The 57,370-nt window shown below is 42.7% G+C and overlaps 3 protein-coding genes across 7 annotated transcripts; 1 reads left to right on the top strand and 2 right to left on the bottom strand.

The window, feature by feature from the left end:
* Window positions 1-1,098: 1,098 nt before the first annotated feature.
* NAA50 (N-alpha-acetyltransferase 50, NatE catalytic subunit) lies at window positions 1,099-21,833 on the bottom strand. Of its 4 annotated transcripts, none has more exons than XM_086884018.1 (5): window positions 21,586-21,833; window positions 9,181-9,314; window positions 8,588-8,707; window positions 7,571-7,637; window positions 1,099-5,086 (listed from the first exon to the last, which is right to left on the bottom strand). In XM_086884018.1, exons 1-5 carry the CDS (start codon window positions 21,591-21,593, stop codon window positions 4,906-4,908), a joined length of 510 nt encoding a protein of 169 aa, XP_086740144.1. In that variant the 5' UTR covers window positions 21,594-21,833; the 3' UTR covers window positions 1,099-4,905. The 4 variants fall into 4 exon arrangements, with proteins under 4 accessions (XP_086740144.1, XP_086740143.1, XP_023796361.2 ...); XM_086884017.1 differs by having other exon boundaries at window positions 9,181-9,317; window positions 21,586-21,828; XM_023940593.2 differs by lacking the exon at window positions 21,586-21,833 and adding an exon at window positions 16,431-16,648 and having other exon boundaries at window positions 9,181-9,317.
* Window positions 21,834-22,128: 295 nt separating this feature from the next.
* On the top strand, window positions 22,129-52,655 carry ATP6V1A (ATPase H+ transporting V1 subunit A). 2 transcript variants are annotated; one of them, XM_086884013.1, is made up of 15 exons: window positions 22,129-22,175; window positions 34,609-34,703; window positions 36,363-36,491; window positions 37,977-38,191; window positions 38,903-39,040; window positions 39,547-39,698; window positions 40,515-40,677; window positions 41,835-41,943; window positions 42,755-42,877; window positions 42,971-43,085; window positions 44,196-44,259; window positions 45,016-45,219; window positions 47,137-47,231; window positions 48,366-48,537; window positions 50,405-52,655. In XM_086884013.1, exons 2-15 carry the CDS (start codon window positions 34,622-34,624, stop codon window positions 50,495-50,497), a joined length of 1,854 nt encoding a protein of 617 aa, XP_086740139.1. In that variant the 5' UTR covers window positions 22,129-22,175; window positions 34,609-34,621; the 3' UTR covers window positions 50,498-52,655. The 2 variants fall into 2 exon arrangements, with proteins under 2 accessions (XP_086740139.1, XP_086740140.1); XM_086884014.1 differs by lacking the exon at window positions 22,129-22,175 and adding an exon at window positions 31,015-31,201.
* On the bottom strand, window positions 52,643-56,613 carry DUSP12 (dual specificity phosphatase 12). The gene is made up of 6 exons (XM_086884015.1): window positions 56,180-56,613; window positions 55,992-56,105; window positions 55,548-55,666; window positions 54,513-54,609; window positions 53,965-54,151; window positions 52,643-53,459 (listed from the first exon to the last, which is right to left on the bottom strand). The coding sequence occupies exons 1-6, from the start codon at window positions 56,611-56,613 to the stop codon at window positions 53,298-53,300; spliced, it is 1,113 nt and encodes a 370-aa protein (XP_086740141.1). The 3' UTR covers window positions 52,643-53,297.
* Window positions 56,614-57,370: the final 757 nt, after the last annotated feature.

The following is a 57,370-nucleotide window of genomic DNA, read 5'->3' as shown; positions in this document are numbered from 1 at the left end:
GTTCCTGTAGAACCAGCATCGCTTTGGGAAAGGACAAAATAAATGATCAGGAGCACCTGGTAGTTTCCCTGTAAAGGATAACTCAGTTGTCCACTATTCTAAAGGTTGTTCTAAGAGGCAACTGGAATGAGGAAGGAGAAGAAAAAAATAAAAGCCAAGTGGTTTGGAGAACAGCTGCAGCAGTTTAAGTACAGCAAAGGTTTTCCAGCCTCTGCAGCTGCTGGTGAGGTTGAAGTGATGAACGCTGCACTTCTGGTAGCAGTTCACTTCCAGCTGTGCCTTCCAGGCCCTCCAGCAGAGGTCAGGGAAGACAGCTGGAAGCAGCCACTCAAGACTACAGACAAGTTTCACAGCCTCAGCTTTGCTTTTGCACGTTATTCTAATGAATGCAGCAACTCCATCTGTTAATAAAGCAGTTTCCAGAGGAACTTTATAGAATACACTTCAGAATATCTAGGGAAACACCTCTTTTCCTTCAGAACCTGGGACGCAGTGCAACTTCATCACTTCACAAATGGCACTTCAAAGAAGAGGAGCACAGTGAAATTACAGACAAACAATGGCTTTAAGAGAAGAGACTGGGATTGTTAAGAGAGATCAGTTTTACTTAAATACCTTTCTGAGAAAAGTCAGTATGGAAGGGTATGCGCTTCATGTTAAGACCAGTCACATTTACAAGGGTGGACCATAGTTTTTCAAAGACTGTGGCCAATATTTACAATAAGTAGCAGCTAATTTTAATACTTTAAACTTTTTAACCTATAGAGCCCAAACCTGAGTTCTTGACACCTGGTCTGTTTCCTTCCAGACTGCTCACCAATCAATGCAAAACTATTCCAGAACAGTTCCTCTTCCTCTCCTCCCTCTTACCCCCCAAGACAGAGGACTTCTGGGAAGGGCTCATAACTTCAAAGAAAACAGACAAACAGACCTTGCTCTACTCAGTTGTCAGATTTTGGCATTCATCACAGCAGCCCAACACACAGTTCAAGTCAGAAATCTTCTGAGTTACACAGTTTATGACACATCTGAGGAACAGTTTATATCTGATTTCAGAAGGAAACAGCTGGACAGCAAAAAAATGCACATGACAAGTTGTAAATGACATAACTCAAATAGTGCACGTTTATTCTGAACGGTATTTCTAAAGAGTTTGAGAAAAACAAAAACATGCTCCTGATGTACAACAAGGGCAATGATATAGATTAAAAATGGACCATCTTATTGTAAAGAATTTGCTCCCCCTGCAACTTAACTTGTAACATTGAGAATGCATCTGTAAACTGCATACAGCATACCTTTCACTAAATCTTAACTCAAGAGACCAGGGGTGGTCTTAGCCAATTAATCAGGAAGCAGTTGCAGATTCAAAAGAAACATCCAAGTCAGCAAACACTTTACAAAACACAGACATTGTGCATAGCAGCTGACCCTGGATTATGACATGGGGGAGAATAAAACAATTTGGAGGATCAAATTTTTACTAGACACAGGGCACCATCAAGATTTAGCAAAATATCACGTAAGTTTGTTTCAATTGTCATATTTCAGTATGTCATATTTAGTTGGCAGGTTTAACCATTAGCTGCATCATGTAAACTCAGCCAGTTTCTGTATACACTAAATACATTCTCTCCCTTCCCCCTCCCAAAAATGAGGGATCTCTCTTCTGGATGATTCTTTTTCTCCTGTACCATGGTTTCCTCAAGTAGGAGTCTTTCTGTAGGTAATATCTTCATACTTAAACCGATGTATGACAAAGCCAGTTGCAGAGATTCAGGGATAACTTGTATATACACAATTTACACTCTAAAGCGGTTAGTCTCATACATTTTTCTTGCTAGATCTTCATCCAGAACAGGAGGTGCTGGTGGTTTTTTTTCCCCACTGAAACTCCCAACTTTGAAAAAATTTAGTTGTTCACAAGCTGTTATTTTCAAGCTAGAAGGATGTCCTCCTGCAGCAACAATCAAAGTAACTGAAGTTCTCTGCAGTAAGCCCACACTTCACACAATTTCAGTGTCTCTGGGTTAACAGCACTAAGATACAGCACTCTCCTCCCTCGCTAAACACAACTGATAGATTAATAAAATACAACTGTTTGTCATCCAGAACTACTGACCTTCACTTGCCCTTATCCATGTACAGGGAACACCGTTTTCTTAAGAGTCAGATTAAACCTTGTATTCAAGATTCAACAACTGTTTTCCAGGATTAATAGCCTGGGAAAAGGAGTCTTAGATTTATTCTCTCTTCCACCTCCTACAAAATATTTTATCAGAAGTTACAATGAGGCAGGTCTGCTGTGGAATAGGAGCTTTAAGAATTGTTCTCATGGATACATTCATAGAATGATGGCAGCCCAAAGCAAAAAGAGACAGAAACAAAGGTTAATCCAAGTAAGTTCAGACATCAGACTTGTACTTTTAAACCTGAAGAAAAACTGTCTGTGAAACACACTGATTTGTGGAAGCCTACAACAACAGCAAATCCTAAGAGCTCATATCCCCACACCCATCTACCCAACCCAAACACTTACCACTTAGTTCTAGAAGAATGAAGAGCACTTTGCTTGGCACCAGAGGCAGCTATGGTCTGAGTTACAGCTGTGCTGCACGAACATCTTCAAATACAATACTATCTCTCTCTCCCTCCACATACTTTTCTTGGTTTGGTCTACAGATGGCCAGGGAAACTATGTTGGCATATGACAAGCTAATTGTGCTTCGATACATCCCCTTCTAGAAAGATGCTGGACTGCCAACATAACCGCCATGAGCAGGTCATAGCTGTACTGAAAATAAGCTTTTGTCAAAACTAGGCTGCCTCTGGCCAAGGGAACCGTTTGCATCTTTCTAGCCAGAGTCTGCCACTGAGTGTTGCAAACTCAGGTGCTCGGACCATGCAGATGAGCTGGTGTTGGCCATCTGCCCATCTCCAAGACTCCATTAGTGCAAACTCAGCAAATTAAGTAGCTGTTTTCCAGCGCAGGACTGTCAAGATGCACTCCAACAAACACTACACATCTCTGTCAAAGAAGGAATAATTGTGTAGCAGCTCATATAGTCACCCCTGGGGTATCAAAGACCACCTAACGTGCAGCAAGGGGTGCCATCCCTTGCCTCACCACGATTCCCATTTTGGAATCCTTGGTTCCCAAGTCACCCTCTAATGACTGGACAGCACCTACTAACCAGATGTATGCTGCAATGCACACTACAGGTTGGAGGCATTCAGAGCGGAAGAATTCAAGATGCAGATCTAAACTTTAAAAAACAAACAGGAAAAGAATACAGTTCAGCATCTACATGGGGGATGGGGCAGGTTGGTGTTGTCTCAGCTCAGTGCACTTTCCCAGATGCTTGGAGAAGAGTCCAAGCTCAAGTTGGTATTTATATTGGCATACATAAAATTGCTGGCAACAGTGCCTAGAAAGGAGCACTGGTATTCACGCAAACAAAGCATGAAAGGATGCAAAGCAGAGCTTAGTACAGTTTACTGTAGCCTCAAAGTTACAGTACTAGGAAGAAGCCAGCCAGCTTATTTTCCAAACCCATAAAATGCTCTAATATACGCTGCTTTCTCCGGTGCTCCACGAACACCCTCTCACAGAGGAGAACTGCATTATTACTACTGAACAGGGGAAGGGGAAAATAATCTTCAAAGGAGCAAAACCGCGCAGTTCTTCACCACCTCCTCCCAAAGGAGCTCATAAACACAGCAAGCCAAGCCAATCCCAAGCAAATCCAGGAGACCCTGCAAAGCTATGTGATTAGGGTCAGATTCATGTCTGCCTTCTTAGCCTTGCTGTCTGGTTTCCTCAACCCTTACATCTGTCACCACAGATTCAGTAGCTGTAACAAAGTTATCTGGAGACAGGTGCTTGCCTTATGCCATCAAAGCTGGTAAGGTGGTCACAGTCACTTTTTCCATCCCAACAACACAGATAAAACTAACTGTCAATGAGCCCTGCAGAATTTCACCCATTTTTAAAGCAAGGGTGCTTCCTCAGGATTCATACTTTTACAAGGTTATTCTTGCCAACACCAGATCTAGCTCTTACTCTGGCAAAAGTCTGCTGGGAGTTGGGTAAATGAAAATAAGAAAAAACAAAGACCACTCTAAATCCTCCTCTCAGTCAGTTAAGAAGTGTAGCACCAGCTTGGGTGAGGAGTATTTTAAAAAAGCATTCAAAAAGATCAGCCCAGGCAGAGTGAAAAGGTATGGTAAAGTAGCCCACCCTTCTCAGCAAAAGATGGAGGAAAAAGCCATACTCAAAAATATTAGGAAGAACTAAATATACTTTTTTGAGGTGGGGGGATTAAGAGGAAGCGTGGGAAGTACTGAAGTAACATTCAAAGTAACATTGGGGGAGAGTAAAGTACCCTGTAGGTTATAAAAAACACAATGATGTAGGAGTCAAAGGACAAGATATTGCTTTGCCTTTTCCCCCCCATTGGGTTTACATTCTGCTTACCGAAAGAGTAATTCTGAAGGAAACTTGTCATCAGGATAGCCTGCTCAAGCCCTCCACACCTCAAACTTAAAAGAGATCTGCACACCTTTTCCCACCCTAACAGAAAACTAAAACAAAAAACCAGCCCCCCCGCCCTCAAAATAAAAACAAAAAAAAAAACCTACCAGAAAAGAGAGCTCAAAAAATAATCAAAACCAACCAAAACCCAACCCCAAACGTGATTGGACAATCCTTGGAAGAAGCATTACATTTTGTTGGAGAGAGGTCAAGAAAAAAAAATTAAGATGAAGGGATGAAGTAAAAAAAAAAAAAAAACCAAAAAAAACCCCCAAAACAACCAAACAATAAAAATAAAAAAAAAAAAAAAGAGGCCTCTCTTTCCTTATTTGGCGACAAGCAAGTGCAAGAAAGTGTCCGCTGGGTTTTGTTCAGTTGTCGGTCTTTTGCACATCTGCGTTCTGGCCAAGACAAGGAGCTTTGAGGTTTTTCTGCAGCACGTGAGCATCTGCGGGCTCTATCCTCTTGTAGTAGTTCTTCTTCGTCTCAATGATCTCAAAGCCAAACTTTCTGTAGAAGTCAATTGCAGATTCATTGCTGATCTGGACATGCCTGGGACAGAAAAGAGCACAGAGAGACAGGGTCAGTATTCTGCCTCCATACTCAGAATGGTCAGAGAGAAGAAAAACAACTATCTAGATAGAGACAGGAACAGTGGTATAAATCCAAGACTGGAAATGTTGGTCTTCCCAATTCAGTTCTGGGCTAGCAGCTCCTGGATGGCCCATGGCTGTCAATAGTAGTAAATGTTTCCCCTCGGTAATACACTTTCAAGGAACACAAAATAGCAGAGACTGAAGCATTACTACCTCAGCAATTTCAATTTTTCTTAATAAAGCAACATGGCAGATATTTAGTGGAAATATATAATAGAATTTCAGTGTAAAGCAAACTTTAACCTCCTGTAGTAACACTTTGCAGATGACCAGAGGAGTTGTCTCAGCAATGATCCCAATACACAGTAACATACAACTGGCAATGGTGTTTGATATGATTTTAACACCTTGCTTTACTCTAACTACTCCTCTCTCCTCACAAAACGCTGTAATACAAAAGTCCTATGGATTTACGAAGTCCTTTTCCCTCGTATTTACTTCCCCTGGAGTTTTACAGATTTTGCTAGTGTGTTTCAAGGTCTCCAAAACAAACAGCCATCAGCTCTTTATCCTAAGTGACTAGGACATTCATTTGCACAAGTTTCGTTTAAAAAAAAAAATAAAAAAATAAAAAAATAAGAAAGAAAAAATAAGAGAGAAAAGAAAGCAAAATCTTTGGCTCAAGAAGGGCATTGATTAAACACTCCCAAAACTTAGTGGACACTGCACAAGTTCATGAATCACTTTGTCATGACAACACACTGTGTAATCATAGAACCAAAGTAACCGTGGAAGCAGCAGCAGAACAAAACAAAAGATCTTAGTGTTAAGCCAAATAAGCACTGAAAAGCTAAAAGGGAACTTTATTATAATGGGAAATGTAGGCACTGATATCAAATTTGATGCTAAACTGCATAATATGTTCAAATAGAAGATGAACAAGCAATAGACATAGTAATAAAATCAATGGGCCACTAGAAGAACTTTAGCCAATTTTGAGGGCTATTTACTGTCATGCCAGAATCCTTAGTCTAGGAACTGTAAAGAAGGATTTTGAAGGATTTGGGTTTTTTTTTGTCTTAGAATCAGCAAACTGTTCCTTCACTGTTCACAAAGTAATGTGCAAAGGTAAAAAGGAAAGCCCCTGTCCCATTAGCAGGCATCTCAGAGCTCATTACTTCTCCTGAGGCAGGAGAGCAGGAGTAACGAGCCAAAAGAAGTTTCACACAGACACCGCTTTAAAACATGTCCCTCATACAGAGATGGCACAAAGCAATAACAGTAGAGGACGTGGAAGAGTCTGCACCTCCATAGCAGAAGTGGACTGACTAAGTTTGAGGAGAAAGTCACTCCATTTACAGTGATATCAGTGTCTGAAACTCCTCACAAAGTCTCTTCCACAGTCCTGGCAAGTATTCAGGGTGTAGTTCTGTGGCAGTGTAAGTCCATCCAAACTGTACCTGCTGTGGGCCTATCCCTAGCAGTGCATTGTGCTTGCACTGGTGTGCTGGCCAAGGCAGTGATGGACAAGAAGGATTTAGCTTCTGCAAATCAGGCCAAACACTGCATCAGCTCTCTTGGTAACCACACAGACACCAATGCACAGAAAAAAGCAGAAGTGTGAAACCAGCAGCAAAGGAAAAGCATAGTTTTGGCATTTATGGATTTCAGACTCTGTTTCCAGAGGGACTATGGGGGTGATTGCCCCCTATCCCAGTGCTTGTTCTCTTGTCTGCATCATGCCAAGTGCTTATGCAGACATGCAATTGATTTAAAAAAAAAAAAAATGCAACAAAACAAAACACAAGAAAACCACTCCCAAACCCCAAAAACACACTAAAATGAAAAAACAAAAAAAAAAAGAAACAAAACTGAAAGCAGCTTCCCCAGCTGGGTCAGGGCACTGATCTAGTTTATTGTGTTGCTGCACAAACAGCTGACCTGGCAGTGTGCAAGAATGGGAACAGCAGTCAGGTCTTATTACTGAATATAAACTTTGAGTGTTTGCAAACATCTCTGATATTCTAACCCACAGAGTGCTGTCATAAAGGACAGAAAGCAAATGCAGCACAACTTGCAGTATTTTCCATTCTGAAGATGAAAACCTTGTATGATAAAAATAAAATCCTTTTTAAAAAGATTTTTTTTTGTCTTACACTGGAATTTTGCTTTAGAACATAATTTTGTAATTAAACTACTTTCAAATTGAGCAAATTTGCAGAACCCTTTCTAAAGCAAGCACACTTTTTGTTTTCTCAGCATTACACAACAAGCCCAGAATATGATGACCCCTGGCTTTCCTGCTAGTACTTACAAGATGTCCCATGACCCCACTAAAATATACACTAAACCCACACTTAGATCTCCATCCCTTTGCTCCCATATCTATCTCTATCATGAGAGATATGAGATAATGCATGAGTGTTACTCATTTACTTACAGATAGATGTTGTCAAAAGTGCCATCTTTTTCACAGATGTTTAAGACATGATTCAACATTTTCGTTCCTACCAAAAGATAAAGAAGATACTTAAGAAAACTAGAAGGGTACAATTAAATCTGTACTTACCTAGGTGCTTCCCTGAGGAGAAGCAGGTTAACTGTAGGGAGACTAAAATGATAGAGTGTGAAAACTAGGAAAGGCAAATAAAACATGATGTGTAAGTATTTTACTCTTTCTGACTGCTCATAACCCTTAATTCATTGTTTCTTTGAGAAAGAAATAAAAATCACAACAGCCAGAAGCATATGTATGAATAAGCTTATTTTAATACTAATTTCAAGGTCTCAAACTCAGCTCAAAATACTGCCAAAATGTTGTGTAAACCAGTGAGGGAACTGGTAAGCTTTTCTACTAAAGATGTAGTAAAATAATTTAAGATAAAGTTATCTTTTAAATCCAGTTTGTCAAATCAAACAGCTTACTGTAAATCTTGATTAATCTGTACTATGGGTTTGCAATGTGGAGCAAAGAATTAAATGCAGTAGAGACAAAAAGCAGGTACTACCCCTGAGCAGCAATGATCAGTAGTGACAAAGACAAAATAAATACAAAGCCCCTACGTTTAGAAGAGTGAAGGGAGAAGCCAATGAAGGAACATTGTGTTTTACTTACGTATGACTTGCATACTGGTTACATATATCTGACCAATTATTTCACTCTCTCTCTGCAACAATTTTCACATCCACAGAAGGAGTGTATTTACATCACAATATAATATAATTAAGATTAAAGTAATCTGAAATACTGAATTAAAAATTCCTACAAAAGGCTCATTTCTGAAAGGCAGAGAAGAATGAGCACTTGATAAATCATACTCTTTCCCCCGAGTCCCTTCCAAAGAAATCAGCAGTCCAAAGTCCACTAACTTGGTTAAAAATCTGAAAAAGTATTTAGAAAGCTGGACAGCAATCTGGTTTCTTTGATGCCTCACATAGAAAAGAAGACCCTCCTTACCTATTCCTAGCCTTCGGTAGGGTGCCAGGCATCCAAGTGTCATGATGTACAGTCTCTTCTGGTTCTGGGAGTGATCCACCCTACAGCACACTGCTCCCACTGCAATATCATTGAAATATGCTGCCAGGGAGGGATACAAAGGCTCATCAGTAACAAGTCTCAAACTACACATACAGCTCTTTCATCTACACCCTGCATCTTCCTTCTTCCCTCCCTCCCCTCTTGCTAATTCTCCTATCCAGAGAAAACTACATAGATTTTGGATTCACACTTGGAATGAAGTCACCAGTGCTGCTTTGACACAGTGGTTGCTTACTACTGTTGACCAAACAGCAATGACATTAGGAGGTAAGCTGGCAATGCACAGCTGTTTTCTTCTGTAACATAAAATATGCCTATTCCCAGTGAGATGTAATCTACTTAGAACATAGACCCTCTGTGGCTTCTTTGAGGTTCTTAAACAGTTATTTTTTCATTATGTAAAACAATTAAGTAGAAGGAGCAGCTATTCCATTATGCTAAAACCATTATGGATAGCAATGATGACCACTTCTGCCACCACAGCCCACAATTACTGGCAAGAACATTTGTACCTAGTTTGGCAAGTTCGCCAACCTCCAGTACATCTTTGTAGAACTTGTCATTGTAGCTGACAGGAAAAATGACCTGGTTTAGCCTCTTCAGCTGCTTAATGTTGTGTGGTGTCACATCTCCCAGCTCGATCCGGCTACTGGAACAAATCAAAACATGCTTAACATCTGACATACTGCAACATTTTTAAGGACACCCAAGATTAATTATTTTGCTCATGCTTAGAAACTGTCCTACCTAATAGTCAGTTCAATGCATATTTGCCATGTCCAACCCATACAATCAAGTCTTATGCTGGTGGTTGATTTGAGTCCCAAACCTAGTTTCAGTCAGTTCTATACAGTTAGAAGTTTCTCTCAGGCCACACTAAAAACATGTATACCATAGCATATGTGTGGTTTTACTGGGTGGGAGACAGGGGAACGTGGATCTCTCCAGAAGTATTAGCTTTAATGTTGTCCCACTTATTTCCCCTCTGATCATCAAGATCACAAGAAAAAAAATGAAAAACCTAAAGAAAATATAGGAGGAACAGGAAGCTAGAATGAAGACCAAAGAAATTAAGTCCTTATCCATGCTTCAAAGACAGTCTCAATTTTACCACCTATCAATATAATGCTTATGCTTAGATAAAGTCATTATTAGACATCTGTCTCTAAAAACCAACGGTACTGTGTGCAACAAATATGTTAAGCTTGTTAATATGCAAAGTGTGCCCTTCTCAAGGAGATATCTGCATCTACTTTGATCATCACTGAAATCTTTCTTCCTGCTGAGACCAGAACCACAACCTTAAAATACACTGAATTATACTGAGAAGAAACAGACCAAGCTTCTTTCTTTTCTAAGACTAACTTCCTGACAGAAACACTATACGCGCAGAAGAAAATTTTTAAAAAAAGAAAAATAAATTTAAAAAGAAAAATATTAGTTATCCTTGGGTCAGTGCAAGCAGTTTTAACAAGGATTATAAGAATGAAAAATAAAAAGACCAAGACAATCAAAGTCTTTCTTCCAAATGATCACCGGAATATGTAGGCAGGTACAAAGCCAGTGCACATGGAATTAGAAAATCACAAAATTCTAGGTTCGTATCAGCCTTGTTTTACTGAATAGATATGAGCAACCAGATTGTTTCCCACCTAAACAGCAGTGAAGACACTGTTTGCTCTCAAAATTCCTTTCTTCAAGTATGGCCATTTGCACAAGTCCCTTTGAGAATTATATTCCAACACAAAGGAAGTCCTGAGCTAATAAGGATGATGTTCTTACACTACAGAAGTACTCCCAGTGTAAACAAGCATGCAATCAAAGTTATTAGATGGTGGAGAAACTACAGTACTTGTTTTATGCCCAGTTTGGCACAACTGCTCAGCCTAGCACAGCAGGGCTTCTTCAGGCTCACAGAAGGCAAGTTCTGATCCCAGCAGTGCTGCTGCCTTTTCCTCACAAAGGGCAGGAGTAAAACTGTGGCATGTGGGTTCCTGGGTATATTTGTGTCCATGAAAGAGTTTTGCTGGAGTAGGGCACCTCAGTAATCTCTTACTAGGAGGGAAGAGAAGACTGAAGAGCCCCTTTTGCTGCAGCCTGCATGAGAGTAGAAACCAAAGGGAGCAGGTCTGAACTGCCCAGCTAGGTCAGATGAGTCGCAGTGCAAGAGGTCAGCAGGGGAAGAGAGAAACTTCACATTCATACTCAGTTACAGAAAGCCTAGACCGCTTCTCCAAATAACATTATATTAACCTTGGTGATACAAAAAGTATCAGTAGTTCCAAGCTTCACTAGATCAGCAATGACAGCAAGATGAAATCACAACAAAGTTGCTCTACATCATGTCTCCTTTTGAGCAAAAATCTCTGACACAGACCATTACCAGGCAGTGTTTTCTAATATTATTTTAAGATTAATTAGTTACTAATCAAACAAACTAGACATTAGAAGATAGTCACTATGAAATATTTATGATGACAGTGCAACAGTCATAATTACTATTATAATAAATTACCAGAGGCAGCGAGGATAAGATGGCTAAGAAAGGTAACATGGCCAGAAAATGGATCTTCACCAAGATGGTTTCAGACAGAGAACAAATAAATAAATGCAGGAGCAGAGTCTAAGGCTGGGAGCTGCTGAGCCAAGACATCACCTCTGAGGCTGGCATCAGGCTAGAGAAGTGAGCTCTGTTAGTAGATGGCTAAAAGGCACTTGCTGACACGTTTCCTCAAGCCCCTGGACTTTTCCCTTCTATCTCTCACCACTTGCCACATTCACTGCTGCCTCCTGCCATCTCCTGCTGCTTGTCTCCTGTGCTCTGTCACTATCTGGTTTGTCCTTGCAAGAACTGCATCAGGGACAGTATCTTATCCTGGAGAATAATATGAAAGAGGTTTGAGAGACACTGCAGGAAGCATAAATCAATACGCTAAATATCTGTTTAAATAGTGTATACTCAAACCATAAATCACCTTAATGTATAGCATTGGGACTGCTGCTGAAAGCAGCAGTCTTGCTGTGCCTGAGCCACTCATTTCCATCCTCATGCTGGCACAAACATCTGTGCAACAATGTGGTGAACCAACGCCGATTAAAACTAACCCGGACAAAAAAGTAAAGTTTCGTTTTAACCCACATCAGTCCCCTGACTAGGTTCACCACACAAGTCTTCCACTAGCATAAAGAAAAGGTTGCAATAGGCAGAAATAATTGGTTCTTGAGCAGAAGTGCCAACTCACCATGACTTAAACTGGAAGTACTGTTCAAGAGGAGGACAGGGATGTAGATTATCCAACACGTCCGAGAGCACAGTCTAGAGATACTGCGCTACACTTTATCATTGATGGAACAATGTGCACTTTGATCTCAAGAACTTAAAAAAACTACTCCAAATAGCCAAGACAAAGCACCTATAACAAAGGACTCAAAATTATCAGTCCCTTCTTTTTACCAGAGTAAAACAAGCAGCTTTGTGTGGGGCTTTTTTAGTTGTTTGGGGTTTTTTTGCTAGTTTGTTTGTTTTTAACAGCTGTTTACAACTTCATCTGCTTATTCAAGTGAAGTCTCAGCCGAATCAGTAACTTAAGTATGTTTACTATGTCAGCTGAGGTCCAACTAGGACAGTTGCTGTTGCAGAGGATTTTAAATTAATTTTAAATTATGAGCTCAAATTAGCATACAAGAGAATATAAAGATGTGTAAAGAACCAGAAGTGTCCAGAAGGGACATGCCCTTCCATAACAAATTATTTGACTCTATGATGCCACCAATATTTCTAAGAAGATCCACGCTTACTATTGGCACCCTACAGCTCAAATGGCACTCCATGGAGGATGCAATAGTCAGCTGTACTCTGTCTTAGATTTCAAAGCTTCTGGGACAAGCAAGTCACCCCACCTCAAGTAATTGCTTTTAGTATAGAGCAATGAGAGACTCCCAGCTTATCAGGTCAGGCCTCTTACTGCTACAGTATTCTACAAATCCATACACTCTCTTCAATGGAATACCAGCCTTCTGAAACTACTTAAGCATGTTCCATTGCAGGGCTGCTCCCAAGCTACCATTATTCTCAGTTAGTTATTCCAGTGTACTCAAATGTACAAATGTCTGGAGATGATGGGTACCATTGCACAGGCCTTTTCAGAGAGTCATCATGATCTCTTCATACCTTTCTTCTAACTAAAGCCAAGTTCCTGGCGCATCCTGTAAGACTAGCTCTTAACTCCTACTCTCATCATACTAGCTCTTCCTTACATTCCTTCTGATTAAAGTTGATTTTCCTTAAACATGGCTAACCAAAACTGCTAACAGCAGCCCAAACACTATTGTCTTTTACAGTAAGCTTTTCCTGTCACTACCGGAAGCATTTCCCCGACATATCCTAGGACTACGTTTGCATTTTTCACAACTGCTACATTCCATGCCTTGGTTACTGGGGGAAAAAACACTTGGAGAATTCACTAGTGAAGGGAATTGGTTCCTGGTGCACAGGCTGCTATCTCTTAAAAGTACACAGCAACACTGTCCAGCGACGTAAGAGCGGAAGTGAAGAGTGATCCACCAAATCTGAACAGAAGTGTGACTTTCGTGAGGTGACAGGCGCCACTTCCTGAAACTGGATGCGTGCCCAGAACATTGGCATTAACACTCCTGCTCTTACATGCCAGTGTCCTAAGATCCTCCAGGCTTTGGCTAGGAAAAGCCTCACACATTTTGTAGGACTAAATGCAATCTAGTTAGTCCTGCTGCAGTTGCATTGCTCTGCCTGCAGCTTACGGGGCCATGATTTGAACAATCTACTTTTCCTACAGTGTTAGGATACTGGTGGAAGTAATGCAGACTACACGAGTGTTACTTGTGCTAGGACTGCCTTTCGCTGCTCAACATATACCAAAGGAGAACTATACAGTATATACAGTATACTGCTAGGAGAGCTCAAGAGGCAGCCAATTTCTAGCTACAGTTCAAGAGGAAACAAATTTACTTCCTGGGAATACCAAATGCCAAACACTAGTTTAGAACCAAGATCAGGGAGAAAAAGGCCGAATTTTAAATTTCTTAATGCTCTAAGAATCTCAGTCTCATTCAACTTTAAATAGTGCAAGTCTCTCCCCAGAGGGATGTGCCTGACTGAAACAGATCTCCATGTAACTGATAGCTGGGCTCAGGCTTTTTGAAGGCATCTGGCAGGCTAAATTTAGCAGAGCTGTATCTGAAACTTGCAAAACTTACTGAGAAGTCAGGGGAGGCAGCAGGAAGAAATGGGCCCTAACAAATTAAGAGGACTTCAGAGAAGGTTTGTCACCTGCTAAGCGGCCAGCCAGCTTTATTGCTTCTATTTTGGCTTCCAAGTCAAAGCAGGAGTCTAGACAGGATAATCCACTCATAAAATAAAACCAAACCAGAATTATGAAGGCTGTAGACCTGAAGGGTGTGGCTCTGCTTAGATTCTACTCTAAGGCCGAAAGAGCCTCTCCTAGTGTTTTGGGGTCCAAGGTTGTTGGGAGTTTTGTGAGGTTTTTTGATTGGATTGTTTTTGTTTAGTTTTTGGGGTTTTTTTATAGATGAGCTGTCTTGCTACTCACACAAGTTAGTCTAGTTCTTGTGGGCAGACCAGAATGTTTTCAATTATCTCAAAGATCTGTGGGCTGCATACCTACTCTGCTTCATTTGTCAGAAAACCAGAAGGATAAGTACAAACCTAGCATTCAAAAAGTCTTACCAATTTGCTCTGAGACCCCCTGATCTTCTTTAGTCCTGCTTACTACTGAAAACATGTATTGCATGACACCTGATACCCTGCTGGAGGTCACCCCCAGTTCTGACCTGCAGATCGGCACAGTGATGTACAGAAGAAAATGAAGCAATTGTAGAATCAGAATTAACAGAAGAATTCATTCAAGACTTGCAAGTTTCCTGGATCTCACTGTGAACAGGTTTCAATGTCATGCATCGCAATTCCCCAAGATATACATCAGACCCTAGCTGCCTCTCCCTTTATCATAAAAAAAGGAAAAAACATTCAGATCACATGACAGCCACATTTCTTCACTATATCTGGATATCATATAATTTACTCTGCTTCAACCTAGAAAACCTGACAAAAGACATACAAAAGACTGCCCAGTCTTCACGTGCAAGAAGCAAAATTATGCTCTAATAGCCTCACAGTTTTCCCAGCTGAAACGTGTCCTAGGTCTCAAATCTTCGAGTGAAAAATAAACTTTCCCAAGAACATTGTAAGCTATCCCATTCTGCAGATGGATACAAAGACCAGGAATCATTATGCCCAGCTGACAGAATTTTCAAACTCTAAAATGGCTAAAATCAATGCAGCTAGTCTAGAACAGAAAAGCAGACACACGTACATCACTTAAGTTGTTCATAAAATTCTGCTGCTCCAGAGCACCTCACAAGATTAAGGCCTAAATATTTCATCAGCCTATCCCAGGTACATCAATATCAGGTGAAAGAGGAAACAACTTGTCTGCAATCATACAGCAGATAAAGAGCTGCCACAAATCCCAACTCTTCGTTGCTGCTCTAACCACTTTTCCTTACTGGTCAAGTAAGCTTACAAGAACATTGATTTTGATCTGTGATTGTTAAACAGAAGTACTTCACTATTTTGAAACAGCTTGCCTCAAAATTAAGTTTTGTACCTCCACTAATTATATCCTGAGACATCTTATAGATTACTGCTGCTTTCCACACCCTCAAATGTTCCCAGACCTAACAATTATAACCCTTACTTGCCTCCCACAAGATCATGACCCTTTGCTAATTAGTGTTCATTAAGTACCTGATGATCATCAGGTAAGAACAGAGGCTTACCTTCAAATTCAAAATAGAAGTGATGCTTACAAAGTACATTATTTACATAAATACAGCTTGAGGGCACTTCTTGTATGTACACAGGTTACAAGCAATTGACATATCCAGAGAAAATAATTTTTCTGCTTCACACAAACTATTTCTATAGGTCACTGAAATACATTTCTTTACAAATGCCTTTGTCCACTGGAATAGTGGGGGGGAGAAAAAAAGTTCATTATGGGTTTACTACCTATATTTTGGATTGCAGTTGGGGTTTAACAAGGTGTTCAAATCACACATTACATTCATAACATACCGTGAAAAATTAACTGAATGTGCTATCAGTTTTATGTGCCTACCTTAAAAAACACTTCTAAGGCAACAATTTTTTCTCCCCCATCCTCCTCCTAATTTTCACTAAGAACAACTTGTTCTCAAAAATTTCTGCCAAAGGTCTAAAAACATATGTCCTTTAACTGCAATTTTCAACTTAATTTGTGATCTTTGATGACAATTCCAAGTGCCATGTAGAGAAAACTTTAATGAGCCTTCAGCTGCTGCCTAGATCCCATCCCATACTCTCAAGAGAACAAAAATACAATGCTCAGATGGTGGAAATCAGAATTTTTTTCAGGGTTAGAGATTCTAGTCTGCTAAGGGCTAAAAATCACATGGAACCTGGAAAAGAACAGGGAGAGGGAGAAGAAGGTCAAGTGAGCTCTGGAAGTACATCATACATGAAGATCTTCCTATGAAGCACAGTATTTTCAGTTAATTAAAGAGAAAAATACTCTGCCCCTGGGAAAACTCAAATACCTTAATCTTAGTCACCTAGTGACAGTGTTGTGGAAATGGTTTTGGCTCTATTTTCAATAAAGCCTAAAGTACAATTTCCTTCTCATAATGAATTAATTCAATAAATTTGACACAAATACACGGTTACCCCATTTCAGTGCTGTGCTTCTCCACTCTCAGGTCTTCAAGGCCAAGAGTCTCCAAACAATCAGGTATTCTTCTATACACACTCTCTCTTATCCCTGGCTTCTCTGCCACAGACTCTCTCCTGACAAACTTCCGCTGCTTTACAACTAACTCCCACATGGATTACTTCTTCCCTTCCCCTTTTCCAGCCAGGAGTAGAAAGTAATCCTGACATTGCCTATCTCAGAGCAGGAGGGATGTAAGGAGTACTGCATTTCTCTCTTATCAATTCCCAAACAAATGTAAAGATCCAAATTTTTATCTTCTTTCTTTTTCTGGATAAAAATACCTAGCACCTTCTCAGATCATTGGTCTGAACACTGCCAAATGGGCAGGCTCTTCAAGTTCTGAATGACTTCCACTTGGACTAAAGTATTTTTCTGGCTCAACCATCAGCCATTATTCCTCATTTTAAAAGAGATTTAGTGTGGCAAAGGAGGATGCATCATTTCTTGTCCTCAGGAGATGGCAGCAGAGTCTGTGGCATTTGGTGATTAACTAATGCTACTACATTTTTCACAGAAATGTCCTGAACTACCAAGCCACATCTATATACAGAAAGAACCGAATGGTCAAACAATACTCAAAACACAAGACTGGGTTCTAAAGTGATTCAGTAAAATGGCTACAACCCCTCTCGTACCTTCCTACTTTGTGGAATGTCTTAATCTGGTTATGGAATTAAACTCAAAGTGGTCAGAGTTATAAATCAGGTTAAAGTACCTATAATAAACTGCATTGAGGTTTTTTTATAAGGAATTTAGAAGATGTTAAGCCATTTGTAAGCTTGCATATAGGCAAGGTCTAAATTTACCATCCATGAAAATAAACGCAGACTATAGCTCACACTTGGATGTTTCTAGGTTCAGAAAAAGCCTAAAAATAAAGTGATTTTCAAGCTCAATTACGTTTTTTGTCCTGCCTCCAGTGCATATGACCATTCAGCAGTTTTCTCATAAACTTGGAACTTCCTCCCATATATGTTAAGCTTAGCACCGTGCCGAGCAAACGGAAACAATTCAGCAGCTCTGCACAAACTGCCATACTAACTCAGGAGAAAAAAAAACCCTCCCTGTTCTCCTCAGAGATCATATTCAGTAAACCTTGAAAGGTTTACTTCCTGAATCCAGGCAAAAAAAGCAGAGGTATCAGAGGTTACCCATAATAACTCCCCACACTTTAAAAACAACATGGTTAATTTTCTGTTATGTTCAGTACTCTCCAGCTGTGATGTTTCTCTTACAAAGGCAGCCAGAGCAACACAAGCCTGCAAAGTCTCAGTGTTGGGAAGTTCTCTCTCTCAGTACCTGTTGCGTAGGATGTAGGCTGTAGGACTCTTCCACAGAAAGTCAGGAGAACTCTTAGAAACTGCAAAACCTGGGACTTAGCTGCAAACACAACAAAGCTGAGAGGCAATCTCCTAGGAGTGTCTCACCCAAGAGCAGTGCACACTTCTTTCTAAGGCTGGTTTAACACACAGCACCCCACTTACTCCCTGTTTCAATCAGTTTTCCACCACATGGCTCAAGATGTGCTGCCGCATGAGAATCTCCCAGGTGTTTCCCATCAAAACTGGAGAGGGATTTGGTCAATGTGATGAAATAACACATGCACAGGATCACAGGCACTGGGCCCTGCTTGTAACACGCACTACTGGCTCCACGTATGTGACAATCCTGGTCACACAGCACGTACATGCACGCCATGGAGCACGCAGGTCCTGCAATAGCCTCGTGTAATGTGATTTTTAGGGAAGGCCATCAGGGAAAGGCTGGATGACTTATTTCATAGGTTTCATCTGCACTGAAGCAAGTCAGAAATACAACCTTACTTTAAGATATCAAATGTCAAAGACAGCAATCAGCAAATGCTCAAGAATCAATGCTAGACTTCCAGTTTTCTCTCCTTAAAACCAACAGCATAAGAATCATAAGGAAAACACAAAAGTTTGTAATAAGTGAATCAACACAATGAAAATAGCAAAGTGCAAGGAGTGTTACTTACATCTGGTCTATAAAAGCAACCAGATTACTACAGACAGTGGAACCTGAGTCCCTATTTTTCCTCAGGCAAACACAGCTCTACAACAGATTTTTAAATTCAAGAACTGACAATAATAACATATAATAAACTAAAAAATAATTGAATCCCTAGAGAATCACAAGGTTCAATTACAGAACAATGAATTACCTCATTTTTTCAAGTCACATTTAAAGAAAAAAGGGAAACACAATGAGACTAATCGATTAAAGTTATTCAGAAGGTGAGGATAGAGTGAACATAAGGCCAAGTCTCACAAAACCAGGTGGAAGCTAACAGCAGTCCCCAGTTCAGAAGATAGTGTTTAACTCATCAAATAAGAGAAAACCCACAAAAATGTAAGCAGCTGAGAAAGCACAAAAATCTTCTATTTCTGAAACCAGAGGTCCTAGGGAGAAGAGGTCACCTAACCTCAAACTCCCTGATGACAGAGACACTACAACCTGCTATGCATTATTAACACACATCTATCTGCTATTTTGAATTCAGAGAGCTAAGAAGGAAGGCTGCAAGCAACATACGTTGACTACAGTCTTTTAGATCTGAAATTTCATGCCAGTGAACTGGATAGTTTCTTTTTTAATTCTTTTTCTGACAAAGTAGACTCTTCATAGTGACAGCTGATAAAACATCAGCTGCTCTAAGCACTTCCAAAATCATCTCTGCATTTTGTGGTATGGGTTACAATGCAGTGCATATATTCCCAGAAAAAACAGTCAGATGGAGTCAGTTTGTTCAGAAGGACTTGTCCACAATTTTGGATTCAATACCGAAGACACACCAGATCCCTTCAAGCCCATCAGTTTCTGTACGCTGGAAGCTGAAGCTTTAGATCTATTTTTGGACCCATCTTTTGACAGTACTTGTACTTTAGGGATCTTCACCGATCTTTGTAACTCAGAAAACAATTTGGATTTGTTCCAACTGTTCCAATTGTCCTGTGTAATTTATACATTCCTTTTGAACTATTCTCTAGTCCTTTGAGTCTCATTGTATTTAAATAGGGTTATTTTTCAATTTGAACTCTGTCGGCATATTTGCCTCCATCTGAATTTTTAGAGAACACCTGGAATCAATATGAGAATCTGTACAGGAATATGAATTTATTCTGCACCAGAACTTGCTGTGTGGTGTTAACAGTGTTTTGGCAAGACAGGAATATGCTGTTCTTCAAAGAGATGAAAGAGTACCAGAAGAGCAGAAATACCAAGTAGAGAACCCAAAGCAGTAAGCCCTGAAGTTGAACCAGAAATAAAGCTGCCTGTACGTAAAAGTGGAGTAACAGAAATAAAGTTTGGTGCTCTGGAAGCAGAAGAGTGGTATGCAGGTTTTTTCTCCATAGCTTTTTATTTAAAAAAAAGTTACAAGAAGTAAAAAAGTCCATGAAATGAGAACTCACGATCAGCACAAGCAAAGCCCGGTTTGCTCCTTGCGGAGGACTGAGCATGGCAGACAGCTCTGGCCGTGCCCTGCCAGGAGATCCCCACAGCTCCAGCCTGGCACGCCTGGGCTGCTTTCCCACTCACACATCCAGGTCCCAGTAACCCCATCCCAGGACTGACATACAACCAAAGCAAGGCTAAGCTGTAGCAAACAGCAGAACGGTCAACAAAGGATAAAAAGAAACCCAGTTCTGTCGGGAGCGCTGCAGAACCACGGCTGATCTGTGCTGCTGCTCTTCCCACAAACTCCACCGTCCTCATTACAAGGTGACTAAGAGTGGGGGTGCCCCGTTTTATGTAGGGTGGTGCAGGTGGATGAAGGGCTGTCCAACACCCCAAACACACTTATTTTATGTCAGCTGAGACTTTGTTTATCTGCAATAATCCCTGAACCTCTTTCTACAGACACCTGCCAGCCCCTCACGATGCCTGAAGCTGCTTACACGCTGTAAGAACCAGCTAAGAGTCTGTTATCAAGCAGTCTTGTATGACCTCACCCCTATTGCTAATAAGCTAAACCCCTTACCATTTCTTAGTAAAAGCTTAAGTGATTCAGCTTCCATTCACCCTGCCTTAAGCTGCCAAACTGGAATAATAATACCCATCATTGCATAACACCAGTTCCAAGGGGACTGGTTTAATGCTCTTTTAAGAAACAGCTGGGGAAAACTTCCTTTGTACATTGAAGAAACTGAGGCACAGAATAGGAACAAGCACGTTTTATGGAGCACAAGTGATACTAAAATGAATAAACATTAGGTGGTTTAACCAACATTAAAAACCTGTCCCAAAGTGACCTGGACAAGGTCAGGGAGGTCATCTGACACCAAAGCACAACTGTGAGTGTAAAGGCCTCCAGTCTCCTCTACAAAAACGGCACCTCATTGCCCCCACTGAGCAGGAAATCAGTGTTTGCAGCCAACCAGATTTGAAATCTTTGAAATCTAGAGACAGAGAGAAGCGATGCCAGGCCCAGAGCAGAGGGTGTGCTATAGAAACATGACACAGAACACAGCTCGTTTGTCATCCATCCACGCTGTGCAGCCTCCACGTAGCAATTAAAGACTTAAAAAAACCAAGAAAAGTGCTAAGAGGATGTTGCACACAATAGCAATGCAAAACCACACACATCCGAGGCTGGCAGCTTTTTCGCACGGAGCGAGCGGCGCTTCTTTGCTACCGCCAGACAAGGACCAGACAGGGAGGACAACCCGGCCAGCATCCCTGCCCGCTCTGCAGATCGCCGGACCCCGCAGGGCGGGATCCCCCCGAGCACGAGGAGCCGTCGCGTCCCGCCCGCTCCAGCGCGGGGCTGAGCGCGGAGAATCCTCGCTCCGGCGGCGGCGGCACAATCGTGACGGCGCGGGAGCCCCGCGGGCAGCTCCTGCTCAGCCCAAAGGGCGCCAGTGGCGGCACCGCCGGTTTTTCTCGCCCAGAGGGACTCCCCGGCACCCACCCGACGCTGGCCGTGTCCCAGAGGGCGGGAGGGACGCAGCGACACCCCCGGAGCTCAGAGGCGGCGGCACCGCTCGACCCTCTCCGCCTCCCGCCCGCCGCGCCGCCCGGGTCCGCCCCGCTCTCCGCTCTCCGCTCCCCTCTCGGGCGGGCCCGGCCCGGGCCGAGCCCCGCACTCACCCCTTCATGGTGCGTCCGCGGCCTGCCCGGCGTCCGCACTGGCTGCGTCCAGGGCCCGGCGGTGCGGGTGCGGCTCTGGCCTCCCCGTACTCAGCACGGGCGGCTCAATCTCCTCCTGATCCCGATCCTGATCCCGATCTTGATCTCGATCCCACTCCCGCTCCACATGGGCCTCCGCCCGCCCCGCCCCGCCCCGTGACCCCTCACCTCACGCCGCGCGCGCGCCCCCGCCCCGCCCGCCATGACCCACCCGCCCCGCCCCATCCGCGCGCCCCCGCCGCGCACGCGCCGCGCCCCGCGGGGCGGGGGAGGATGGGGAGGCCCCGAGAGTCTCGGGGGCGGGGCGCGGATTCCTTCACGTGATGCAGAAGGACCAATCAGCGCTCCCCACCGCTCTCGGTGCGCTCCTGCGCGGAAGCGGCCTCGGCCGGGCGGGCGAAGCTCCGCCCAGAGTTGGGCACGGCTCGCGCCCGGCGCTTCCGGTGTGCAGCGCGGCGCATGCGCGCGGGGCCCGGCGTCAGCTGATCCAGCGCCTCCTTTGCCGCCGCCGGAGGGACTCGGGCGGATTCGGGCGCGCCGGGCCGGCCCAGGTGAGACGCTTTGCCCCCTCTCCCCCCTGCCTTGCACCGCTGCCTCCGCCTCTCCTGAGCTGTGCCCGGGGGTTGCCCTTCTCGGCGGTGAAGGGAGGGGGGGTGTCAGCTCTCGCCGCTCCCCTCCCCGCTCGGATCCTGCCCGGGAAGGACGCGGTCTCGCCGTGGAGCTGCTCCCAGAGGGAGCGTGGCCCTCGGCTCTGCGGAGCGTGTGTCGCCGGGGCCCTGGGCAGCCGACCTTCACGGAGCCGTGTCCCGGCAGGACAGCCCGCTGGAGGCGGCCATGCGCTTCTCCGCCCCGCTTCGCAGGGAGAAGCGACCTGGAAAGTGAAGCAGCCCTTGAATGAAAAACCTGCTGAGCGCTCGTGGAAGACGCCTAATGAGAAAGTTTAGGGTTATGTCAGAATTCCTTACAGAAAATGAACCGGCTGGATAGTGGCTGGGTTCCAGTGCCAAGTCATCCCACCATCTTGAGTGGGTGTATCTGAATCTTTCGGTGCCTTGACCGCAGCCCGGCAGAGAGCGAGCAGCAAGGTTATGGAAGAGGAATGTTGATGCGGGCTTCTCACTGCAGCCCATCGGTGGCAGAAGAGCCCCCGTTGTTTTGCAGTTGAATATCCTGGTGGCATATCAAATGTGCTTCCTATTCATGTAGCCAGTGACAAAATTCTGCCTTAGATGAGGTGTTCCAAATATCACTCTTGGCATTCACTTAAAGGCGAGGAAGAAATCTTGCATGACTGGATTCTGGATGATATTGTTCGTGTTACAGGTAGCTGTGATATTGGAGTATGTGACACATATGTGTCAAGATCCATCCATTCCATGCAGTTGCCCAAAGTGATATACTTTCTTAGGAAGAAAGTAAAGTCTTTCTTCCTAAGGTTTTACTGACTTCCCTCAGAGAATTTTCATAAAAGCAATTTGGTGATCGTTTTATTCATTGTAATGCAATACTTCAGCAAAGTACACTGGCTATTTGATCTAGCATGGCATTTCAAATGCTAATTCCTCTTGATGAAGTGGAGAGGGGGTGGAAAAATAGGAAAACCTGCTGACAGACTGCTAGAAGTGATTTATTAGCACGAACATGACAAATACAAACTGGCATTTGCAGGTGGAAGTTTGAGCAACTGAGGCAGATCTTCAATATGTTTTAAGTTGTGCTGTATTTGTTCTGACTTCTGACTGCACTGTGCAGATCTGCCATAGCTGAATGTTTGGCTTTTCAGTGTGGTACTTTCCTTTCAAAGGCCTCTTCAATGACCAGCAAATATAAATATTTAACAATAACTACATTTTATTATTTTCTATGTAGGAATATGTAAAGTGAGATCAGAATCTACAGGTCTTTGAATTACCAAAAATACTACAGATTATTTTTGCTGTGTTTGTCATTCTGTAATGCAGTGTCCTCTGGGAAAGCATTCTTTTGTGTGGGGAAAAAATTAGTCTTGATTTTGTTATCAGGTGGCCAAGTCTGACATTCAGAAATACTAAATCACCATGGACATCAGCTTGAGAGAACAGGGAAGGAGGAATTAAGGCAACAGTGGAAAATGGCTGCTGGCATCAGCTGACTGTTCAAAGGGGGGTTGTGGTCTTGTGTTGCAATAGTAACACAAGATCTCTGTTTCCTGTAAATGCTTTCTTGTCATTTTCCACATCAAGAATTATTTTCTGCAGGTAGTGCTAATACAGGTTGAGCCATGAGTGATTAGTGTTGCTTCATTTTCAGAGAGCGTTAGCTTAAATTTAGCTTTTATTTTGGTCTAAGTATGTATTAACCATTTTATGCCTCATTGACCCTGATTTACAAAGTCTGTGGGCCTTAAGTGTCCTTCTCTTGCCTAATTTTTTTTCCGACTATGACTTCATGCATTTATCTTCCAAACTTGCATGGGTGCTGGTGTTAGACATTGTCCTCCAAAGCTGCTATAAACCAGCAGGTTACCAGATGATTCCTATGAATTAAGATCCTTTTAGAGGCACTGTGCATTCCTTATTGTGCTTTGGTGCCAGAATATTGTGTCTTTGGGTTCTCAAGCCCCTCTTTGTTTTGATTCCATAATGATTTGGTTTTGTGTTTTCAAACCCTGAAAGTTCCTACTTACGCGTTTCCCTCGGGCTTTTAGATTGCATGTTTGTGAGCTATGGCTGCATTCCTAATTACTCTTCTAGAAGGAGTAAAAAGATTACAGGATAACCTAGCTGGGGTCTTTGGTTACTTTGATGTTGACCATAAAATTTTGAATGCTACTGCTGACCAAGTAGTAATCCCTCTATTTTTTTTCTCTGTTGTTTTAAGAAAACCCTACAAAACACAAACCATGCATCATCCCAATGCTACATTGCCTGAAATACGTTCTTTTCCCCATACCTTTTTCATTGGTTAAAAACCAGGGAAATTTGGACTTGGAAATATTGAGGCATTATTAAACAATGGCATCCACATGACTTTTTTTTTTAGGCTGGAATTTTACCAAGGAAAGCAGACCATGTAGTCAACTGGAATATCATGCTCATCCATTCTTACTCGACATCTTAAATCATGTGACTTCTTTAGCCTTCCAGCTGGGCAGAGAGAAACTCCAGCAGAAGAAGCAGAATTAATTTAAACTTTTCAGCCTTTTTTTTCCTGTACAGAGTAAGCCAATAATCACCTAAATGTCCAACTTGCAAAACCAGTTTTGACCGGATCTTCTGTTTGTCATTGTTGTATCTTCTTTTATGGTACAGAAAGCTTTTTGTTTGTCTTTGAAGTGCTCACTCCTTTCTTCCCTTTGAGAGTGGACAGCTAAGCTTATTCCAAATTATTGGGTTTGGTCTTCTCTCATGGTGTTAAGTTCTGCATTCTCATAAATACTTTTTGTTTGGTTACTAGATTTCATCCAAGCATTTGCTTCTCCTGTGTTTGTTAAGCTCTCAAGTTCAACACCCCCATATCTTAGAAACATTGACCATTTGCTGACAGCTCTTTTAGACAGCCATACATAATATGGCTGTTCTAACAGACTTTGCCTTCCAAGACCTGGCTTTACTGAAATGTTACATTTACTTTGAAAATCAGTAAGATGTCTCTGGATAGATCCTGAAAATCTGACAGACCTTGTTACTACCACTTAACCAAATGGCAGATAAAGACTAATTTTAGCAATTGAATTTATTTGCTTGCTTCATCAGCTTGACTAGTCCTCTGAGCTTGTGTAATAGTAAAATTCAATGTCACTGGTCACTCTGTTCCGAAATAATTTGTCTGACAGTGGCCCCTCTTAATTTTGTCATAGTTTACAACATTTTGGTGAGTCTGTTATGTTCAAATCAAATGTAATCAGCAAGGACCAAAAGTAGTATGGGAAGCTGCTCCAGTTAACTGAGACTCATTGTGCTGAACAGATAAATGAGCAAAAAAGCTTGCTGAAAATAGACCCATTGCAGATACAAATGCTCGAGGGAGGTGGTATCCTAGAGGGTCTCTGTACTATAATATGCCTTATCCTTGTCCTTCCTAATCAATTGAAAAGTGCTCGTGTTGTAAGGATTCTCATAGCCAAGTTGAAATGTTGGTGCTCTGGTGAGTTTCAGCTGACCAGCCTGCCCAATTGTATTTCTGCCAGACAGCACCCCAAGAAAAATGTCAGAATATGTGCTGTGAAGATGCTGTGTCCCATCTTTAGGCTGCTGTAAGCTATGCTTGCTTACTGAAGTGGTTTGTGGTGATTCATGTAAAAGAGAGGTGGTTTGGATGTCTGTGATACTGGTCTGTGTTCTGTGCCCTAAGCATGAAGAGCAGTCCTGTTGTGGTTGGGATGGTTGGGTGTGAGGAGGTATAGAAAGGATACGGGAAAAGCCATGGACTTCATAGAGAGACAGCTGTGCCTTTATGGGAATAACTTATTATAGGTGGACAAAAGCTTTCGGGTATGCAAGTTTTGTGTAAGAGCCTGAAGAATGACTTGATAGTTTTTTAATATCCAAGCAAAGAAACTGCATTTTCCAAGAACTTCAGTTAGCGGAACAAACATTTGGTCCTTGTTCTTGTTACACTGTCTCATTACTTTATTTCCTGCTCTGAAAATAAGACCTTAAAAAGCAGTTCTTCAGGAAAAAACCCTAAGATGGTATTTCAGACTAACTGCAGGCTATATTGGTAAAGTTGTCTAAATAGGCAATTCTATTATGTGGATTGCCTATGGATCCTTGAAATTTTGAGGGTTTTGTTATCATGAGATAAATTTGCATGAGCTGTTAGATATTCAGACAACCACCACAATACGTAGTTTAAACAATGTTAAAATCTAATATGTTGGAAGACCTCTGGCTGTTCTAAAGAAGCTATAAACATTTCAGGTGATCAAACATAAAATTTCCAAATGTAGCTTAACTTGCTTTAAAATAGAAAGATGCAGTTTTCCATTACAGAAAAAATCAACCTCAGCTTAATTTTGTTTTACTGGAATCCAGTGCCAGTAGGTATGCTGTGATTCCAACCAGGTGTTTCATTATATCAAAGGTACTATAAAAGAGGACTTCTATCTGTTAGGGATGTTGAATCTTTCTCAAAGACTTTCATGCAGACTCACTCCTGGCTCAGCTCTTCAAACTACCTGTCAAGTACCTTGCATAATAAACTGAAGATTCCATAATATCCTGACTTTAAAGGTGGTTTGAAACTTAAGTATAATGATGAAATGCTTATTCCAAACTCATGCTCAGTATTTTAGCCATTACACCTGGGGACAAGGAGTTAGGCAGTAGTGAGATGACTTTAAGAGATGTGTTTTAATGAGCCCAAACAACTCATGTGATTCTGCCTGTAAAACTGAGCCTGACTTAAAAATCTAGCAGCAGTTGTTTTGTCAAATTGCACACCTTTGGTCTGTTGAGGTAACATCTTCAGCTCTTCAGAAGTGACTCTGCTGAACTGGAGTAAAGTTTGCTGTTATAGTTGCTTACAGATATGTATTCATTTCAATTTAATATTTGTCATCTTAAAGGTTAGAGCAACAAAAAATATTTTAAGTAACAATGCCAAATACACCTGTAAGTTGAGTGACTTTTACTTAATAAAGGCTAGGGTGGATTTTAGTCTGCCAGTAATGTTAGTGAAGTTAATGAAAACTGTTCATCTAGAGGAAATGACTGAGCACTGCACTGAGCAGATGGCTGCAGAACTTTTCAACCCTAGCAGCTAGATGACAGGATCAGGATAAGAAAAGAAGGTCACTGCAGAACAAAGAAATGAATTTTGTATTAGTGTTCTGTATTATGGTTTGGATTTCAGTTGCATTAGATCTTCCTTTTGTGGGAAAGTCTATCAAGCCAAAGAAAGGGCAGAATGTGTAGCAGGCTGAAAGGAATATAAAATTTTTCACAGTAATAAAATTGTGAAGCAGTGTAGCAAGTAAGATCTAAGGAGAGGCTCATCAATTTCCTCCTCTAGAGAAGCCTCAGCTGAGAGGAAAGAATTGGTATAGAAAACCCTATTATGGAAAACTGTAGCATATGAGTCAGTTAATGAACATTTTTTCACATGGACAATGTGGTTTTCTCCTAGTAACAGGAGTATTTTAATGGATTTAGCTAGGATCTTTATCAATTCTAGATACAGCATTTTCGCTGTATTTGATGTTTGAAGGCTGCTTATCTGCTGAGCTGATCAGATCATGAGTAGGTCAAAGCAGTTAAGCAATGAACACCTTACCAGCCTTTCTATCTAGTTTTATTTTTGCTGCTGACTTCTTGGTCTTGTTCAAACAGCTTTGTTCTAGTATTGTTCTGGGCTAACAAGGAATTTCCCAAGCTGCTGAATAAAAGCTTGGGTGCTTGAGTAACAACTTGTGATGGTGGTACATCTTGCATGAACAGGCTTCACACCCTTGCTTTAGGGATATATACTTTTCATATAGATGTTTGAAGTATCAAACTTGTATGTATTGGCATGCCCACAGTTAAGTCCCTCTTTGTTTTTAGGAAGAGGACAGTAGGAGCTTGTGGTGGACTTGATGAATTCCGTGTTGCGTGGTCTCACTTTGTAGCCATTGTGTGCTGTACTGACAGTGGGAACATAATTCTCTTTCCTTGAGTACACATGGATTTACACGTACATGTGCTGAGCAAAGCAAGCCTCATGTGAGATGACAGGGCTTATAGGAATCCAAGGAACAAGTTATGTGAAAGATAAATGGTCTTGTAGGGTTGCTGATGGGTCCACAGTATGTAGCTAAGCATCACTTAACTAGGTTCCAGATTTTTCCAGAGCAGGGGTGGCTTCAAAGTGCTGTGTGACAACTGAAATTGTATGAATAACTAGATGGAAAAATGTCCATATTTTTGAGATGAATAAATAATCTTTCTAGCTCAGAGCTTATGGCAGGAAGGTTGGTGCTGTTTGCTTCACAATGTCTGTGTCATGAGAAGACTGAGCATTGTGGTTGTGTTGAGCACAGGATGTGACTCCTGTCTGGTTTCATTAGAGTGCTGATGGCACAATTGGAAGGTGTTTGATATAGCAGAGGGTTGTGCTGCCATACAGAGGGACCTGGACAGACTGGAAAAATTGGCTGACAGGAATCCCAGGAAGTTTGACAAAGGGAAGTGCCAAGTCCTGCACCTGAGGCACAATAACCACATACTGCTGCAGGCTGAGGACTGAATGAGTGCTGAGAAGAGCTGGGGGGTCCCCAAGCTGAACGTCAGCTGGCAGTGTGCCCTTGTGGCAAAGGCAGCCAGCACTATCCTGGGCCATGTTTGGAAGAATCCTGCCAACAGGTTCAGGGAAGTGGTTTTTCACCTTGGTTAAACTTGATGGAAACCACATCTAGAGTGCTGTGTCTGGTTCTGTGTTCTCCAGTAGAAGAAAGATGTGGCTTAATGGTGTGCATCCAGAAAAGGGCCACAAACATTTTTGAGCATTTGGAGGTAGGAAAAGCAGATGTGAGAGCTGGGATTATGTAGCCTCAGGAAGAGAAGGCTCTGAGAATCTTACTGTAAAGTATATAAACACCTGACAGGAGGGAGCAAAGAGGATGGAGCCAGACTGTTCTCAGTGATACCTGCTGAAGTAACATGACACGATGGGCACAAACTGAAATACTGGGAATTCCCATTAAACATAGGAAAACGCTTTTAAGTGCAAGGGTGTCTGACCACTGGAACAGGTTGCCCAGAGAGTTGTGGTGTCTTCATCCTTGGAGGTAATCAAAACACATCTGGATGTGGCCCTGAGCAGCCTACATCAGCTTGTGTGGAGCAGGGTGTTGGAAGTAGATGATTGCCAGAGGTGCCTTCCAACCTCAGCAATTCAGTTGTTTAGTGACTAAGAAATTTGGAGTAATTTTCCCTGCTGTGTTATAATAAAATTATAACTGTGTGGTAGGAAGGAGCAGGTTTCCTGAGAATACTATTGGGCTTCCTTTCCCAGTGACCTGTGTTAAGAGTTCTGGGCGTGTTGTTTTCTGTGGGACAATATCCCAAATTCTAGATAGGAAAATCCTGCCAAACTTCTGCATTTGTCTAGTAATTCAGGCACTGTATTTTTTTTTTTTTTAATACTTCCTCTTAAAGATATCATCTGTTAGAAGGGGAAGTATGAACTGTCCTTGTTATAGGAAATCTGTGGCAGTGATTATCCTGTTATTTATGAGGCCCTTGCAACAGATCTTCATGCTGCTGGACGCTGGGATTTACTCTGTGCCAGAGTCTGCTCAGGTGAACATAGTAAATGTTAGCAGTCTTGAATCTGAAGCATCACTCCAATGTGACAGTAAGCTGATTGTCCAGTGTGGGTGGTGATCTTTACTATCCTGTAATGTCCAGGTTTTTACTAAGAGGGGGAGGTATGATTTTCTTTGGAAATTTTCCTTTGGCTACATTTTACTATTCATGCCTATTAAGCGTTCCTGGATATCATTCATATGTAAGGACTTGTATTCTGACTCCATTTTTCTACCCTTGTAAATCAAAGCACGTTAGTCTCTTTCAGGTGTACTAAAATCTATGACTTTCAAGTTCAAAGTTATTCCAGCAGAATGGATCCTAGCACTGGTGATTTACTGATGTAATGCTGCTGCTTCCAAATTACTGATACTGTGCTGTTCACTACAGTTTTGGTTAGTGTCTAAGCTTTTGTGCCAATTTGAAGTGTTGGTAATCCTAGAACCTGTGAAGATAGACCTGAGAAGTGGTGAGGACTGCAGGGAACTCTTCAGCTTCATGCAGGTTCTTAGGGAGGGATCACACAGCTGCTTGTGTTCTGTTCAGCATACAGGGCAGTGCCTGTCGATCTCTGAAAACAGATTCCAGCAGCTGTCACTCAGCGTGGCACAGCTCTCTGCTTTGTTGAGGTGCTGGATGTTGTGCAATTGCATTAATGCTTCTGCAGGCCAGGGGAAGGGCTTTGGAGTATAAGGAAGCCCCACAAGACTCCTGGAGGCAATCAATAGTGTTCAGCATTCTCAAGCAATTAGTATTGCAGTGTGTTCAGCGCCTCCCTGTGCAGTCTGTTGTTAAACAGTTGTTCTATTAAGCTCTTCCAGAGCACAGCACACACTGACATGGTTGTGTTACACCGGAGGGATGGCAGTGAATGGATTCCAGCAGAAAACATGCACCCCATTCAAGGATTTTTGAGTAGTTGTATGCACCACTCGAGACTCTGGGATTCCTGGCTTTGTAGGAGGCCCTTAATGCAAGCACCAAAGCCTTTTAATTTCTTCTGCTCGGTCCTGTGCAGTAGGGAGGGCACAGATGGGAGTTCAGCTGGGCTCGAGGTGGCTGGAATTGCTATTGCGGCATTCCTCGGTGCTGGTGGGAGAGAGGGAGAGACTGATGACTCATCAAGTCAGGTGGTTGTGCCTCTGCTGTGTGTCAGAAATTTCTTTCCCCTCTGCAGCAGGCTTTCTCATCCCTCTGTGTAGGGGCACTAGAAGGACGATTATTTTGCAAGCGGTGATGCTTCACTGCTGAATTCTAGCTTTCTAATTAGGCCTGTGGGTTTTTGTTACTCCCTGCTTCTGCAAAATAAGGTAAGGATCTGTGGTTATATTATAAAATTGTTGTAGATTTTCTTCCTTGCTGCAAGAAGGCTTCTTCTAAAAATCGTGCCAGAGTCTGAATTTTGAAAAGACGTTTGTGTTAAGGCAGTTCACCATATAAATTCTGCATCTGATCAAGTGTTAGATGCAAAACCCAGGAACAGTGAAGGAAAATGGGTTACTCCAACATTGAGAGCAGGGCAGTTACATTTTTTGGGCTACTGTGTAACCAGATTACTGTGCTAGGGGCAAACCAAGATAGAAAGCTCAGGTTATGGGCTCTTACTTAATTAGGACTTTAAAATCAGTGTAATAAATCACCTTTTAGTCAAAGAAGGTTCTGCTGCAAGTAATACTTTGATTTCTGGCATTGTTAATCAGAGTATGATTGCTAGAGCTTAAGAGCATGTTTGAAATCAATTGGTGAACTGTTTTAGATAAGGAAGATATAAGCTGTAAAGGATACAAGATGCATCTTTACTCATAAGGGAATTAAAATTAAGCTAATATCCTATGTAGGTGTGCTAGTGGACTTTTGTAGGAGGGAAATTCATATAGTGCCTAATATCCTGTGTTGGCAAGAGGCCTTTCAAAGGCCTCAGGGGTTCTGTAGATTTCTAAAATGGTCAGCTGTTGTGGCTTCTGGGGTACATACATGCTTTAGGGTATTTCATTTTCTTTGATTACTGGCAATGGAAACATCCAACAGGGTAGGAAGGTAAGGCAGCATTTTGGCCCTCAAGGACTTTTCCATATAAATTGAAAATCTGTAGTGACGCTACACAAGCACAAGAAAAGGATGCAGAGATAAATAGCAGCTTTTTAAAATTTTTTTTCCCCCTAATTTGTATTCAGTGTTATGAGATGTGTAACCCCTTAAGAAAGAGGTCAGCCTGGCTGGATGGGCATTGGCTTTGTATAGACTGTATTTTAGAGGCATAGCAGAGCTGAGAAAGAATTCACATCTTTTGCACTTGAAATAGTTAATAGGTATGTGTTTAGAAGCGGTTAGTGCAGATGCTAGAGATGATGGTAAAGGTAGAGTTTATTAGTGTGCTGCTAGGTGGTCGAGGGGGGAATCCCTTATGCTTTTACTTGGCTTGGCCTGTGACTTGGAAAGGAGGCTGTAGGAACAGAGAGGGAGCAGAGCAGCCACAGGAATAAGAGAGGCAGGTGCTGGCTGTCAGGATGTTGCCATTTAACTGCAGAATGGCTGTTCTGAGGTTCTTACTTGCCTCCCTAAAAGATAAACAGTCACTTCAAGCAGGTTTTGATTATGAAGAAAAGTTAATTTAAATTGAAACTGGCCCAGTGTTCCTGCTTTTCCTTGCCTTTGTAATTTGACTCTTTCATATGGGATGTTGTCTAATTGCCAGGCTGTGTCACTAATTCAGTTATGAGAATGTGGTTTTAACTCTCTACTGTGCTTTTAGAGATGATGTTGGTAGTAGGACACTGGATGTTGTTCTGTATGGTATATTGAAGTAAATGTTTAATTTTGATTTGTAAGAGCAGCTGCTTCTTCTGGCATGAACAGCAATTATGGTTGCTTGAGTTTTGCAATGTTTTAGTTGTTAAAAGCAAAAAAGGTGAGATAGTTATGTTAGTCAGATCAGAACCAGCTCATACCAGCTGCTCAGGAATGGCAGATTGCTTTGTGAGGACCTCCCCTCTGCCATTTGTCAGAGGAGACATTTGAGAAAAAAACAATGAAATTAAAATTGCTTCCTGGGTCTGAACACTAGGCAGTGTGAAAGATAACCTATGGCTATGGCGGGTAGAGGGATCTCATGGATATCTGGCTCAGCCTTTGGGCTCGAGACCCATTAGCAGGTCTGCTCCAAGCTGGTGCTGACTAAGCCATGATCAACTGTTGTGGTGGCTGCTGTGGAATAAATCAGTGGCAGCCATGATAGACAGTACACACAGTCCACTGAGACGTGGAGCCTGGAAGAAGCTATTCCTTCAGGATGAGCAAGGGTTTGGGATCGTGGGAGATCTTTATCTTATGGAGCAGTGCCACCAATTTAAAACTTAGAGATCAGTAAAGAGGTTGAGGGGCCGAGGACTTGTATTGTTGTATTAAAAAGCTGGAAAACAGTTCTAGGAGTTCAAGAATAGCAGAAGTCAGCTACTGCTCCCAAAGAACAGGCAAAAACGTATCCTTTAATTGTGCTGGAAAGGGTGGAAATGGAGTTGTTGTCTTGCTTATTGTAAACTGGGCAGGTTTTTAAGCCTGAGTATACCTTTATATTTGCTGCCTTGTAAAAGATGCTGGGTTAGATTAGGCTTCTCTCAAAGACTTGAGTGTGAGTGTCAACTGATGCCTCCCAGTTCATGTCACCAAAGCAGGGGCCTTGCTGTTGATTAGCACCAAAGTGCTCTGTGCTGGGGCAGCTGCGGTGCACCTTTCTCCAGTGCTGTGTCCTAAGTGTGTCTGTACAGGAGAAATGGGAAGAGTGTGGCCTTACAGTGCTCTAACACCCATCAGTTTCCAAGGTAACACACAGCATGATGAGGGCTCACAAAGCAAAACCGTTAAATCCTCTGATCCGCACCGGAAGCAGGACAGCCCAAATATCGTCCGCAGGACAAACATGGATGGAGGAAGTCTGTTGATAAAACAGCTTTTCCAGTGCCAGTTGTTTAGATTCGCTAAACAGTTACTGGCAAGAGATGACAGCCTGTTGTTTAACTGGTGCAAATTGGGGGTTTTGGCCATTATTCAGCACAATTCTTCTGTAATGCTCCGTGGGTTTCACTGAGAACAAAAACTGCGTAATATGTAGCTGTGAGACACGTAGAGAGGACTCACGTGTTCATGTGCTGGTCCTTCTGAAAATCTGTGTTTCTTCCTCTAAATGCTGTGATTCAGAGCCTTAAGATAGCAAAAATGGAATTTGCACAATTAATATTTGTAGTATTGCATTTTAGAGACTGGTGGCAGTAAAGCAGACCCAGAACATTCTCTCACTCACTCACTCAGAATCATGGAAAACTCCATATTTTGAAGGAGGGTAATGACAATACAGAAGAGATTTTCATTTAGATATCCTATTACCAAGCTTAAAAACAATGCAGTGTTAGGGAAATGTTGCACTGCATTTTTTTTCATTCAGTAGCATTCTGTGGCACTTGTTACAAAGTGGTGTTTTACCTGATGTTCTACCCCTGTGTTTCTGCATCTCAGATCAAGGAATTTCAGATCTTTTGTTTGTTTAAATAGTTTAATTTTTCACTTTTTGCAGCTTTAAAATCACAGTGGTTAAAGTGATTCAGGCTATGAATTCAGAATTCTTTTAAACTGGAAATAAGAAGAGAGCAAAGGAAAGAGGAGGAACTTACTATATGTGTATGTTCTTCAAGAATGACTCCTATTTTTTTTTTATTTTGTTCAGTTGAACAGGCAAAATGGACTTCTCCAAACTCCCCAAAATCCGTGATGAGGACAGAGAGGCTTTTGTTGGCTATGTTTATGGAGTCTCAGGACCTGGTAGGTATTATTTTGTAAAGGAAGTAATAAATTTTGTTTTATCTAGGATCTTGTTAATCTTCACTTGAAAGTAGAGAAGTACAAAAGAGCTCTGGGTGGTGCTTTTCATCTTCTTTTTTTTTTTTTCTGGGTGGGGGACTTCAAGAAGGATTACTGATTTATAGTCTGATAAACTATTAAAAAAGCTGGTAACAAGATGTTACTATTAATTAACCTTTCTTGAAAATGTAAAGAGCAGAAGCAGTCAGTTGAGTAAAAACAATAGTAATAACAAAAGGTAAGCTTTCTGTATGAGATGAAGCCCCTTGGTTGGAAATCTGCAGGGCCCAGTGTGCTAGGTTCTCTAAAAGCTATGAAGTATGTAGTCAGTTCTCACTGAAAGTTTGCCCCTGTGCTTTCTGAGATACTCAGTCCCTGTCAGTGTCAAGCTGCTCTGTTTGCTGCACCATGGGCTGGGGTAGCTCAGTAAGGAGACAAAAGAGTCAGGGAAGGTGGTACAATGTGGTGATAGTGCAGCTGGGAGAAGGAGGACTCTTCCTTCATCTTTATCAACTGAAATAGTTTAGGCTCTGATAGCAGCAGCTTTTGAATACATGCAGAATCTGCTGACTTTTCTACTCCCTCCTGCCTTCTCTTCAAGAGCTGAAGGAAAGGATCGGAATGTGAGAACAGAAGATCAGAAAGTATTTTTGTTAATGCAGCATATTTGATGAATAAAAAATTCCCTACCTAAATAGGCACAAGTTTAACTGCAAATTCTGTAACTGCTGAAGTGGTACTTAGAAACAATTTTAAACTGACACAGCTTTCTTTCTCAAGAAGTGGAAAATGTATTTTTATGTAAATAAGTGAATCCTGTGTGCATTACTGTGATCATAATATACAAGGCATAATAAATTTTGTTCTAAAGCAACCAGGACTTCATATATGACCTGCTGAAATCTTAACTCAAAGTGGTGGGAAGTTTCAGGCCCAAAACATGCTACATAACAGTCTTCATCTGTTGAAAGTTAATTTAAGTGCCCTAAGATACACATTGCTTTTCTACAAAATAAAGCAAAAAAATAGTGTTTTCTTAAAAGCTTTCTAGGCATCACTTTAAATGCAAGGGTATTTAGCAGGTGCCTTGGCTTGTTTATGTCAGCATCCAGATGCTGCCAAGGTAAACAGAAGTTTAAGTGACTCGAAAATGCTGACCCCCAACCACTGGTTTATGTAACTACCAGACATTGGGTGAGTTTCACCATTTTCTTGTGGGTTTTAATTTAGTCAGATGAAAATGTAGCCCAGCTCACTGCAAGGGAGAAGTGCCTGTAGAATTTGTTTGTCAAAGTTGGCAGCATCTCACAGCCTCAACGTTTGCAATCTGTCAAGATAGATAAGAGAAATTATGGCCTGAATTGTCCTGTGAAGTACTACATTCTCATAGTCTCCTGTTATTCTGGGTAAAGGACAGAATGAAAACTGTATGAAAACGTACTCTTTCTGACTTTTAAACTAGAAATACCAGGAGTTGTGGCATCCTTTTGTGAATTCAAGAGTTTGTGTCCTATATGGGTGAATACCAGGTTTATGCTGTGCAGTTCTATACTGGCTTGTAATGGGTGAATTTCCTGAGCTTCAAGAAAAACAACTCACCTATGTGCCTGTCTTTTGCAGTGGTCACAGCCTGCAACATGGCAGGTGCTGCCATGTATGAGCTGGTACGAGTAGGACACAGTGAACTGGTGGGGGAGATTATCCGGCTGGAAGGTGACCTGGCAACTGTCCAGGTGTATGAAGAAACGTGTATCCTTTTCACTGCTTCCTCGTGTGCTGCCAGACCACACAGTCCACAGTACTGGTGATTAGGGTAAAGAGGGTGGAAAGAAGCCCTCAATACTTTGGGGTCTAGCAGGACATCTGTTCTGCATGTGTTTCGTAAATTTGGAGGGTTTTAAGGTGAATCTTACCTTGTATGGCTGTGTAGCAAGGAGACTTCTTTTAACTGGAGATCTAAGTGTACGTTAGAATTCAAGTGCATTTTAATGCCTCTTTGTTAAGGCCCATTGACAAGTGTCAACCATAAATGGCAAAACTAAGCAATATTTCTTGCATCTCTTTTTTTTTTCTTTTAATAACAGTGCTTGTATAATGTTTAAATAAGAAATGTAAAGTGGGCAGGATGCCTTCTTCTGGACAGAGTATTTGCCAAGCATAATAGATTACACTTTTTCTTCTGCAGTGGGCTTTACAGCATTTTGGTCCAGCTATAATGCAGCATATATTCTAAAATAAAACCTAGATATATTACATGTATATATATATGTGTGAGAAAATATCAGAAAAGAAATAATAAAACTTGAAGCCAGGCCTCCCAAGGGGAGCTGTATCATTAGAGCCTGGAAAAAAGGCTGTACTGGCTCCGAAACCTTGGTTCTGAGGAGCTTGCTGGTAAACTGCTGCCTAGGTGCTGTCTCTTTGTAATAATTTATCATTTTAGTTGGCATCATTGTTACAGTATCGAGTAGCTTTCCATCAGTATGTGGAACAAGTTTGCGTATAGTTTACCTTTAATTTCCTGTTGAGCAGAAACTCAGTCATAGGCCTCTCTGAAGTCATTTTGTATTTGATCCCTTGAGTTTTGTATAGGTTTTAGAGGTTTCTTTTGTATTCTAGCAGGGCCTTCTGCCGAGGTGCTGGCCCTTTGCTGAGAAAAGTCTACTGTGCATCTCTGAAGCTTAGGTAGTGGATAGACCTGACAACTTGATACAAGATGGGAGGGCAGTAGTGCTGGTCTTAGACAAACTCCTTTTAAAATTAGGCTGCTGTTGGAAAAAAGCTGTGCAAGGCTCAAGATCAAAGCAGTTGTGCTCTCTAAACAAATTCTGAAGTGAAAAATTCCATGTTTCATAACATTATCTGACTTAAACAGCCTAATATGTTTTCTAGATTTGAAGATGTAAGAAATGTGTGATGTTTTGTCATCCCACTGCCTGGCACTCCAGTGAACTCATCCATATTAGTTGACATTAGTTGCCAACAACAGTTGACTTGAACAAATGATTGTAAAGTGGAGTATTTGTCACTATTTTGCCTCTCTAGAGGATGGTGAACTTTGGTGTTTCAGCAAATTCAGAATTTAATATAAAGTCTATATGTTCATTAAATGATGTGATGTGTAACATAGGATTAGGATTACCTTAAAGTCAGAAAAGGAGTTTGAGAGTATGATGTTGTGAACCTGGTTTCTTTCTCTTGTTCTGGATGAACTTTTCCTCAGCAAATCTTTAGCTGGTGTCTCTGTAGGAGATCCTGTGCTCCGTACTGGGAAGCCCCTATCAGTGGAACTGGGGCCTGGCATTATGGGAGCTATTTTTGATGGTATCCAGAGACCACTCTCAGACATCAGCACTCTGACCAAAAGTATCTATATCCCCAGAGGTGTCAACGTGTCAGCTTTGAGCCGAGATATCAAATGGGATTTCACACCTTCCAAAAATCTGCGGGTAGGTTCTGACAATCCTGTGTTCCCCTCTCGCTCCTCCACCCCCAGAGCTTAGGCCTGGAGCAGCGTGCTGACTGCTGGGACCTGTGGCTGATGCTGCATTTATTGAAGTTTGCAAAAAGGAGTTTTAAGAGGTGGTAGTGATGTATGAGACTGGATGGGGATCACCAAAACTTACTTGATACAACTTACGGTGTGTTGCTGCTGCATATGAGAAATTTACAGAGTTTTAATGTATTTACCAAACCATAGAGAAACTCGTGCAATTTCAGTAAGCACTAGCAGGAGCAGGTATTGCCTGAGCAAAAACAATGACTGCAGCACACATTTTGCAAATGGTGAAGGTAGCCTTAGAGCTGGAAAATGTCATAGCTTTAGCCCTTTGCAGCATCTTTTTTCCAACCCTGCAGGTTAGCATATGCTGTCCTTTCTCTTCTTAGCATGTTAGGTTGAGAGGTGGAAAAGAAACGAAGAAAATTCCTTTTCTCTGTCAGTAATTGCTCCTGTCTGAGCCTTGAAAGGCACTTGAGCACAGGTAGTGTTGCTCTCAATGCTGTTGGAGTAATGAGTTATGTAAATGAGCTACTGTGCTGCAACAAGGAATTTTTAAAAGGGATAATCACAGTGCTAGACTTAATAGCTGTAGTATTTTTTGCAGTTTGTCAAGGTTCTTTTTTAAAAGTTATGACTAATAGACCTGTTCTGATTTTAGGTTGGCAGCCACATCACTGGTGGAGATATTTATGGTGTGGTAAATGAAAACTCCCTGATCAAACACAAAATCATGCTGCCCCCACGGAATAGGGGTACAGTTACATACATTGCTCCTCCAGGAAACTATGACACTTCAGTAAGTCTCCCAAACAGCAGTTGGGTATATTCCATGTCTCTTTTATAAGGTAGATGTACTCTTTCTGTTCTGCATGAGGCCAGCTTAAGTGTTTCATGCAACAAAGTGTCTGAGATAATGGTTACTTCTGCTACCCTGCCTGCAGGGGGTGCATTATTATTTAGTGCAGGTACTTTCTATGTATATGGCTTCCCAATGGCACTTCACTATGCCATGTTTGATGACCTCTGTGGGGATCTACGGTATCTTATGAATATGTAAAGTTCAGTTGCTCTTTGAAAGCATATTTTTAATGTATGCTGTATCTTACACTGTTTTCTCCCAGTGGCCTTGTAAATATGGGAAAGAGCCTTCCCTTGGGAGGTGATGATTGCATGTTGAGATTCTAAGAGCTCTGTCGTGTTACCAAAGGCCTGTGCAGAGTAGTTAAAATGAGAATTTGTGTGCTGGTCTTTGCTTTGTATGCAGGTGTTTGCTTACTTTGTATGTGTGGTGCTCTCTGTTAGGATGTTGTGCTAGAGCTGGAGTTTGAAGGTGTGAAGGAGAAGTTCACTATGGTGCAGGTGTGGCCTGTACGTCAAGTCCGCCCTGTCACCGAGAAGTTACCAGCCAATCATCCTTTATTAACTGGCCAACGAGTCCTGGATGCCCTCTTCCCGTAAGTACTTCCTTTTATTTTCTACCGTGCAAGAAACCTCTCTCTTAGGGGGAGCAGAGGTAGGAGGCCTTGGATCCTTAGGTTTTTTTAAGGGTAAGCTTTCACCATGTGTCACAGCATAATCTTAAAAGACATTTAGCCAACCTTCTCATATTTATTTGGCAGGTCAACCCACTGGTGGAAAAAGGAAGTTTAACAAAACTGTTCTGGTGCATGAATTTAGAAAAAAACTGGACATGCATAAACTTAACATAACCATGTCACATCTGCAGAAAGGCTAGAACTTCCAAGCTTGCTTATCTTCATTTGATTGCATGAGTAGGCTATCTTTCCATGGTCTTGAGGATGTGTAGTTTCCAATGATTTTGAGGTTCCCACTTGGGAAAAATGTTGCACTTAACTGTAACACAGACTGCTCATTTAAGCAGCTAACTTCTAAGACACTGAATTCAGTTATTTTGGTCCTAAAATATTGTGCTGCTTATTCTACAATGCTAAGTACAGTTGTTCTTTACTTAGCATTTGCACTCCATTGCTGCTTTCAGCAGCCAGTGAAAACTGCTATGTTTCAAGTCCAAAAGTGGTACTGTTGTATCAGCATAAGTCACATACTTCAAGGACCGGAGAAGAAAAGGATGGTTTAATCCCTCAGTTTTTTGATTTAGTGAAATACCTCTGTGTTTGTCACCTAGAACATTGAATGTGACTCCTGTCATTCTGCTTTTGATGAGGGAGTTCTAGTGGAAAATATATTCTAAGATGGGAAAGAGCTGGTTTTTAGTTCCTTGCAAATCAGAGTCCTTTTTCTTTACTCAGGTGTGTACAAGGGGGTACAACAGCGATTCCTGGGGCATTTGGTTGTGGAAAGACTGTGATCTCACAGTCTCTTTCAAAGTACTCCAACAGTGATGTCATCATTTATGTAGGCTGTGGAGAACGAGGAAATGAAATGTCTGAAGTACTGAGAGATTTCCCTGAGGTTAGTATGGAGATTTCATGGAGACTAAACCTTCCTGGGAAGACTTGCTATTGTACTGCTATTGTAACCAAGTAAAATATCGTGTTGATAGAGTGACTTGAAAATACCATCTTGCCTGCCTTGAAGCTCTGACAAAAATCCCCTTTGGCTTGTTCAAGAATTATTTCAGTGCCCCCTCAGTAAACATCTTGACTGGTTTTTAGGTGTACCTTCTCAGTTGTTTAAAATAAAGCCAGAATGAATGTCAGAGAAGAATTTAGCATGGTTGTAAGCATCTTATCTGTCACTGGTCATGTCTCTAACTTGACCATGCATAGAAAATGCAGCATTCATATGCAAGTTGCAGCGTGATACAGTTAGCAGATATTAGTTTGGTATATTAAGCTTTGGAATACCTTTTGAATGAAGTAGAAAATACCTTTTTAATAAAGAAGCAACAACCAAGCAACAGATTTACCAATCCTTGTACCTGTTACTATGTTTTAATGAAGTTCTTCCGGGGTCACATAGTACAAACTGTCAGGTGGAAACTTCACTGTTAGAAATAAGGGGTAAAAGGCACTTGGGTGTGTTGATTGGTGACAAGGTGGGAAAGTCAAGCTGAGGTGGCCTTGAAGGAGGTAAATCCCAGGGTATTCATAAGTGGAATTCTACACAAATTTCGGGGTGTGCATTCTGTTGTTCAGGTGCTTGTAAGGCTTCACTGCAGTTAAAAAAGTGGTTTTATGTCCAGTTGTCAAATATGAACTTAGCTTCTTGTAGATGGAGGAAAAAAGCTCTGATTCCTAATGGACTTATGACAGGAGGCTAATAATTATTAGCTCTTTCAGCCTGGAAATCTGAGATAGGACAATGTGCTTCCTTTTGCAGTGGGTTTGTCGTTACTTATTTGAATGGGATCAACAGGGATTTGGCAGTTGCAGAAGATGAGGTGGGGCTGAAGCATGTACATTAAAAAGTTAAGCTGTGTGCAGTCTGAAAGACAAACCAACATATCCTAAAATTTTGAATCTTATCTCTGCTCTTGGTAGAATAGCTGTGAGGAGAGTGTCCTGATACAAGGCAAGTAAAACAGTAAAAAAACCCTAAGCATTGAAAAATTAACAAAAAAATTGCTACTGTTACAGCATGGTGTTTTTCCTTTTCTTGCGTTTTAGTTAACAATGGAAGTTGATGGCAAGGTAGAAAGCATCATGAAGAGAACAGCTCTGGTAGCAAATACTTCCAACATGCCTGTGGCTGCCAGAGAAGCCTCCATCTATACTGGTAAGATTTACAAGAGGATAGAGAAAGCTGTGTGTATAAAGGAAACCACCGTGCTCTGGTATTTTCAGTTCCTGAGATGGCCATATCGAGAGACCTGTCTAGTTCCGGAAGTAACCCTTTTCAGATCTTGCCTGCACCAAGTCTTAGTATCTTAATTGAATCTGACTTGTTTGCATATAGTTGCTATTTCTGAATATGAAGTAAATTTTGTTTATAAGGTGAACTTACTGTGCCAGGACTTGTGTAGGTTTTCTGCATGTGTTAATTCTGTAAGCTTTAGGTTTTGACTAGCTTTTTGCTGACAAGTACAGCCACTTAATGGACAGGAATAATATTCTCCAAGCTGGCAGACTAATCTTTCCTTTGCAACCTCTTAATGGCTTTTTAAAAGTTTGGGGTTTTTTTATGAACAGTTGTCATATAATTCAGATAAAACACAACCTTCTCTCACACTTGTGTTCTGGTGATTTGAAAGGGAAGGAGACATTCTACAGAAAGCAGAGTCTTAGTTCATGGTTTCAGTGAGGGAAAGAGTAGCACCAGTGACATTGCAGTGTCTCTTCAAAGAAATACACCTGAATGTAAGATGAGTCTGAGCGGCTCATAAACAAAAATGAGGAGAGCGAGAAGAAACAAACAGCAACAGCAAAAAGACAGTGGAGACATTAGCAAGAGGGAATAGCTTCCATTGTCTGTTTCCATTAAAATATAAACTCAAATAATTTGGTTAATTTGCATCTTTCTGACGACATACAGGCATAGAATCCCTTTCTGAACTGTACCCTGCAGCACGCTGTTGTCTTTGTTACAGGAATCACCCTGTCCGAGTATTTCCGGGATATGGGCTACCATGTCAGTATGATGGCAGACTCTACTTCCCGATGGGCTGAGGCCCTCAGGGAGATCTCAGGGCGACTGGCTGAAATGCCGGCTGGTGAGTAGTCTTTCCTCAGTCTGGTCTTGTAAAACTTTGATCTTACTCAAACTCTGAGCCTTTGACTGAATCTCTGTGTGTTGGTGTTTGCAGACAGTGGTTATCCAGCCTACCTCGGTGCCCGTCTGGCCTCTTTCTATGAGCGAGCCGGGAGAGTGAAGTGTCTGGGAAATCCTGAGAGGGAAGGCAGCGTCAGCATTGTTGGAGCGTGAGTGTTGCATTGCTTTGCCTCTGCACTGGCTGCAGCTCTTCCTTGCTGTTTTTGTATGACACTGTATCTTTTCTTCAGACAAAAAAGGTCTCGTTGCCCTTGCACAGCTGCAGAACTTAAAAATACGGGAATGAGTTGGTAGACACTTAGTTGCTGTTCACCCAGAGCTGCTGCTAGATTGTGCGTGGGGGCAGAAGGAATGAATGTAGACAGGTAGCTCTGTGAGGTATGGAATCACAGGCACAGCAATCGGATCAAGTGGCTCAGGGAAGAATGTCATTAGAGTTCTCTGAGAAGTATGTCAAACCATGCTTAGAGCAGGAAAGAAGGGGCAGTTAGAGCAGTAGTGTACACTTGGGGGCATAATGGATTGTGACTCTCATGCTCAAATAGAGTAGAATTCCATGGAGCAGTATATCTCAGACTGTGATATGCTATGAGAAGCGTGTTGTCCACAGGCATTCTCCTAGCTGATACTGGTTTGTGTATCATACCCTGGGCAAAGTGGATTCCCTGTGTTTTCAGGAGGGCCTCTGGCATCAGCACGAACACCTGGAGCTGATTTTTTGCTTTGCTTAGTTCTGCTGTTCACAACATACATACATAAGGGCTTTCTGCTTTTGAGATTAGAAAACTACATTTTTTTTTATCTCTGGGAAGGCATGTATTGGAGTGTTAAGCATAAATGAAGTAGTGACTGTATAGGTGAAGATTAAAATTAATTCAAAATCGGGATATTGTTTCCTGTAGGATCACTGCACTGGGTATTCATTATGTTCTATCAGCACTCTTCCTGAATCTGTTCCAATGGAGACAGGTTTGATGATCCAAGCTGGAGTTACTACCTAGAGCTAACATGACTGAAATTACACCTTAATACTGTCAATCAGTCACTGATGTAACTATTTTATGATATGCTTGATATTACCTCTGCGTGGGTATGCATCAAGCACTTTCTACAAACATATTGCAATCTGTTATTTACTTGGAATCATGTTGACTTTTCTGGTTCTCTGCACTGAGCTGTGCAGTCAGTCATATGTTCAGTACTTCAGTTTGAACTGTGAAAGCAGCTCTAATAACCTTTCCCTGTCTCTTCCTGCTTAGTGTCTCTCCCCCAGGTGGTGACTTCTCTGATCCTGTTACATCTGCTACCCTGGGCATTGTTCAGGTACGTCCCACAACATTGTAGCTTTTCTGTCCACTTTATTAGACACTAGATGGTTGTATTTCAGCACATTTGTGCCAGTGGCTGGCGTGAGAGAGCTTTGATTTGTCACAGGCAGTGTTGTAGGGTGTTTTGGAAAGTGTTCCAACACTGTAAAAAGCGACCTTGTGAAATGTTCTCAAACTGATGTGTTTGAGATCCCTTTGGAAGAGGGAGTGAAGGCAGCAATTCCTTCCAACATTGCCTGCTCAGGGATATCTGTCTGTCTGTCTGTCTGTCTCAGGTGTGCTTTCTAAGTGCTGCCTATTGAGCTGCACTGCAAACGTATCTGTTCCACTGAGATGGAAAGCAGACCATTTAATATAGGTACATGGAAATCACAAAAAAATCCTTGGAGAAGCTGTCTGGGAGTGTCTTGAAACTGTTTGCAGTTTTGGGAAAAGCAGTTACATCTATTCAGTCTCCACTTTACTTAGACTCCAGTATTGACATTGCTATGGCTGACTGCTCACTCATGAGCAATCTCAAGCTGAATAAATCTGAACTCAGATGAAAGTTGCATCATTTTTTGAGAAGTGTTATTTGAATGTCTCTGCTATAGTTAACAGGCTCCCAGGCTTCTATTTGTGAAGCCTTTGCCATGCTGCATGAACTCCAACTTGCTCAACTTGCTCTCTGTATTTTTTTTTTTAATTGCCTTCAATTATTTTAGTTCACTTTTGATTTGGAGAGCTGATTGACCTTTCTGGCTTCTGGCAGGTTTTTTGGGGCCTGGATAAGAAGCTGGCACAGCGCAAGCACTTCCCGTCTGTGAACTGGCTGATCAGCTACAGCAAATACACACGAGCCCTGGACGAGTACTATGACAAACATTTCACAGAATTTGTCCCTCTCAGGACAAAGGCCAAAGAGATCCTACAGGAGGAAGAGGACCTTGCAGAGATTGTGCAGCTTGTGGGGAAGGTGAGTGACCAGTGTCATTAAGCCATCCTTCATTTCCTTATGGTTAGTGCAGGCTTTTGACCGTGTCTTAGAGCAGACCTGATGGATATTGCATTGCATACAAAAGATCACTGGGAGATGTCAGACTGTCACCTCAAACTGCATTTTATTACAACTTTTCTACATGTTGTTTGGCTTTTAATGACAAATAGTTTTTCAGATTTGATAAATCTTGGCTTGGTTTTCTCCTGTAAATGAGATTGTGGGATATCTACTGCTTGCTTTAAAGTTCACTTGCTTCAGTGTTCTAGTATTCCTGAAATGCCCCTTGCTGCAACTTAAAGTACTATTCCATTGGAAGCAGTCTTTGTAGAGAGATTATGCAAACCCATCTTTACTGTTGAAGTCATCTGAAGGGTTAGTTTATTAGAAACCATGTTGTCAGCTGTGTGACAGAGGTGCTGGCATTTACAAGTTGGCCTGTGGAAACAAAGTGAAGTCTGCTTTTTAAAAAACTTGTGATTATCCATTTTCTCTTTGGAAACCTGTGACATATGGCTCCATTTTGCAGGCATTCTTTCATTTCCTTTTTTCACTTCAATATTTTGAAGAGAAAGGTAAACTTGGACAGGAAGATTTCCATTGAAAGCTCTCAGAAAGGACCCAGTGAAAACTGTGCTTCAGCCTAGCACTATAAATATGATAATTGGCAGGTTCCTGGCACATACTTGACAGTAGTTTAATTCTGTGATGTTCAGATGAGTTATTATGATTTACAGAGTTGTAGTAGTGTGTAGCAACATGTATTTAATACAGTTACTTGAAGGAAGTTTGCTCACCGTGCTCTCTCTTCACTGATGTTCTAGTCCAACCAAGATGAGACCTTTCATCAGAACTTGCTTAGTAGAGCTCTCTTCTCATGACGTGTCTTGGAAGAAAAGGAAATGGGGTCACAGGACTTTCTACAGTTCTCTATTTACAAAACCATATTCTAAAAGGCTGGTTTGCAAAGCAGGGTAGGCTTGAGTCCTTAGTGTGGAAGGGAAATTGATAAGCCAGTACTTGTGGCTATGCATTGTTTTCATGATAGAAGTACTGGAACTGGTGATTTTTTTTTCAGATCAACAACTTTGTTTCAAATAACAAAGGAAGTTCCTTTCTGTCTGGGCTTGGCTAACAGCTGCAACAAACCTTTAGAAAGGGGGAATTGTGAAAGTACAGTCAGTGTATTTTTTTCTTTTTAGCTCTGAATTTTGTTAGTCTCTTCATGATAGAAGGTCCAAACTTCCTGTCTAGAAAGCAAGTTGGGCTACTTAAAGCTCAATCAGGCCCCTCTAGTAAAAGGATGATGAAGGTGGAGAAGAGCAACCTGTGGTGCCAAAAACAGCAGTGTACAGTGGGGTTGTGGCTATCCTGTGGAGTGTGACAGGCATTGTCATCAACTCCTTTTCTTTTCTGGAATGCCAGGTGGGAAAAGGATATTGGTAACAGTGCAGACTAGTACCAAATCCTTTAGCTTGCTGCTTGATCTAGCATGCTGAAAACTAGTGTTTCTTCCATAAGGATTGAGGAAGGTAAAAATTAATTTCTCTTTATGTAGGAGGGTGACGTTTCAATGTATCTCATAGCAAAGCCATGTGCATTTTCAGTGTCTGCTGGCTTTTCCATGGTGTTAAGCAGTGGGAAGGAAGTTCCCTTTCTCATCAGAAAGATCTAAAGCAAACTTACCAACTGTTTGGCCCATCATAATCTGGCAATTAGTTAAATTGGCTGTTCTATAGCAGGGAGTGAGAAACACCCAAAAGACAGAGTTCTGCTTGATGCAATCTTAGGAGAGTGGGAAGAAGACAGGTACCAAAAGACAGCTGTTCTTAGCCAGTACACACTGTGCCTTCATGGACTGGAGTACTAAACTGATTGTTTACCTTACTTTTCTAGGCTTCCTTGGCAGAAACAGATAAAATTACCTTGGAGGTTGCCAAGCTGATAAAAGATGACTTCTTGCAGCAGAATGGTTACACGCCTTACGACAGGTGAGATCTGACTGGCCACTCTGCCCTCTTAGTCCTGTGCAATCTGGACCAATACAGTTATTTTACATGGAAGCTGACCAGTGCAGAAATTAATGTTACTAATCCCTAAAGCTTAGGTAGCCCATTCAATAATGCTTTCACATTGTCTTACCCAAGGCAGACCCCTTCTGAAAGCAGAACTCTTTGGGTTTCCCAGGTCCTCCTCTATTGTTCTATTAGCCAATGTTTCTGCAGTAGCATGTCTGAGGAGGAGAACAGGACTTTATTTTCATAGGCAACATCTAGAGTCTTCCTGTTTATTCCATCAATACACAGCGGACTGCAAGAATCACCTTTCAGTTACTATTGCGTAATTCTTGAGTAAGTCTGATCTGTCAAAAAAAACCCTTACTCTCTCTTTCTCCCTAGTGAACTCTGCTGTTCTTCTTTCCATGCTATTCTTGTGCTTTAACAGCCTGACAAAGAGGCCTTTTTGTACTTCATCTTACTCCCCAGTCCAGATTAGGAAGTCTCAAGTACTTCATCACTAAAAATGCAGACATCTATCATTTTGTAACAGTATGTGCCTTTGATCAGGTTATTAGGGCAGGTCTGTGTGTATGCTGTAGGAAACACAGGAAGTAGCACATAAATAATAATGAGGTACCTTTTATGGTGCTCACCTACCCATTAAAATGGAACTGTATGAAGTTCTCTTGTCATAAAGAAACTCCCTTTCCTATGAGCAAGGAAACTTGCGGAGTTGTCATCCCAGGCTGTCAGGAGGAAGCCTGCTCCCTTGATGGACAAAACAGGAAGAAGGAATTCTGTTGGCTGCTCATTGTTTTCCTTTACTTGTTAGCATTGGCACAGATTGAAATGTGAGACTTGTAGAGCAGTGGTTCCTGTTCACTCCTGTTTTGCCTGAATGTTTGGGTACTGTTTCAGAAACCTCAGCTTCAGTCAGCTTCAGGATGACTATCTTGGCCTGCAATTTGACTCTTTAAAAATGTGGGACCTATTTGAGGCAGCCCCTCTCCTTTGGCAGTATACATTAAAGATCTCTGGAGTAAAGCAGGCTGGCGCTCTTTCTGTCAGGGGAGAATGCTGTTAACTGTTCCAAGATGCCTGACAGGTCCTCTTCTATTCCTTCAGGTTCTGCCCTTTCTATAAAACAGTGGGAATGCTTTCCAACATGATTGCGTTTTATGATATGGCACGCCGTGCTGTAGAAACCACAGCTCAGAGTGACAATAAGATCACGTGGTCCATCATCCGAGAGAACATGAGTGAAATCCTCTACAGACTTACCTCCATGAAGTTCAAGGTATGTTTGTAAGGAAGTGGGTTGTCCTGCTTCCTGTGAGCTTCCAGGGCCTCTGAAAGACCGACAGTGGTGTTGACCAAAGACCTTTGATAAAGGTCTGAACAGAGATCCTTTGCCATCATTTTGAAGACAGTAAAGAATTGGCTTGTGAGCACAGGAATGGTCAGTGCGGAAATCAGGTGATGCTGACTGCACAGCCTTGGCAACCCCACCTTCAGCACCTTCGACGTCTCTTTTCTGTTACATATAGTCATGGTAACAGTACAAGCATCTTCTCCTATTTGCTTTGGGGGTTTTGTGATAAAATTCTGTAAAAAGATTATAACATGTTCTAGGAAGACTATTATCAGAGAGAAGCAGCCTGAAGCCAAACATGGGCCACATCATATATTATTGCAGGAGCGTTTCTTTCCTTAACTTCTATTTAAAATAGCTCAGTTAACATTTCCATTGTTCAGTTTTTCCTGGATTTAAACTTCAGGCTGCTTATACCTGTCTCTAATATAAAAGAGACTGCTGAAAGTAGGGAGAGGAAGGGAGGAGTAATTTCAGCATGGGTTTAAGACAAAACAAGTGGATTGGGGCACCTGCTCTGGGTAAGTTTAGTAGCCATCATTTTAGGGTACAGCTTTACTAAAACTCATCCAGAGCATGCTGGTGTAGCAGTTACTGGTAGGACAGTAGTAACCTGTGATGCTGACTGAAATATATGAACTATAATGCTTACTCTGTTAAAACTCATGTAAGTCAATACTGCAAATCTTTGGAGAACAAGTAGCATTGGATTAAATGTGTTTAGAATTAAATGTTCTGCCATGCCAATGTATTCCATTCCTGCAGGGTACTGGCTTGTTTCTGTAGTAAGTGGGTTCCTGGTATATATTCTCAAAGCATCAAGAACATAACAAGATGCCCTTGGGGACATGAGCTTCTTTGCTCATGAGCTTCTTTCTCATGCAGCTTCTTTTGAGAGCTGCTTATGTAGAGACAGGATAATTAAAACACTCCCTACAAACCCTGGCCCACCAGCAGGCATCTGCAGTACAGCAGAGCAGTGGACAGCATGGCTGAAAAAGGGAATAGTTATGAAAGGAAAATTATATTCCCCAGGTAACAGTGTGACAGGTGTGAGGATTCAGATGTCCTGCATCCTATAGTTTGGGTACTTGGGAGAGACGATGTAAGAACTACTGCATCCACACATGTAAGGCCTCTGTGTTCACCAAGAATTGCACTGACCCAGAGGATCTCAGCACTCAGAGGAGAATGGTGAAGACATTGAACAGATTTCACAGCCTGACAGTTAATGCTTCTTGCAGAGAAAGCCTTACAGCCCGAGGGCAAAGTATTCTGAGAAAATGGAGCTGTACAAAGATATTTTTATGGTTACACAATATTATTGTGAATTAAAATTAATTACAATTCATTTTAATTTGAACCAAACAACCTCTGAGTAATGGCAGAATAACTCTTTCACTTACTGGGGAAGCAGTGCATCTGGTGTGGGGCTAGGAGCTGGTATTAATCACTGCAGCTCTTAAATCACACAGCAGTAACCACGACCCTCAGTATTTTTCTTTGCTTTCCAAATCGGTTGCTTTTCAGTACAGTAACCACTGCTCATGGAAAAAAAAAAATCATCTCTTTCCAGTACCCATTCTGCCTGCTCACTAATGTGGGAACAGAATGAGATTTAAACCCTGTGGCTGTTGGTGAGACAGGATGCAAGGACAGAACTACACTGCCTGCTATGCAGTTGGCAAGTGTTAATCCCGAGGGCAAGAGGTTACAGCAGTGGCAAACCAGAGCTGACTTAAGTACCATGGGTTTTTCCTAATGGGTCTGTTTGCTTGCTGTGTTCTTTCAGGACCCCGTCAAAGATGGTGAAACAAAAATCAAGGCGGACTATGCTCAGCTGTTTGAGGATATGCAGAACGCATTTCGCAGTCTGGAAGACTAGACTCGACCTCTGTGACCACTCCAGTTTGTCCTCTCAGTTCCTCATCTCAGCTCCTCTGCTTCCCTACCTTACAAGAATGATGCAACAGTACTTGAGTTGATAAATAACTGTATGTTTCCCCTGTTCATACTCAGAGAGAGTCTTTACAAAAAACATTCCTCTTAGTTTGTATTTGGCATTGCTTTGTGCGTCTGAAGTGGTGAGTGATGTGTGAATGGGCCTGGCTGAGTGAGGAAATGCTGTTGTACACTTCTAGGGTGGGAAAAATTTCACCTTTCCTCTCCCAGCTCTCCTGGTAACCAGTCTTTCACCTCAGGGTGTAACCAGTTGAGCTGCACTGGCAGAGGAGGTGTAGGTCTTCATGCAGTCATGCGGTACATTGCGAGCTGGCAGTGGGAAGGGCATTTACACCTGGCATTTTGCTAAGTGACTATCAGACGTCGAACTCCCTGTTCTCAAACAGAATTTTTGACCATATTCTGATGACATGTTGATACAACCAAAAATTCTTCACTACTCTGTCATTTCTGAGTCTCTCAGCTGAGTCTTTTGGTATTGAAATGTGGTAGTTCTGGTCCTCTCCAAGAAGGGACTGACTAGAAGGTGAGCATATACAAGCGACTGGTATAATTTTGTACACTGGAGAAATACAATTTTATCTTCCTACTTAATACAGATAGGACTGTTGGACTCAGCATCAGCTAAAATCAAAGCCATAGGTGCTCGGCTTCCAGCAGAATTTTACCTTCTTGGCTCCCATTCATCCCGTAAAATTTCCTGACACTCAGCTGCTTTACTTTGTGAAGCTTGTGACTGCCGCCATGTACTGCAGGGCATGGTTGGCAAGGTACAGTGATGCCACACGTGCTGACCACAGCGTGGTCCTTCCTTGGCGGTGCTCTGCCAGTGCAGTTGCCCCCAGTGCAATGCCCAGGTTATGCCAAGGAAAGGAAAGCGCGTGCTTAGCCTTCTTCCTCCACCTGTGCTCACATGGCCTGTTGGGTGATGGCACAGAAGGCCCCCGGTTCTGGTGTAAGAGGAATGTATGATGCTCAGCTGGGGGCGGGGGATGCATGGGGGAAGGTTGACAAGTACAAAATGTATCTACTCCTGCCTTGTTGATTACGATGCAAGAGAAACCAGTGGCTCTGGTGTGTTCTGCTCTGTGCTCTGGAAGCACTCTGTCAAGCAGCTGAAACTGCTGTCTCTTGGGCTTTTTTATTGGTAAAACTAGACTGAGATGAGGAATGAGCAGAGTGCAGCCTTTCTGTCAAACTCCCCGAGACCAGCACTCATCCCATTGCTCCGGAGCGCAAGAGAGAGAGATGCTGGCATCCTCTCCAGTCTCTCCCTCTCGATTGTGTCTGGTGGCATCCTGTGCCACCTACTGCTTTGTTAGTCCTGAGACAGCACCTGTTGTTGGTGACACCGTGCCTACGTGAGCGTTAATTCTGCACTGAAGTATTTCCACCGGCGCCAGCTTTGAACAGTAGTGATGCAAAGGGATCTTGTGCTACGGACCAAATGCTGCCACTTCCATTATGGTATCAACCCACTCTTTGTCAGGGGAGAGCCCAGCTGAAACTTAGAGGGATTGACTATTTCTGGTTCTCCCGAAAAGAAACTGCTCCTCCAGCTGATATTCTGGTAGTGAACGCTTAAGTTTACAGCTCACTAAACTTTTGGTGTATGCTGCTTATTTTATCAATGAGCATGTGTGAATGAGTAGTCACCATCCAAGCCCTTGCTGGGCTCATTGTTTGTACCCTTCACCACTGTACAATGTAGCATTTCATGCTAGAAACCAGATGTTCTTATCTCTTTAAATAGAGGATGTTATAAACTTTACAGAAGATGTCTAAGATAATGCAGTTCTAATATTTATTGTGCTGTACCTGGCCCTGAAGTGTGACCAGTTCAAAGTTTCATATATATTTTTGTCCTTTTTGTTTTGTGTCTGTTTTCAGTGTTGAGATTCTGATGTTCACTGTGTCCTGCAAGTCTTCCTTCCACAGCTATGGGAGGAATTACAACATGGGCAGAACCCCACCACCTACTTTATCTTGTATATTTCATAATGTATGTTGCTGGAAATTGTGTAAAAAAATAAATTAAAAAAAATTGTTCAAGTCAATGAAAATAAAATTGATTTAAATTAGCTTTTATCTGTTCTATTTTCTTATGTCAAATGAAACCTGTGCCATGGTGTACACAGCAATCCATCAAAAAAGGTCACAGCTTGCTTAAAAAAAGTTACTTCATAACTTTAGGGATTTCTTTAGAACTGTAAGCTTTTGGCATGGACTCTATACTTCAGTTCTCCCATTCCATTACAGCTTGCACAATCATGAAAGAGTTACAAAGTAGTAAATATTCTTGGGGTGGGTATTTTTAGGATTACTTTTAATACAATAAAAGTGTAACTCTTAAGTTTTCCTTTTGCTGCCATGCATGCAAAACAACTGTAATTGTACCATTTTAGGGCGCTTGGCACTTTGGATCAGAAGCTGAGCAGTACTGCTGACCACAGCAACTCCTTTTGAATAAGGAGTTGAGACCCTGTGTAAACAGCAACACATAAATGAAGAATACATTTTGCCCATTTTGTAGATTTGACCACTCTGTAACACCTCTTTGAAGAAAATGTTCTGATATTTCATAGTATATATTAAGAGATACAGCAGGCTGAAGGTATTCAAGTAATTCCCAAAGGGGTGGAAGTCATAAGCTCATTTCCTGGCATCCATGGACTAGTAGTTCTCAGTAGATGTTAAGAAATCCATCAAGTGAAGCAATGAGTTCAGGTTTTGGCACTTTGGAAGTTACCAACTGGCAGTGTCCTCACTTCATCCACTCGACTTTTGTGGATCTGGAAGGCCGGTGTCACCCAGCGGCCACAGGAACACTGGTCCCCCCTCCAGCTGAAGGAGCCCAGCTTTGACGTGCACTTGGGACACAGAAGCTGCAAGAAAAACCCAGGACTCAGTCTAAGACATGTGTTCATGTGGATCTAGTTAAAAACAGGCCAAAAAGCTAAACTGGAAGGGCTCTTTAGCCCTGGGGTGTAGCAGGCAGCTGTGCTGGCAGAAGGAGAGTGTGGAAATGCAGCTGCTGGAACCTGATGGGATTCCAAAACAGTTTTAGCAGGGTCCAAAAGACTTGATCAGCCTGAGACCACAACAGGCTTCTGAAGTCTCACAAATCTTTCTCATAATAGAAACAAACAGCAGATAAACCCTGTCCAACATCCTGGCTGGTGTTGCCAGCTCAAGCAAAGCACCAGCTCATTTCCTTGTGAAAGAATATTTTACATTTAAGAATCTGCCCATAAGCTGCAAAATTCACGCCAGAAAGGCTGGGAACACCTTGTGTGGGAGTTTTCCTTTCAGGGAACAAAGTTCTGCCTTTGCAAAAAAAAAAAACCAAAACAACAAACCCAACCAAAAATCCAAAGAATAAAGCTTCACCTGTCCTTCCATGACTCCAAGCAATGCTGGTTCCATCCACTGCACGGGCTCGATGAAGTACGAGGTGCACTTTTCCTGGCCATTCCCAGAAAGCCGTGCAGAGTCTGTTATCCTCTTGTGGGCAAAGGCTGTCGGTCCGATTCCTTCCGTGTGGGACAAAATGCTGGAGCTACGGAACAGAGCGCGTCTGCCCTCGGTGACAGGAGGAAAAAGAAGTAAAACAAAATTATTTTTTTTTTTTAACTGAGCAAGTCTGCAGACAGCAGGAAAGAGGGATATGGGTGTCCTGACTCTAAATAAAGAGGAGTACAAATCCTACATTCTTTGATTTGTCTAGAAGGTTCACAAGCACCACTCCAGGGAAGAAGAAGTTTTGTGTGGACACTTAGGCAAGAGCTCATCCCTAACCTGACAACAATGACACATGCCCATTGATTTCCACTGGATATTATTCTCTTGAGTGGATTTCACAATGACGTTTTAAGGAGAAATTTAAAGTATTTTATAAATATATAAAAATGCATCTTTTTAATATATATATAAAGTACCTGCATTTCCTGCATCTGTAGAGAACCTCTGTGTTCGAAGTTTGGCATACAGTGGTAGGATCAACTGCAAAGACTTCTCGGGGCAAGTCTTGAGGTTCTGCATAGGGGTCAGGACCACGTTGTGAATCAGATCAGCTCAACCACGCTGCATTCCTGAGAGCAAGACAGAACTGCGCCTCTGCCCCAAGCACAGCCTGCAGGAGCCACCTTCTTTCCCTTCATTTGTTCTCTCACCAGTTCCAATAGATTAAACCAAAAACACAAAGGCCTCATCCTGCCATGCCTAAGACTGGGATTTGCTTAATGCAAGGAACTGGGATCTAGACTATGGCCTCAGACATGGTAAAATAATGAAATTTTGCTTTATGTTCTTACTTCAGCAGAAAGTAAAGGCAAAGGAGGTTTCTGAGCAGTTGTGCCAATATTTTAGTGCCCAAAATACAGAAAGCCAGCTTGCAAATGGGAACTGCTAAGGTCAATGACACATAAAGGGCAACAGCACTGTGACGCTGAGTATGCAACACTGAGATCTTGCAAGAAAAGCTACAGGTTATTATTTTATTATAAAATTACACCGATGCAGACATGTATCTTTTGCACATTAAAGTATGAAAGTTTACTTCGTTACCTGAATTTCAACTTTATCTCAAGTTCTGCATTTCTTTTTGTTTAATCACATTGACATGTTTTCTTAGGATGCTGTTTGCTTTGCAGGGATGTAAACATCATGAGAAGTATCAAACTGACCTTTACCATTTTTCGCACTTTGCTAAAGAGCGCAGCTCCTTACAGATCTTATTTCTTACACATCTCTCAAAGGCACATTTTTACCCCCACTGATGAGCTGGGATTCTCTAGGGCTGGTATAGCGTGAATGCTAGCCCTGGCAAAGTCCAGGCTCGGCTCCTTTGAGGGCAACACTCGAAGTCAACCCCCTTGGACAGGGCCTTCTGCGTTCATTCGGGGACAGCCTGTTCCCATCCTTGGGAGCCTGCCCCGCGCTTCGCTCCGCGCACCCGCGATGCTCCCACTCACCGGAGAGCCTCTCGCTGAGCATCTCCAGCCGGTACCGCTTGTAGAGCACGCTGCTGGTGTCCACGGCGCAGCCCATCGCCTCGTAGAGCTTCAGCTGCCGCTGGAAGCCAGGGTTCACCCTGCGGTGGGGGCGAGAGGAGAGAGGGCTCAGGGGGACGGGATGAGGGGAGCAGGATGAAGAGAGCGGGATGAGGGGAGTGGGCTGAAGGGAGCGGGCTGAGGGGGGCGGGATGAGGGGTGCGGGATGAGGGGCGCGGGATGAGGGGTGCGGGATGAGGGTGCGGGATGAAGGGAGCGCGAGGGGGGCGAGATGAGGGGAGCGGGCTGAGGGGGCGGGATGAGGGGGGCGCGAGGGGGGCGAGATGAGGGGAGCGGGCTGAGGGGGCGGGATGAGGGGGGCGCGAGGGGGGCGCCGGGCGGGCGGGCAGGGTGCGCGGCACTCACTGCGCGTCCGGCTTGGCGGCCCTGACGGCGGCGAGCGCCTCCTCCCAGCCGAGCCCCTGCGTCTTCATCAGGTAGGCGGCGACCACGGCGACGCTGCGGCTCACCCCGGCGTGGCTGCAAGGCAAGGGCGGCCCCGTCAGCGGCGGTGCGGCGGGGAGCGCTCGGCCCCGCCACAGCCCCGGCCTCACCAGCGCACGAGCGCGGCGCCGCCGCCCGCCCGGGCCGCGCCCAGGAACGCGGCACATTCATCCAGGCGGCTCAGCAGGTCCGCGCCGGGCTCGTCCCGCGCCCGGACGTGCATGGCCCGCACCCCCGGCACGGCCGGCGGCTCCTCCGCGTCCACCGTCAGCACCGCCACCACTCCCGCCGCCGCCAGCGCCTCCGGGGACGAGCAGGACTCGGCGCCGCCCACGTAGAGCCCCGGCAGCACCGGCACCATCCCCGTCCCGCCGGGAGCCGCCATGGCTGAGGGAGGGAAGCGCCGCCCCCGGCACGGCATCGCTTTCCGCTTCCCCTGCCTGGACGGACTGAATAATTTCGTGGTAATCGTCGCGCAGCGGTGCGATTCTCTCCTCGGTGCGCCCACGAGTGTCTGTCTTAACTCGTCTTTTTTGTTCCACATCCCTCTGCCTCCTTACAAATGCTCAGAAAACAAATATCACAGGATGGGTCGGGTTGGAAGGGACCACAGTGGGTCATTGGTCCCAGCTCCCTGCTGGAGCGGGGTCGTCCAAGAACACATGGTACAGGATTGTGTCCAGAAGAGTCTGGAGTATCTCCAGTGAGGGAGATTCCTGACAGCACAGAGAATAGAAATTTTCAGCTTCGCTTGAACCTTCTAAATAAAGCTTAAATACTAACTAGCAAAATAGATAAAAGAGTACGCAAGTAGACACACAGCTAAATGTAGCTGCAGCCAGTGGATAAACATATAATGAGGAATATAGTGGCTTTTGTAGCAAAGCTATGTAACAAGAAGCAGCAGCATATGCCCTAAGAGAAAAGTTCAAGCCAAGGTCATCTGCAACATTGGGGTGTCAGGAAAATCCACAGACGCCAGAGGTTTATGTCCAAACAGGAGACAGAAAGTCCTGCAACTTTATTCGAATAAAGGAAGAGAGCCCACGGGAGCCCACGCCCGCGGGGTTTTCTCTCCAAGTTGCGAAGGGCGCAGCCTCCTTTTATCCGAAACTCCCGGCCAAATGTTTCCCTCTTCCTTTCCCCACTGCCGAGGTACTCGGAAGGTACGGCTTTCCCGGACTGCCTAGCATATATTCTCCCTTTGAACCTACTGTTTTACCCCGAAGTTGAGAAGTTCAGACTTGTTTGTTTCGGGAGCCAAGGTATCAGGGCTCTGCAGCAAACCTGCTGCCCCAAGT

Source organism: Cyanistes caeruleus, chromosome 3 (genome assembly GCF_971803275.1).
Source record: "Cyanistes caeruleus chromosome 3, bCyaCae1.hap1.1, whole genome shotgun sequence".
Taxonomy (NCBI): Eukaryota; Metazoa; Chordata; class Aves; order Passeriformes; family Paridae; genus Cyanistes; species Cyanistes caeruleus.
The sequence above is the reverse complement of the archived record's forward strand: the minus strand, read 5'-3'. Positions and strand labels throughout refer to the sequence as shown.

What these genes read in the sequence shown, in the direction of transcription:
- NAA50 (XM_023940593.2), bottom strand. Translation starts at nt 16,588, where the DNA reads ATGTGGGAGTTAGTTGTAAAGCAGCGGAAGTTTGTCAGGAGAGAGTCT. An exon ending in AAGCACAGCACTGAAATGGG is followed by an intron (nt 9,318 to 16,430) that starts GTAACCGTGTAT and finishes GATTTGTTCCAG; the next exon opens with TAGCCGGATCGAGCTGGGAG. An exon ending in CTACCGAAGGCTAGGAATAG is followed by an intron (nt 7,638 to 8,587) that starts GTAAGGAGGGTC and finishes ATCTTTTGGTAG; the next exon opens with GAACGAAAATGTTGAATCAT.
- ATP6V1A (XM_086884013.1), top strand. Translation starts at nt 34,622, where the DNA reads ATGGACTTCTCCAAACTCCCCAAAATCCGTGATGAGGACAGAGAGGCT. An exon ending in GTCCTGGATGCCCTCTTCCC is followed by an intron (nt 39,699 to 40,514) that starts GTAAGTACTTCC and finishes TTCTTTACTCAG; the next exon opens with GTGTGTACAAGGGGGTACAA. An exon ending in AGCGTCAGCATTGTTGGAGC is followed by an intron (nt 43,086 to 44,195) that starts GTGAGTGTTGCA and finishes CTTCCTGCTTAG; the next exon opens with TGTCTCTCCCCCAGGTGGTG.
- DUSP12 (XM_086884015.1), bottom strand. Translation starts at nt 56,613, where the DNA reads ATGTGGAACAAAAAAGACGAGTTAAGACAGACACTCGTGGGCGCACCG. An exon ending in GGCGCCGCGCTCGTGCGCTG is followed by an intron (nt 56,106 to 56,179) that starts GTGAGGCCGGGG and finishes CTTGCCTTGCAG; the next exon opens with CCACGCCGGGGTGAGCCGCA. An exon ending in GCTCAGCGAGAGGCTCTCCG is followed by an intron (nt 54,610 to 55,547) that starts GTGAGTGGGAGC and finishes ACCCCTATGCAG; the next exon opens with AACCTCAAGACTTGCCCCGA.